The following is a 72089-nucleotide window of genomic DNA, read 5'->3' as shown; positions in this document are numbered from 1 at the left end:
TTTCTGCTTTTTTTCTAATGTGTGTTAATATTTTATAGACTCCGTAGATCTGTTCTTAAATTTATTTGAGAGCAGTGAAACGCCGTTAGTTGAAATAAAGTTTTAGCACAAGAACATCTGTGGTATTTTTTTATATATTACTTTTTGAGTTGTGGCCCTTTAAATTTTTCTAAAGAATTTCAATTGTCCAAATTTGAATAGTTGTGCAACCTATTACAGGGTTGCCACTTGTTTTTTTCAAAATTTTTCCAGATTTATAAAAGTACACACTTTTGGGTCTATTTTTAGTTTAAATTTAAGGTAAGAAACTGTGATAAATAGTATATAAAGATTGAAAAGATACTGGAAAGCTACTAAGATGTGTTTTTTAATAAAAATTTTTTTGGGGATGACTAAATTTTTTTTATCTATATAATAATTTTTTGAGTGAAACCAAAATTTTACTACTGAACATGTTAAAATTCTTAAAAGTTACAGGTTTTTCTAGGATTTTTTCAAATTTTCTTGAATTCCAGGTTTTTCCAGGTAAAGTAGCAACCCTGCTATTAGTAAAAATTTAAACATTTAATTGCAACTATAATAGACTATAAAAGTCTTTAGCTAGATAATAATAAAGTCCTCAAACAAAACGTGAGTGATTATAAAATGACAATATGCAGGGTTGCTACTCATTTTTTTCAAAAATTTTCTAGGTTTTTAACATTTCTTCAGATTTTTAAAAGTACACATTTTTGGGTCTATTTTTAGTTTAGAGTTAAGTTTGAGGTAAGAAACTTGGTTAAAAGTATAAACATATTAAAAAGATACTGTAAAGCTACTTTAAATATGTTTTTTAATAAAAAAATTTTTAGATAATGACAATTTTTTTAATTTGTATTATAGATTTTTTGAGAAATTCCAGGTTTTTTACAAAATTTCTCAATTTCCAGTTTTTTTTGCATTAAATTGTCAAACTCCAGATTTTTCCAGGTAAAGTGGCAACCCTGAATACAGATTATTGGTACAAAAAGTAGGTATGCTTTATGATTTTGCTTTCATCCTTGCACGCAAAATCCTGTTCCTACTTTTTGTACCAAAAAATGTCTGTTCTTAACATATAGTCATTTTAACATTTAACTGTAAATACTTTTACTAGTATTTTGCAAATAAATTACTTTAAATTTATAAATATTTGAACAGCTTTACTTCACAAAAAAATGTTTTAACATTATTTTCTTTTATTTAATTATTTTATCACTACTTGTAAAGGTTAGAGTGTTTAATAAAAACAAACATGATGTAACTTCAACTTTTTAAAATATTTTTAATGCTAAAGCTAATTTTTATATAAACTGTATTCTAAAATTTAAACATTTACTTCAATATATTTTGAGTACTTTATTACTACCTTTAAATATCAGTGTTAAAAAAAACATAAATTGTCAGTAGTAAATACTGTTCTGTAAAACTGTATTTTCAAATCAAAATTTTACTGTTTAAAAGATAAAACAAAAGTCATAACTAAATACAAGCAAAGACAATTCAACTAATCTATATAAGTTACATACACTAAACTTCTTTTTTCACATTAAGAGGGATAGGGGGGTAAAAACACTTTTTTCACAATTTGATCTTATATTATCCAATTTTTTTAAGCTACAAGATGTTTTATAGAGATTTTTAAGATTAAAAACAATTTTTATGATACAGCCGGTAAAAGTTGGAGGCAACAATACGTTCCTAATGGGAGGCGCACCCTTAAAGGACATAATTAGATTGTTTCACAAAAAATCTATCTTCCCCTACATTTTTTAAGATAACTATCTCAAAATTTCAGGAAATGTTCCTTGATATACTTAAAAATTCTGTCAAAAAGATTTTTTAAATAATTCAAAAATAAAAATTATTTTAAATAAATTTTTTTTTTTTGTTTTATTGTTATAAAATTTTTAATTTTTGACAAAATTTTCTAAATATTGCAAGGACATGGTTGCCACAGACAAGCTGAGAAAAAATTCCTGACTTTTCCTGACTTTTTACCATAATTTTCCTGACTTTTCTAAATCAAACTCTTAATTTAAGTTTATTCCAAAATACATAATCTAACACTTGAAAAGCGTTATCTAAAGCTTCAATCTAATTTTAATACAGGTTAAAACAACAGTTTTTTTTTTTCTGAATTCAATCACCATACTTCAATTACATCACTTGAACCATCTGTGTATAATTGATGTATTTTCAATAAAAAGCTCTATCAGCAAAATACTTATATTATTACCTTGTAAACACAGCTTGTCCATTATTATTCCAGCAAGATGTTTTCAAAATGTGGTCCAAGGCCAAAATTTATCATATATGATAATTTTGTTCGGGCCATCTGACATGACTATGCTATTGCACTGTCAGGAAACATTTTTTTGTTCAGCTCCACCAGTTTGTTACACAAACTGGGTGAGTAATTGTGCTTGACAGTGTGTAATGCCCACAAAATTTCAGCGGTTGTGGTTTGTGACTTACTTACCAAACCTATTGATGTGCTTGCACCACTGCTCTTACAACTTGTTACTCTGCCGCTGCCTTCACCACTAACCCCTCTGGAGCTTGATCCAGTATTATAGAAAAATTATAAGATTTGGTAGACTCCTGGCATATTATTTATATGTTCAGCTCCATTTATATGTACAGTGAGTGCTTTTCTTCCCATATTTGACAGTGACAGAGTACATGAACACCTTTTTGCATTAAAACTTTTGTGTATAAATTACAGTTTCACTATGGAAGTGTCCTTGCTACAGATCATCAATACTAAAAAGCTTACAAAATCTGCTTGTTCAAGTAGGGTACTTGTTAAACATGTTAAATGTTGCAAGTTTTATAAAGGATATTTTACTAATTTATACCAGATGAAGGCATTGGAAATTAAATAATTTTGTAAATTTCTAGGAAAATTTTGGAATTTTTAATTAATTTTTACCATTTGAAGGCTTTGGAAAATAAGAAAATTTTTAAATTTAAACTGACAAATATGACTTTTTTTTCTAATTTTATCAATTTTCCTGACTTTTTTTCATAACCCCCTGTTTTTTCCTGACTTTTGTCATTTTTTTTAATTTTTCCTGAGATTTCCTGACCATGTGGCAACCCTGCAAGGAACACTTCCTAAAAATTTGAGGTAGTTACAGGGTTGCCACTCTTTGAGCCAAAAAATCTTCCCTGAGTGACCAAAAATTTCCCTGAGTAGCCTTAAATTTCCCTGAGTTTCCCTGAGTATTTTTCAAATCTTGAAAAAAAAATTTCTCTTATAACACAAATTATTAATACCTCATTCTCATTTTTCTTCTTCAATAATAAAAGGAAGGTTGTATGTGTATGCTTCTGCATTAAATTTATGAAAAAAACTGTTTTCAAAAACTCAATCTTAAAAGGTTTAAACCAATTAAAAATTAAAAACTAAATTTTTGCACAACTTTGTGTAAACTTGTAAGTTAACTTTCTACATAAAAGAATAAAGTTTAATTTGTTTGACATTTTAATTGACAAAATTTAATTATACTATAATAATAATTTCACATGAAGAACTCACTTAAATGCATACATAATAACTTCATTGTGACTTGTATGTCTTTCCTAGCAACTGTTCTGAATGCAGTAAATAAAACTTAAAAGCTTAACATTATTGTAAAAAAACCTGCAAAAAGAAAGTTTAAAGAAATAGCTAAAGAAATATCTCATATCAAAGTACAACTTATACCTAACAACTGATACAAAATAATCTAAAATTAAATTTTTTTATATGTCTTTTAGATGTTCATACACAATCTATTTTAAATAACTGAAAACATAATTTTGATTTTAAAACAATTTCACATTACCTAATAAAAAAATCTTAATACTGTTTTTTTAAGTATGCAATTTCTAAATCAATAGTTTTAATTTTATTTTCAAGTTTATTTGCGTTGTCCTTAGCAGCTATTCCTCTTGCTAATAATTCTTTCATTGCTTCTAAATCAGACTGTTAAATTTCAATGAATAGTTAACAACAACTTTCATTTCTCTAAACTGTTTGATTTTACTTAAGTAAATATAAATTTAAAACTTAAAAAAACTACAATGTTAATACTAAGAATATTGAAGAACTAGCCGCAAGGCTAAAAAAATTCTAAATAACCACTTAAATAATAAAAATTACTACTTTTGAACAAAATATTGAAACTGGATTAACTAAACCTCATTCTAGATCTAGAAAAAAATTTCCCTGAGATTTTCAAAAACTTCCCTGAAATTAAGAGAAAAAATCAAAACTTCCCTGAGTTTCCCTGAGTTAAAAGAAAAATGCCAAAATTCCCTGAGTTTCCCTGAGATTCCCTGAGATTTTCTACAGTTTGAAAATTCCCTGAGATTCCCTGAGTTCCCTGAGTTCCCTGAGTGTGTGGCAACCCTGTAGTTATCTCAAAAAACGTAAGAGGAGATAGATTTTTAGTGATTTCTAGTTATTTGCCACTTTAATTTGCGCCTCCCATAAGAAATCTATTGTTGCCTTTGACTTTGACCAACTATATCTCAAAAATTATTTAAAGGTCGCCACTTGTTTTTTCAAAATTGTTTCCAGGTTTTCCAAATTTCTTCCTGGTTTTTAAAAGTACACATTTTTGGGTCGATTTATAGTTTAGAGTTAAGTTAAAGGTAAGAAACTGTATTAAGGGCATAGGGGGGGGGGGGTAAACACCGTTTTTTGGTTTTTTATCTTATTTTATATAGTTTTTACTAAGGTACAAGATGCTTTTTACAGATTTTAAAAGTTCAAACTATTTTTTGAGATATAACTGGTCAAAGTTGGAGGCAACAATAGGAACCTTATGGGAGGCGCAAATTAAAACAGCAAATAACTAGAAATCACTAAAAATCTATCTCCTCCTACGTTTTTTGAGATATCTACCTCAAATTTTCAGAAAATGTTCCTTGCAATATTTAAAAAATTCTGTCGGAACAGAATTTAAAAAAATTAAAAAATAAAAATTTTATAAAAAAAAACTAAAAAAAAATTGTTTTTTTTGTTTATTTTTTATATAAAATTTTTATTTTTTAATTTTATTAAAATTCCTTCCGACAGAATTTTCTAAATATATCAAGGAACATGTCCCAAAAATTTGAGGTAGTTATCTCAAAAAACGTAGGAGGAGATAGATTTTTAGTGAAATAGTCTATTTTTGCCGTTTTAGTTTGCGCCTCCCATAAGGTTCCTTTTGTTGCCTCTGACTTTGACCGGCTATATCTCATAAATTATTTTGAATTTTTAAAATCTGTAAAAAGCATCTTGTAGCTTAGTAAAAACTATATAAAATAAGATAAAAAACCAAAAAAGGGTGTTTACCCCCCCCCCCCCCCCTATGCCCTTAAATAGTATAAAAACATTGAAAAAATACTGTAAAGCTACTTAAAATATGTTTTTTGATAAAAAAATGTTTGATGACAAAACTTTTTAGTTTACATGAAAAACTTTTTAGAGTCAAATCAAAATAAAATTTTACTAATGAACATGTGAAAATTGTTAAAATTTCTGTTTTTTTTTAGTGATTTTATTTGAAATTCCAGTTTTTTTCACAATTTCTCAAATTCCAGGTTTTTTTGCCTAAATTGTCAAGTTCAAGGTTTTTTCAGGTAATGTGGCAACCCTCTTATTTTGAACTTTTAAAAACTGTAAAAAACATCTAAAAGCTTAGTAAAAATTGTATAAAATAAGATCAAATTGTGAAAAAGTGCTTTACCCCCCTCCTATGCCCTTAACTTAAAACATTAATAGAGTCATAATTACTAAAACAACTAAAGTATTTTTTTAAATATTATTTAAATATTTACTTATATAGTTTTTTATAATATTATGCAAGTAAATCAATTAAAATTTGTTACAACACAACATTTCTACAAGACAAATTATAATTATGTACTACTGTTAAGGTCTAAAGTAATTAAACAAATTTACACAAACTTCAAATTTTATTTTATTAGTATAAAACTTAGTAAATTTTTTTGGTTATGGTTAATTTTAGGTGAGGACCAATATCAAGCTGAAATTAAAATAAATTTGATGTCTTATTAAATCATAATTTTAGGCTAAAAATTTATCTTTTATAAATACTTGCATTAATAAAATTAAACTTATATAACATAAACTAATAAACTTAAATAATTAATTGCTTTTATTTTACAATATAAAGTGGTTATACCACTACAATAATTTATATTAATTTTGATATTGTAAAATAAAACTTATTATATACTTTAGTTTATAATATATTAATTTAGTCCTTACTATGTATTTATATAGCTTGTTTAAAACAAAGTATCGGTTAAACGCACGAATCGGGGCACACGATAATCAACAAATCTTTGAAAGAACTTTTTTCTTTTTTTTTATTGATATTCAATATATATTACTACCAGGTCCGAATTTAGTCAATCTGCTTTAAAAAAGTAAAGATATCAGTAAGGTACGCACTTTGAGAGGTACGCAACCAAGTAAAGTACGCACTAATTTTTATTTTAGGACTAATTATTCACAAACTTTTTATAGGTGTTATTAGAGACGATAACAAGCTTTTTAAACCAAAAAAAGAAAACTGTAACTACTAATGACATTTCAACTACGTTTGACATTTTTACTACATCAAAACTTTCTTGTCTGACAAATCAATTTTTTTTTTTTTTTTTAAATATATGTGACTTAAACTAAATAAAAACAATAACTAGATTTAAATAAAGTTTTGTTAAACTAAAATTTAATAAAACTTGTACAAGAACGGTTTAAAAAAAAACATATATTTATCAGTATATAAAAGTAGAATGCAACTATTTTAAAGAAATGAAACTCAAACATTTATATAACTTAAATAAAACATAATAACTTTTTAAATTTAAACTATAGACCTTTTTTATAAATTAAACAAACAACTTAAATTTAATTTCAAAATTATTTAATATAATAAATATACTGTATTTTTCTTTCAAATATACTACTTTGAGTTTCCGCTTTACTGTGTTTATTTTTTCGTCTGCTTTGTTTGCTAAAAATTAATTTTAAATGAATAAACAAACATATTTTGTTAGATTGTTCTTATACAATTAAGGTTTCAAAAGTGTAAAAATAGTTTAAAGTCAAGTTAGTTCTATTATATTTGAACACTTTGTCAAAAACTAAAATTTTGAAATGATTTCTTTAAATATGATTATTTACCTAAAGCTTAGTTATAAAAGGCCGGTTTATAGCAATTCAGAAGCAACTGCTGCGCTTTATTTAGTTTTTTTTATGTAAGAAACAAAAGTAAAATAATGATTTAAAAAGAATTTAAAACAATATTAGAAAATTTATTTATATAACAATCAATTTTGTTTAACTTGTTTCATTATCTCTACAAGTTTATGCACGCATAAATTTTTTTTTTTTTTATAAAATTATCAAGATATTTTATATAAATAAAGTTTTGTTAAGTTGCTATATTATATTCGAATACTATTGTACGCACTATGTATATGCTTTATAAAACAATAAATCTTCAATACATTTTTCTTTATTTTATTGCAAAATAATTATTTTTTCCTTTATTCAACAATAAAAAATTGGTGAAATTGTTTTATTTAAACTGTCTATTACTACACGCATAATTATAACGATGCAAGCATTAGTTAAAGTCATAAAAATTTAATGAAATCGTCGAAGATAACACTAATGTACTAATCAGGCACACATTTTAAAAGAAAACCAAGTTTAAAACTATTAAACATAAAAAACTGACTAACACTTCGTCAGCTTTGGTGCAAAGCGGTTTAAACTAGCAAAATTAGAAAAACAAAACAATAAACAAAAATTGTCACTATAAAAATAAATGTTTCTTTATTTGATGGAAATTTATTTTTGTTGCTTTTACTAATTTTTAACTTTTATATTATATAATTTAGTCTTTTATGTAATTAGTATGACCAAAATAATGTTTTTATTGAAATGAACAATACATTATTGAATTGAACAACACAACAATTTTATTAAAAATCATAAAACTACTACTAAATTATAAATTTAGTACAACTAGTACTTTATAAAATGTGCCTCAACAAGTGTTTTTAAAACAATTTTGAATAATTTGTTTGAAATACGTTAAAATTGTGACAATGGTAACATAAATACTAGTAATAAACAAACATTGCAAATAACATTGTCAAAAAATTACCAATATGTCAGTTATTTATGGTAATGATATTGAATTTAAAATATGTGGAGTGTGTACTTTAAAAAAGGACTTGATTAAAATGTTTCTAATTCTAGAGGTACACTCACACTATCTTAGTATCATATAATTGAGTTTATTAGTTTATCAGTTATAATTTTTAAAAGTTAATTTAAGGTCTCTCAGCTCTCAAAAATCCAGATTTTGGCATTGTGAGATAATTTTCTTTGATTTTTTTTGATTTTTAATTTAAATTGTGACATTTAAAAGAATAGATCAAACATAATTTTAAACAATTTATTCTATATGTTGTCTTCATTATTAATTTCACTTGTTTAACGATTTAGTGGTTAAAATTGTAAAACCTTAATTGTGTAAAAACGAAAAATAATAATTAAACTTATTTTGTGTTAGTTTAAAATATACTTTTGTTATTTAAGCTTGTGTTAAATTAGTAGATTAGTTTTTGTATTATAGTTGTTTAGTTAAATCTTGTACTGCTATGACTGGTTTTTTCGTGACAAAAATTGATCAATCAAATTTGAAAGTTAAATACAAGTTGTTTATTTATTTAAAAAAATATTTGTAGTTTAAACTTAAAAAGTTATTATTTTTAAATTTAAGTTAGAGTTTCATTTCTTTGAAACAGTTGCATTCTTACTTTTTTATACTGATAAAAATAGTTAATTTTTTGTTTAAAACAGTTCTTGTACAAGTTTTATTAAACTTTGGTTTAACAAAACTTAATTTATATCTAATTATTATTTTAATTAAGTTTTATTAAAATACGTTATTCATAAAAGTTATAGTTTTATTTGTCAGACGATAAAGTTTTGATATAGTAAAAATGTCAAACGTAGTTGAAATGTCATTAGTAGTTACAGTTTTCTTTCTTTGCTTTAAAAAGCTTGTCTTCGTCTTTGATAATAACACTTGTAAAAAGTTTATTAATATTTTCTTCTAAATAAAAATAAAAAAAATAGTGCGTACTTTACTTGGGTGCGTACCTCTCAAAAAGCGTACCTTACCGGTGTCTTTACTTTTAAAAAAGCAGTTTTAACTAATTTGGACTTGGTAGTAAATATATGTTGAATATCAATAATAAAAAAAAAAGTTCCTTCGAATATTCTTCAATATCGTGTGCCCCGATTCGTGCGTATAACCAAAGTATCAGTTATTTTAGCCTAAAATTATGATAAAATAAGACATCAAAATATTTTCAGTTTGATATTGGTGCTCACCTAAAGTTAACCACGAAGCTGAAGTTTCATAGACATTTAAATATAAGATTTTTAACACATTCCAATTTTTTACTTATAGTCATTACCGCACATTAAAATCGCTCGTACTTAATATAAATCAATAAAACTCTAGAATCTTGTTCCATGTGCGTAGAACTACGTGATCAATTACGTAATTTAACTTTTTACTATAAAAAATGAAAAAGTTACGGTAACCCGAAAAATATCAAATTTATTATTAAAAAAATAGACGTAGCTTAGTAAACACACTTTAAAACCGCTCGTACTTACATTAGAACAATGAAACTCTAGAACCTTGTTACATGTGCGTAGAACTACGTGATGAAAAAAAAAAAAAATCTACTATAAAAAATAAAATAGTTATGGTACGCCGAAAAATATCAAATTTATTATTAAAAAAATAGACGTAGCTTAGTAAACACACTTTAAAACCGCTCGTACTTACATTAGAACAATGAAACTCTAGAACCTTGTTCCATGTGCGTAGAACTACGTGATCAAAAAAAATTAACTTTCTACTATAAAAAATAAAATAGTTATGGTACGCCGAAAAATATCAAATTTGTTATTAAAAAAATAGACGAAGCTTAGTAAACACACTTTAAAACCGCTCGTACTTACGTTAGAACAATGAAACTCTAGAACCTTGTTCCATGTGCGTAGAACTACGTGATCAAAAAAAATTAACTTTCTTCTATAAAAGATAAAATAGTAATGGTACCACGAAAAATATCAAATTTATTATTAAAAAAATAGACGAAGCTTAGTAAACACACTTTAAAACCGCTCGTACTTACATTAGAATTAGAACAATGAAACTCTAGAACTTTGTTTCATGTGCGTAGAACTACGTGATCAAAAAAAAATAACTTTCTACTATAAAAAATAAAATAGTTATGGTACGCCGAAAAATATCAAATTTGTTATTAAAAAAATAGACGAAGCTTAGTAAACACACTTTAAAACCGCTCGTACTTACGTTAGAACAATGAAACTCTAGAACCTTGTTCCATGTGCGTAGAACTACGTGATCAAAAAAAATTAACTTTCTTCTATAAAAGATAAAATAGTAATGGTACCACGAAAAATATCAAATTTATTATTAAAAAAATATACGAAGCTTAGTAAACACACTTTAAAACCGCTCGTACTTACATTAGAATTAGAACAATGAAACTCTAGAACTTTGTTTCATGTGCGTAGAACTACGTGATCAAAAAAAATTAACTTTCTACTATAAAAAATAAAATAGTTATGGTACGCCGAAAAATATCAAATTTGTTATTAAAAAAATAGACGAAGCTTAGTAAACACACTTTAAAACCGCTCGTACTTACGTTAGAACAATGAAACTCTAGAACCTTGTTCCATGTGCGTGGAACTACGTAATCAAAAAAAAAAAAAAATTCTACTATAAAAAATAAAATAGTTACGGTACCCCAAAAAATATCAAATTTATTATTAAAAAAATAGACGAAGCCTAGTAAACACACTTTAAAACCGCTCGTACTTACATTAGAAGTTCTAATGTACGAGTTCTAATTTAGAACAATGAAACTCTAGAACCTTGTTCCATGTGCGTAGAACTATGTGATCAACTAACTAATTTCACTGTTTACTATAATAAATGAAATAATTACGGTACCCCGAAAAATACCAAAGTAATAATGAAAAAATAGAAAAAGCCTAGTAAACGCACTTTAAAACCGCAGCGTTTATACAGCAGCGTCTTAAATTTTGCAACATTACATCAATAATTTCTTTTCTTCATTTTTTTTCTCCTTATGTTAACATGCATCAGTATAAAACTTGACCTTGCGAGCTTTCTCGTTAACGCTTGGATGAACATGGATTATAACTCGAATATTTCTTTAAATCTAACCAGTAATCGAGTGCAACTTGATACCCTGTTACAGAAAATATAGATTTTCAAACATGGAATTTAATAAGGATCTTAAGATATTTATTAATTACTTTTAAATTTAAGTTTTTTTAATTGATTAATTTTGAAGTACTGTTGCACACTCAGAGTACTCGGAAACTCAAGTTTTTTTATAAGTTAGAAAATCTTATGGAAAGTAAGGAAGTCTCTGGAAACTTAGTGTATATTGTATTTTTTAACAAACTAAGGGCAATTATTATATTTTAATACAGCTCCAGGCTATTTTTTGGAATTTTAAAAGATCTAAGTTTAGTTTTTTATAGAATTTGTATTAGATTTTGGCATAGTTTAATTTTATTTTTAGAATCAGTTTAATTTAAAAACTTAACAATTGCCGGTGATGAAAAGTTTTTTTATTTCTTCTAATAAAATGAAAAGTCTCAGGGCATTTTAAGGTCATTCAGGGCAGCTTTAGGTCAATAGGGCATTTATTTGACTCAAAGAGTGGAAATTCTGTAATTTCAAGAGTACCAGTATAATGTTTATGAATAAAAAATTTTACTTTTATTAAATTAATTTAGTATATATTTATTTGAGGACAGAAATTTTTATCTTATCAGGGTTGCCACTTTACCTGGAAACCTGGAAATCTGGAAAAACCTGGAATAACCCGGAATTCGACAATTTAGGCTAAAATAACCTGGAAAAACCTGGAATTTGCAAAATTTTGAAAAAAACATGAAAAAACCTGGAATTTAAATAAATTTTAACATCTTCAGTGGTAAAATTTTAATTCGTTACAAAAGATCTATCACGAGCATAAAGTTATTGTTATAGGAAAATTTATTAATTTTTCAAAAAACATAAAACTTTAATGTCAATTATTTTCCTTATCTTAAAAGCTATCTAAAATTTTTTTTTTTTATTTTAGAGAACGCACCTTTGCCTTTAATTTAAAAAAAAAATTATTTAATTTGGGGTTGGAATTATTTCATGGGGTCCCTCCAAAAATAAAGGTTTTTTTTCGTTTTTTTTCATCAAATGGTATTAGAACCAAAAATAAATATTTTTTTTTAATTTTTTTTTTTGATTTCCCTTAGTTTGCATGTTATAAAAACTCTTAAATAGTTATTTTATAAATAATGTTAATATCTTTTACGATTTGGCCCAAAATCAAAATGTAGTATATTACACTATCATTTGCCTTGGCCATTTCCTAGATAAAAAATTGATAAAAGGAAAAAAAAAGTTAATAAGAATGTGAATATACAACAAATTTAATTAAATTATTTTATTTTAATTTAGTTTGATGTAATTCACATTCTTATTAACTTTTTTTTTCCTTTTATCAATTTTTTATCTAGGAAATGGCCAAGGCAAATGATAGTGTAATATACTACATTTTGATTTTCGGCCAAATCGTAAAAGATATTAATATTATTTATAAAATAACTATTTAAGAGTTTTTATAACATGCAAACTAAGGGAAATCAAAAAAAAAATTAAAAAAAAATATTTATTTTTGGTTCTAATACCATTTGATGAAAAAAAACGAAAAAAAACCTTTATTTTTGGAGGGACCCCATGAAATAATTCCAACCCCAAATTAAATAATTTTTTTTTTAAATTAAAGGCAAAGGTGCGTTCTCTAAAAAAAAAAAAAAAAAATTTAGATAGCTTTTAAGATAAGGAAAATAATTGACATTAAAGTTTTATGTTTTTTGAAAAATTAATAAAATTTCCTATAACAATAACTTTATGCTCGTAGATCTATCATATAAATAAGATTTTTTTTGTCATCATCAGACATTCAGAGTTCAAGACAATTAATTGATTATCCTGGTACAGTGCGATGGGTAAGAAAAGATAACATTTTTTTTAAAGGAAATAAACTGAATTTATACTTCTATATCAATCTCAGTGACAACAGTTGTACTTATAATATTTATTTTTTAAGATTCGATGTGACATTTGCAGCATTTGGTTTCATGAATGTTGCCTACAAAATACAAGAGCAGAATTTGATATTTTAAAAATAAAACCTACTACTGCGATTTGTGCGAATAAGTTCAAAGTCTTCATGACGATTCTTCATGTTGTTAACAGATAAATTAACTATTTTTTATAAGTTTAATTTTTTGCACCGTTGCACATGGTTATTTAAAATCTTGTTGTAAAACCTATTATTTTTGTTTTGGTTTATTTTGCATTGAAACATAATGCAGATAAATATTTTCTTATTTCATTTTAAAGTTAATTTTATACAGAAAGTTGTTAAAAACATTATTTAAAACATATATTTTTATACTAATGCTGCTTCAGCGTAATCATACAGTTCTTTGTTCGTGTGCATTAATATTAGTGATTTTTAAGTTCATTATGCGTTAATATTTATTGCATACATATATGTTTTTTTTTTTTTTAAAGTTAATTTAATATTAAAAGTTGTTAAAAACGTTATTGACCAAATCTTCAAATTTGTTTTTGTACCAATGCTTCTTTAGCGTAATCATACAGTTCTTTATGCGTGTACATTAATAAAATAATATTTAATTAATTTGTTGTATGTGTATTAATATAAATAGATTGTGACTTTAATTCGAATATTTAAGTGCTTTTAAAGGTACCGTAACTATTTTATATATTATAGTAGTAAGTTAAATCTTTTTCATTACGTAGTTCTACGCACATGGAACAAGGTTCTAGAGTTTCATTGTTCTAATGTAAGTACGAGCGGTTTTAAAGTGTGTTTACCAGGCTTCGTCTATTTTTTTAATAAGCATTTTGATATTTTTCGGGGTACCGTAACTGTTTCATTTTTTATAGTAAAAAGTTAAATTACGTAGTTGATCACGTAGTTCTACGCACATGGAACAAGGTTATAGAGTTTTATTGATTAAAATTAAGTAAGAGCGGTTTTAAAGTGCGGTAATGACTATAAGTAAAAAATCGGAATGTGTTAAAAATCTTATATTTAAATGTCTATGAAACTTCAGCCTCGTAAGTTAACCATAACCAAGATTTGTAACAAATAAATATACTCTTATTTATTTTAAAAACTTAAGTTATTCTACAAAAAAACAAGTAATAAGTAAACTTATTCTTGGCATATACCTCTCTTATAACTTATTTTATAAATTTAAAGAACTTTGAAAATAATATAAACAGGTAAAGTATACACAACAGTTTGTTACATAAAATACTAAACTAACAGCTTAACTATAAAGAACTCAATTTTTTACTTAACAAAAAAACATAGATTCTAAAATTATGCTAGATAAAATTTTGAGTATATATCACAGTTTAACTATGGAAGTGTTCTTGCTACAGATCATCAATACTAAAAAGCTTACAAAATCTGCTTGTTCAAGTAGGGTACTTGTTTAATATGTTAATAGAAATTTTGCAGTTTTATAAGGATATTTTACTAACTTATACCAGATAAAGGCATTGGAAATTAAATAATTTTGTAAATTTCTAGGAAAATTTTGTAAATTTTTTTTTTGAATTTAGAGGATTTATAATTAATTTTTACCATTTAAAGGCTTTGGAAGATAAGGAATTTTGTAAATTTAAAGACAAAATCTGACTTTTTTTAAAACTTTATCAAATTTCATGACTTTTTTTCAAAACCGCAATTTTTTCCTGACTTTTGTCATTTTTTTTATTTTTCCTGACTTTTCCTGATTTCCTGACCATGTGGCAACCCTGCTTAAGACCTTCTTTTTTTAGTCTTCATTTTAAACCCTTGAATTTAGTTTAAGTTGATTTCACTAATAATTCGATAACTGTTCAAAATTTCCCCTTTTGAAAATTATCTTTATGATCCTTTACTGACTTTATATAAATTATTAGTTTTACCTGCAAAGATAACAAGTTTATTAGACCTTTTTGTAGAATTAATTTTGTTGCGTAAATTATATTGAAAGTTATTATTTTTACCACATTTAAGTTCAATTTTATTAATTGAATCAATTAATTTAGATTCAAATGGTATCAATTTTACACAGATCGGTGCCGAATTTTTAGTCGGGAAAGGTAAAGATTTACTTATTGTACGTAATTTACTTGTGTCCAAATGAGCATCAGTCCAAAAAATTATAATAAGCTACTTTTAGACAATATCACAAAAAACTATAAAAAATGTACCAATAATCCGGCTGATACGATTGATTTCCGTTTACAAAAACTTTTAAATAAAAACAATATTATTGGTAAATGTATACCTAAGTTAGAAAGATCGCAAGCGTATATAACAGTTAAGGATCATAAAGATAATTTTCCTGCAACAGTCAAATGCAGACTAATAAGTAAAAGTAAAACGCATATTGTTAAAATATCTAAACAAATTTTAACTAGTATAATTCAAGACGTAAGAAAAGCCACTAGTCTAGTCCAATAGAAAAATACTTGTGAACTATTACAATGGTTTAACAATATTAAAAATAAAAGTAGTAAGCGTTTTATTAGTTTTGATATTGTCGAATTTTATCCGTCTATTACAAAAGCACACTTAATTAACGCATTAGATTATGCATCCGAATTTTCTAATTTAAATAAATCAGATACAGACATTATATTTCATTCGTGTGACTCTTTACTTTTTTCAGGTTATGATGTATGGAAGAAAAATGACACTGATAGTTATTTTGATATTCCAATGGGTAGTTTTTATGGAGCGGAGGTATGCGACCTTGTAGGGTTATACATTCTAGATAAACTAAAAAGTATCTTTGATAATTGTGGATTGTATAGAGATGATGGAATCGGTGTCATTGATCTTTCAAAACCTCTTGTTTACGAAAAGATTAAAAAATAAACGTTTAAATTAATGTCTAATATCGGTTTTAAAATAACTTTAGAAATAGAAGCGCAAATAACGAATTTTTTAGATGTTACTTCAAATTTATCTAATAATACTTACCGTCCGTACCGTAAACCAAGTTCTTTGTAAAACTATATTAATTCTAATTCTGACCACCCTTATCATGTTAAAAATGCCTCCCAGTAATGACACAAAAAAGTTTAAGTACGCTCTCTTCGAATGAAAGGATATTTAACGAAATAAAAGCACCTTACGAAACTGAATTAAAAAATCGAGGTTTTAAATGTAAATAAAAATATGAAAAGTTAGATGTAGATTTCAAACGCAAAAAACCGCGCAACCGACTTATAATGTGGTATAATCCTCCATATTGCTCTTCAGTTAATATAAACTTAGGTAAAGAATTTTTAAAGCTAGTTGATAAACACTTCCCCGATAGCCACTTTTATAATAAAATTTGTAATAGAAAGACAATTAAAATTTCTTATAGTTACATTAGTAATGTTAAAGCTTTAATACAATCTCACAACAAAACAGTAATTTCAAACTTTAATAATCGACATATCAAAGCTAATACAAAAATAATTCTAGCAATAAAGATAGTAATAACTAATAACGTGGATATATATAATATTTCTAATTATACTAATCATATTAATAATAACAGTAACAATAAAAACAATAATTTTAATAGTAGTGATAACAACAGTAGTAATGATGATAATCCTAATAGTAGTAACTTTAATTATGGTAACAGTAATGAAAAACCTATTAAAACTTTAAACATAAAATATTTAAGCTGTAATGATAATTTTAATCGTAATGATAATGAAAATATTGATATCAATAATACTAATAATAGTGTAGATTATAATTATCAACGTATAACTAGAATTATTGCTAAGATGATAAAAGAAAACTTAGAACAAGTAAGTGATAATTGTGCCAAAAGTGTTAGTAAAATGCATAACAATAATACTATAAATAAATATTCAAAACCAACTAAGCCTAATACTGATAAGTTAAGTAATATGCCTAAAACTTGTAATTGCTGTAAAATAAATAAAGATAACTGCCCATTAAAAGATAATTGTTTAATTAAAAATGTAGTTTATAAAGTTAAAGTTGAAAGTAAGGGCTATAATAAAATTTATATCGGAAGTACAGCGGGTAGTTTCAAAAATAGATATGCTAACCATAATTATACTTTTAAAAATATAAATATTTGAACAGATTTTTTCCGGTAACTTATTTGAAAAATATAAATAAAAAACAAAGCACGCGTTTATCGGATTATGTCTGGAGCTTTTTTCACAAGTACGGTAAAAGGCCAAACATGGAGTGGAGTATTGTTTCAAATATCAAACATACATACCCACGGAGTAAGTAGAACTCGCCCAACTTACAATACAGAAAGAGCAGTAATTGTAGCAGAAGGTAAATACCTACTTCTTAACAAGCGACAAGATTTATCGAATAGTTGTCCTTACAACCGACGATTCTACTTTAAATAACTCTTTCTACTTATGCACTTATTTGTTTCACAACATTTTCATATACAATCACAAACATTAAGTTTGATACTACATGTTTCCTCTATTTTATTGTATACCGTGTATATTGTACTGTATAAATACTTTGTAAACATTTTGCTGCATAGTTTGTTTTTAAGCTGAAAAACTTATTGTTTAATTTGTTAAATTTATTATGACGTAACTTTTCTGCACAACTTAATTTATGTTTCTTTTTAAAAAACTTGCCTATTCTTAAAGCTTTTTTGAGGTTAGTACATGCTTTTTTTAAATTTGTAGTTTTTGTAGACAATTTTATATTTCTATTTTTTTATTCCAAACTTTGTTTTTAAACCATAAAGTTCGTTTACAGTTACTACTCACATAAATATTATACATAATTATACATGCTTTTTTTCTAATGTGTGTTAATATTTTATAGACTCCGTAGATCTGTTCTTAAATTTATTTGAGTGGAGTGAAACGCCGTTAGTCGGAATAAAGTTTTAACACACAAACATCTGTGGTAAATAAAATTTATAAAAAACATATAAAAATGTCTAATGATAATCTATTATCAAGTTTGTAAAAGTTTAGGAAACACTACCTAGTACAGTATATTTTAAGCAAGTTAATAGATGGTCTATAACGAATTCGGCCCGCCAACAGAAATCTCTAGCCCGCGACGTATTTTTTACCTTAAAAACATCTTAATCAGATAAAAGAAAACTTCAACTATTGCACAAAAAACAATTTAAATTGAAAAATTAATATTTTTTAGTACTCAGTAATGTTTTTAAAATGATAACTTCATAGCAATATTATTATACATTTTTTTGTAAAGTTATATAGTACAATATATCATGGCCACCTAAAATCTTTAAAACAGATTCGGCACGCAATAGAACTTTTCTGATAAATCTAATTAACCAATTAGAAAATTTTCTCTCCCTAGCCTATTGTACAAAATAATTATGAGAATAGTGATAGTACACTCTGGTTGCTATGTAAAACACAACTATACTACTTCTTACTTTGTTATCTTGTTTAAAAAAAGTAACTTAAGCTATATCTAGTTCTATTTAAAAACTTCAATTTAAAGGCTAATAAAATAACTATGTCTTGTTTGCATTTACTTCTTAAAAAGCATATATTCACCATTTCGAATAATTATATAAATTTTTTGGTTTTGAATTACCTACTTTTAAATATGTTTTAAATATGCTTATCATATTTTAGTTTATTCAAAGTCAATTAAACTTGATAGATTAACACTCTTAAGTTTATTAGATAACCTTATATCTTAAATTTGAAATAAGATAGCTCGTGACACAATTATATCAAAGTCAATTAAGGCAACTTAAACTAAACTAAAACAGTTTTACGAACCTAATATTTTAAAAAGCTTTGGTTAGTTTGTTTTAACAATTACATTATTACAAAATGCATAAATTAGCCATACTCCATAAAAATTAAAAGTAAGTATAAATTAATAAATAAAGTTATTATGTACGAAGTTTTGACATGGAGTAAATATACTTTTGAACTAAATAATATATTTAGAAATTCTATTAAAGTTTATGAAAAAAAAAGAAGAAGTAGAGTTGTCATAAAAATCTAACATTTAAACTAAGTAAAGTTTTTTTTTCATCAATAAATCCATTAGTATATTTATGCTTTACAAATTACATTTGTAGATTCTTGTTTTAAATCATTGTACACATGTTTTATTTCAAAAAAAACTTCAGAATATTTTTCTGTAAACTTTATTTATAAAAAATCTTAAAAACTAGATACAAATTTAGTTGTATAAATACCATGTTTATAGCTGTTTCCATTTAAATAAGCGAATATTTTTGTTGTAAGTTAAGTCGTAAAAACATTTTGATATTTTTGTTTTCTAACTGTTTACATAAACAGCTATGATTTAAACTATTAAAACTATTGTAACAGCTTAAGAATCAGTCTTTTTTTGCTTAGTACTTAATAAAACAACAAATCAGTTCTAAATTTTTAATATATTTCTTCAAGTTTTACCACGAAGAGTAGAATTGAAACGGCATACAACAGAATAGAACAGAGTATGTATACTACACAAAATATTTTACCAACTAATCAATTAAAAACACAGTAAGTTTAATCAATAAATATAATTATAAAAAGTTAATGACTTTTAACTAGATAAGGTAATGGCATAATTAAGTTATTTCGTTTTACATAGCTTAGGTTTGTTTAATTAGATAAAGTTCGCTTTTAGTTTAATTAAATCAAGATTATTTATTGTTATAAATACAAAAGCCTCTTTATTTTAGTGGTAGTAGACTGAGTTGTCTTAGACAAAACGTGAAAAGGTATCCAAGTGCTGTAAGACTCGATAACCGAAATTTTAGTCCTTCACCACGTCCTAGAACCAAAAATTTTGAACGTTTTTTTTTTTCACGTTCATTAAACTAATAAACTAGTAGTGTCTCAAAACAGTAAACTTTTAAAGCTCAAAGTTATCATCATATTTATAATTGTTCACTAAGAGGTCTCCTATAGAAAACCATCCAAATGCATTTCTGACAGATAAGCTCTTTTTCTTATCTATTTTACCTATGTAGGATTGGATGAATTTTGATTCAGTCTCCTTTATACGTTTTTTTAAATGTCTTGAAGTCTGCCAAATGTAACTACTTTCACAGTAGCATTTAAATTTGTAAACTACAAAGCTATTTTTCTCGTAAGGTCATTAATTCTTTTCGCTTGGGTTTAGTATTTGATAAGAAATTAATTCTAAGGTTTACTGCAAAATATGTTTTGCTGTTCATACCTATTTTATTTTTTTAATGATTTTTGAATTAGCTTCAGTGTTTAGGTAATACTCGGTATTTTTCGACCAAGCTGTTCAACTATGTTTAAGTATTTAGATTTAAGTGCGACTTGATTAATTTCTTTGTTAAAGTTCAAAATATCCATTTTTTAAATAAAATATTTATATGTTATTTAATTTTTTTACTAGAAACTCTAGGCAGAAGGTTTTTTGTGCCTAGAGTATTTTTTATTGCTTACTGCAAAACTACTCTATAAGTAGTTGCTGACAACTCTTGGCTTTATGTACACTTTGGTTGAGAATTTATCACTTTTCTTTCCGATAAAAGCATTTAGTAAAGCTAAATGATTTTTTTTACATTTTGTTGTGAATTTTCTTTACTCATGCGCTTTATTTAAGTGCTCAAAGAAAAGTAGTTTTTCCTCTTCATAAGTTGTTTATTAAGATATCACGTCTCAGAAATACCGTGTTAGGGTATATCTAATTTCAAAGTTAGGTATTATTTTGTGTTTAACATGCTTCATTAAAAAGATGGCTATTGTAAGTCGAAAGAGTGAGCCCATCGTAAATCCGTCAATTGACAAAACGTTATGTCAATAAGATTGATCTCTACCTATTTTAGTTTTTAGTTAACTAGTGGATTTAATTTATTGTGTAGTATACATAACTTGTCCAATTTTATTGTGTGCCGATTCAATTGTACTTTTTGTAATAAAAATTAAAAAAATAATTTGGAAATTTTAACGTGAGTTGTTATTTTATTGTGTACAAAACAAAAAATAAAATACATAGTAAGTATTACTTGAATGTAAATAGTCATAAATGTTCTGAACTAGACGTTAAAAGGTATTCGTGGTGTGCGACTCGATTACCGAAAGGTTCTTCGTGCACCAGGTCCTAAGACCAAATATTTTGAGCGTCTTTTTTTGTCGTTCAATATACTATATATATAAACAGAACCCTGTAGTTTAAGTTTTACTTTTTATAACGTTTTTTGTTAGAATCTAAGTATTATTACATGTAAGTAATCATTAATACTTTCTTTAAAAAAGTCACCTACAAACTAGTAACAAATAACTAGACCAGATATAAAATACAAATAAGTGTTAAACTACGGTGTTTGTGTAGGTAAATAGTACTAAAAACATTTATACTTTAGAAAAAACTATTAAACCGTTTAACTAACTTACACACTAAGCATGTTATTTGTTAGTAGACACTAAATAAAAATTTCATATTAGTTTTGACGAAATAATTAAATAAAATTATCTTAGTTGGAGTCTTAAAAAAGAAGTTTGTTGGTTTGAAAAAGATATAACAACACACATTTCATTATTAATTATTTTGAAGTGACCTACTTTAGGCTAGGACTTATCAAAAACTATAAAGTAAAATGAATTGAAATATAATTTTACTGTAGTCAAAACATTAATAAGTTTATAAAATATATAAAGACGTAATAATCGAGTGTAAAGTTAACAATGTAAAGTTTATACTTTTTTAGTTTGATTTACTGAAAAATAGTTTTTGATAATTCATAGTCGAAAGTACTTAACAATAAATAACAATGAAATGTGTGTTATTATATTTTCTGAATAAGTTATGCACCAGAAAATTTTTTGTTAAAATCTTAAAAAAGCAATAAAATAGCTTGTTAAGTTTTAAACTTTTTAAAAGTTACTTTGGCTACGTATTCTAGTAGCCGGATATCATCTTAATGCCTTGAATACGCTTTAAAAGCAAAAATTATATCATAGGTTGTTATAACTTATCAATGTCTAGAAATTTGAATTGCTTCTAGTTTAAACTTGTTAAAAACACTTAGAGTCATTTTAATTTAACCAAGTATTATTAAAGTATAGATTAACTTAAACATAATCTGAACATCTTTGTGCAAATTTACTATAGAATAAATAAAAGATTTATTGTGCTAAAAACAAACTCAATAAAAGCGCGCCGTTTTTGGAGCGCTGGATCAAAAGTGAAAAAAGAAAAAAGTAATTTTTTTACTATAAAATCCGAGTCAAAAACAGAACTAAAATTTTTATTTGTTGTAGCAAAAGTTTTAAATATTAAAAATATTTTGTGTTTTACAATTTTTATACTTTACCTAAAGTTAATATACTTGGTTAGCCACTATATTTAACTTTGATGTTAAAAGTATGCCAATTCTAAACCAGAAAAAAAAGTTATTGTAATAATTATAAAATATAGTTGTATAATTGCTTATTCAAATGTTTTTATTTATTTATAAATTACCTATAAAACTGTATGTTGTTCAATATCTTCAAGAAAAAGTATTTAGTAATGATTTATTAATAGTTATACATTTTTTATATAAAAAAAAAACAATAAGGCATTTTAAGATATAACTTGATGAGATCATTTTATTTATAGTTCTAACTATAAATTTTTTACAAACAAAAATAAACTTTGAGATGTTCTAGCCAATTCTTATTTTATATACTAAAAACAGACTTCGGTTTTTAACTAATAAATTAAACCTTATAGGTTTATCAAATAAAGTTTATAAACTGCAAAATGTCTCAAAAAGGTTATTTTATCGCTTCTTTATATTTTATATCTATGAAATTATGTAATATAGTACCGTATTTATGAAGATAGTTTTAGTTTGTTCTAATTACACAAATTTATACAATTTGATTTAATACAAAAGACGTAAATGCTTTTAAAGTTCAAAAACGATTACGCTAAAAGATTTTATAAACTAAACTTAAAAGAAATTAAGTTTGGCTAAAATTCAAACAAAAATACTTCCAGTATTTTTCTGAACAAAAATAAAAAAAAAATTAAAAATTTACATTAAGTCAAAGTATTAAATAAGCTATTAAGAAAGCCAAATGTTAGTTTTAATAGTAAGGTTAATAGTAGTTAGTTTATTGATCAAAAAACAACGAAATGGCTCTAAAATATTTAAGTATTTAGGTGTACGAAGAGACCTTTAAGTCATCGATTCGTACACTATTTTTGTAGTTTATACGAGAAAAATAAATAATTAGGTAATAAAACATAAACTTTGACATCGAATTTGTTAAACTAAAAATAAAACAAATGTTGCAGGTCAATCGGGAATAAACCAGTTAGGTGGTGTTTTTGTTAACGGGCGTCCACTACCGGAAAATATTCGGCGCAGAATTGTTGAGTTTGCACAAAATGGCGCAAGACCATGTGATATTTCGAGAATGTTACAAGTTTCTAATGGTTGCGTAAGTAAAATACTTGCAAGGTTATTTTGTTTACTAGTTTTAAGTATAATTCAAAAATTATTTGTTTCTTGATACTAGTATAAATTGAAATGTATTTAAACTGTTTTAAAAAGATTTAAATCCAAAAAAACATGTATTACTAAAAGTCTTGTTAGAGATTTCAAAATATAACCATACTAAGTATATACATACTTTAAAAAACTTTTAGTAAAATTGTTTATTTATATATTTGTCTTTTATTACTCGTCTTTATTCTTAACCTAATTAATCAAAACACTGATAAAAGTCATCGAAATACTTTTACTATCTTTGTATAAGAAAACAAAATTACTTCGTGTGAGTGAGCTTAAACTTTAAATAGTTTTAAAGCTTCTAAAAAGTTAGGTAGTATTGTTAAAGTTTACCTTATAGTATGTATGTAATTTATGAATTGTTCTACAATAAAACAAGATATATTTAAGCGTAGACTTTTTTAGATTTGAAACATCGTTATTTCACTTCTATTTCAAAATACAAAGATAAGTATAAACAGTTAAATTTTTTCATAAAACTATATACAAGCAGAAAGGTTTAATACGCTGATTAAAAGTTTCTAAAACACACTAAAAAGAATAATAATACCAATTATAAATTATTTATAATAGCAATACATTGTTTATTAAAACAAAACACATTTTAACTGTGATTTAAAAGTTTGTAAGCACTTCAGGTACTATGAAACGGGAACAATTCAGCCGAGGGCAATTGGTGGGAGTAAACCTCGAGTTGCAACACCATTTGTAGTGCAACAAATTACCTCTTACAAGAAAAACAATCCATCAATATTTGCATGGGAAATCAGAGATAAATTGCTTCAAGATCAAGTTTGCACTAATCAAAACCTACCTAGTGTTAGCCTTGTTTTTTTTTAATAAGATTAATTTAGAATCAAACGTTTTCGGTGATAAAAGTTTATTTTTATTTTTATTAATAAACTAATTTCATTGAAAGTTTATAGTTTGTCAAAGTTGTTAATGTTTAAAGATTTTTTTATACTTATTTTTGAATATAATTAATATGAATGTGAAGTAGTGTTTACTTAAATAAGCCACCAACTTATTTTCATCACTTATAAAGTTTAATAACTAATATCTACGATAAGTTATAAACTTAAATCTACTAATTGTAGAAAAAACTGTTAATGGCTTGTTTGAAAAAAGGTAACAAAATAAGATATAAAGACATATGATTAGAAATAAAAGACGAAACAATTTTGTAGTATTTAAAAAAAAACTGCAAAGTTACGACACTTTCTCATCCGAAGCTAATTAGATGTTTTATGAAGCACTTCATACCAAACTCTATTACTTCGGTATATACTATTTTCAACCTAAACTGTATAAACGGTTTAGAAATTAACATTAAAAAACAAAATAGTTTTTAGAAAGAGTATATGTAATACCTTACCATTAGTTCAGCATAAGAACAATTTTATCAATTTACAAATTTACTCGATAATTTTAAAAGACACACTAAACTAACATATAGAGCTTAAAAAAAGAATCTAATTTACTTTGTGTAGTACTTACATGGAAAAAGTAAGTCTAGTAAAACTGCGCTTTAAAAATTATATCATTCTAGAATTTATACTACCGCATATCAAAAAAAAAAATATTCGAATAAGTAAAAATACGACGTGCATTTTTTCTTTTATTATACAAGTTTAAACATTTAAAGACTGTACAAACTTTGGAAGAAACAATACTGTAATCAAACCTTTTATATATCACTGTTTTGTGTAGTTATAATTAATCTAGTATTAATTTAAAATGCAAAAAAATCATTGCAGTTTGCTATTATATAAAATTAGAAACTGTAATCGATACTTTTATTTATACTAATAGGTATCTTCCATTAACCGGGTCTTAAGAAGCTTAAGTTGTGAAAAACAACTAAATGAGTATAAAAATTTAAGTAACAAGCAATGGGATTATTATCAAATGACTCCTAATAGTGTTGAGAAGCATATGTACAATTACATTGATGGTTAGTAAGTCAACGTTTTTAATTCTAAGCATTTGTTTTTGTTTCATAAAATGAATGTGAATAAATATTACAAAGTTTTTGTTGTAAACTTTAAATACGAATAATGTTAAATTCTTTCTTGTGGTAATAAAAATTAGTTTTTAATTTTTTTTAGAAGATAAAGTTTTAGAAAATAAGATTGCATTAAAAAACTAGTGTCAATTAAATGCCTTCTCATTACCATGAAACTTTTTAAAAGAATTTTAATCAACATTTATGTTGTTTACAATTTTTTATACTGTAAAAGTTATATTTAGATGGTTCTTAGTAGAACGTTTAGGTTAAGTGTTATTGTAAATGATGAAAATTTTTATATAAAATATCATGAAATCAAAAGTCTTTATAATAGCAAACATTGTCAAACTTACTTGTTTGTATTTTTATTATACTTTTTTCTTTTAGTGCAACAGTTAAAGTTATCAACTTGAGTTTATAGAAATAAATACAAATATCATATTTGTACATTTTTATGATCAAGTGCAAATGAACTTAGAAGACTTAAGTTAATTAAGATATATTCTTTGATTAGAGTTTAAAGCTTTGGAAAGGTACCTTGATACGTTACTTAAAACTAATTTAGGTAAAAGTGAAAAAAAAACGTTTTTCAATGTTTCAGTTACAGATTTTGTTCTATTAGTTATTAAAGAAGTTGTAATTTTATCATAATTTTTTAAAGACACAAGTTAAAGTGTTCCGGATTGAATTCACGACAAAAAAATTAATTAGTTTTTGGAACATTGTTTTTGCTCTTATGCGGTTCTAAGTTGTTTAACCTTTGTCGAGACAGTTTCAATAGTTTGTCGACTTTTCTTAACTAAGCTTTAAAAAGGTTATTTTGAAGTTTTTACAGTGGTACAAAATTTGATATAGTACACTAGCTTAGTTTGTTTATCAAAATAAAATAAAACACTTAAATATTTATTAGTATATTATAAGCAAAATGCTTAAATTCCCAAACGTTTTCCTAAATAGTGGATGATTGTTTTGTGGTAAGGCGAAAAATGCTGGCCATTATTACGTCACTGTCACATCAATAGCGTTGTGACGTCATATTTTTGCCGATGCTATGTCAAGCTGTCAGCTGTTAGTATGGTAACAAATTAAAATCAATAATATCTAAACATAGTTGCTATGACGTTGACCTCCAGAACATGTGTTGTTACGTCATGTAGTATTTTTGTCAAACTTTAAAACTTTTTTATAGAAATCATTACATTTTTGTATTTAACTTAGTAACTAACTTTATGCTTAACAAAAGTACGAAATTAAAATATAACTAAATATAATCTAGATACGCATAAATTTTAAATTAAATATTGAACACAGAAAGTTCAAGACATTGTTCTTAAATTTTTGCATTTAGCAAAGATATACCTTTCTTAGTTTTCAATATCATATCTATTTGTTTTTTAACTTTTTACCAAATATAAGTAAGTACGTATTAGTTAGTCATTGTATTGTTAAACAGGCTAATAGAAGCAAAGTAAAGTCAAAAAACAAACAAGCTTTTAGCTAGTTAAGCCCACTAAATTTAGAAAAAAAAATTATCACTATAAAAAACTGTCTGTGTAATATTAACAGAATGTTTGATCATAAAAATTCAATTATTTAACCACAAGTTCTTGGGTTTCAATCTACCGAAGGCTTTTGGTCTGATGATCGAAATGGTAGTATGTACAAACCTTCTGTTAACTTGTCTCACGGCATACAAAAGTTCAGGCTTAGGCTCTGTAGACTTTCGCCGATTTTTTTATTGAGTAATATTAATTTATAATTTAAACATAAATTTATTCTGACAAAATAATCAACAATTTAATATTTTATTCAGACTTAGGTAAATTAAGTAACTTTACTTTAAAAATACTTTAGTCATAGCTAATATCAATTAGTTGTAGTAGAAACTAAAAAAGCAAAACTACAAATACTACTTAAAAAAGATAATATTTAATCAAATATGTTAATAATTAAATCAAAGCTGGAACTGCTACTGCTAACAACAACCAATTTCAAAGAAAGTTTCAAAGAAATCGAACTTCTTTTACACCAGAACAAATTAGCACTCTTGAAAAAGGTATAACAAGTAGTTGAAAAATTGGTATGCTGCTAACTAAAATTTTGTTTGTATTTCTCTAAACAATAAAAATGTGTTGTAACTTTGTAAAAAGTATGAACCTAAGTGTTTCAATTAAATTAAAATAGTTGTACTAAATAAAGATTAGTATAATAAACTATATAATATATTTTCTAACTGCTTTATACCGTAATAAAAAAAATATTAACTAAAAAATTAAAGAAAAATAATTAACTTTTAAGTCCTTATAAAGTTTTTCAAAAAGTAATACTTTTTTAATTTTTTGAATGATTGTAGTCGATATTAATTTCTTTTATAGCAAAAGTCTAACTTTTGGCAACAACTTAAGACTCATAAAAGCTAAGGGTACATAATATCTTTTAATGTTAACAAACGGAGAGACATATTTTTTTTTGTATATCCAAAATGTTAAAAATAAAAAATAAAAAATTTAATGATTTAAGAACTGTATTTTAATTAATCTGTGTACTATTAGAAGCTTAAATTTGAATATATGTGGTAATATTTGTGGGTAGGTTTCTAATATGCACGAAGAAATACTTTTGCACGAAGGATCATTTTTGCACGAAGACGCTTCGGTTCCAAGACACTTTTGCACAAAGGGTCACTTATGCACGGGTTAATTTTTTTTTTAAATTTTAACTTTGTTTTTAGTTTTGATACTTTATTTATTCTACTTTTACTATCACTGTTACCCTTTAACCTTAGCCTCGGTCGGTAAGTTTTTTTTTTCTTCTTTTTTGTTTTTCTTATGAATTAATTTTTTACTTTCTTGTTTTTTTTATTAATAATTTTTTATAGTTAATTTTTCTTTTATATTTTTACTATCACTGTTACCCCTAACCCTTACACTCGGCCGGTAACTTGTTTTTTATTTTATTTCTCTTTTATTTGTTTTTAATCTCGTGCAGAAATGTCCCTTTGCGCAAAAGTGTCCCTTTGTGCATATTTGACCTTTCGTGCAAAAGTGTCTTCGTGCATATTCCAATATTTATTTATAACTAGTTATAAACATTTATATTGCAATAAAAAACATTGATAAAAAAAAAATCATTTTTTTTCAAAATTTACAAATTTCAAATAGTTTTTTTTGTTGAAAACTATACGACTATGTAAAGTTGTATTAAAAATGTCTACTTACTAACAAAAAAAACAGAGTTTGAACGGACTCATTACCCAGATGTATTTGCAAGAGAAAGACTTGCAAATAAAATTAATCTTCCAGAAGCCAGAATACAGGTTTTTGATTGTCTAGCTTTTTAATTGTTTATTTAATAACAGTAATAGAAATAAATCATCTATCATTTTATTAATTCTATTTTTTACTCTCTTAAGATAGCTGTTAACACTTTTTTGAAGTTTTTCTTATATAATTTTAGCAAGCACTTTTGGAAAAAAGATATTGTTTTTTTTAAGTATCGTATGCACAAAATTTTTCGAACAAACATTATAAATTTGGTACTAAATCGAAACTGCACGATAAAGTTTACACAAAAGTTAACAAACTCAAATTTAGTCAAGTAAGACAAAATCGATAGTAAAGCTTTAATTAGCTGAAACGAATAAAGAACGCAGATTACTCTATTTATACAGATAAGTTATTTCCTAATTAATATTAATAGTATTTTCATATTATTTATCGTTTATAAGTTCTAATCCGAAATATTTTTTAGACATTTTTTTTTGTAATTTAAAACTTATTAAAAAAACTTTAAAAACTTTTAAGGTTTGTTTCTATTGTTAATAATAGGTAATCTATTTAAATTATATTGAAAACAAACCCTTAGGTATACTTTAGCTCAAAGTCAGCTTAGAACATTTTTATGTAGTTATTCAAAAAACTAAGTAGAGTATAAAACATACAATTCATGTGTAAAATTAATACTGTTTATACTTTTAATAAACTAGTCATAAAAAAGTTATTATCTTTTTAATTAAAACTACTTATTTATGTACGTTTTAAGAAAACTTAAAGTTGTAGCTGTTATATCGATATTTTAAATATTAGAACGTTCAGAAACTTTGTCACTTGTTATACGAGTGTTTTAAAAGTTGATTGCACTTTGAATTTAATTTTAAAAACTTTAAAAAGTTATACATGGCATATTTTTTTTACAATTTATCTAACAGTTTTAAATCACAAAGTTAATTGGCATGCTATCTGTGTTTGTCAGTTTGATGCACTAATTTGGCTATCATCGAATTTGGGTTAAGCTGTTACCTGAGTTGTTTTTTTGGCTGCTAAACTGCAAAGGTAGCTGAAAAAAATCAGTTAGATTTAAATTTAAAGCTAGTGCATCAGTTTTATAAGCTTATAATATAGAGCTTAAGTATGCATTCAGGTAAACTAAGATATAAGATGTAAAACACTTTAACAAGCTTTAATTAGACAATAAAGCTTATACTGCTTAATTAACAACAATAGTTTTGTAAAAAATTATAACTTAGTTTAAAATATGTGAACATTAAGTAGTAGACAAAACTACCACAAAGTGAGTAAGATACATGTATATTTATCTTTTATTAAAACAAATAGTTTTTTATAAATATATTACAACTTAATTTTCTATATATTCTGTTTAAATATAATTTTAGCTAAGTTAAAGTAATAGGCTTAGTACAGTGGTCGGCAGGCAGTTGGTGCTCGCGGGCCAAATTTCAAGTTTTCAAAATCTTTGCGGGTCACAGTTTTAGTTTTAGTGACATTTGAATTATCTTTTGGCTTTAGTTTTAATCACACCTGACATAGTTTCATTGACATTCACTTTATTACTTTAAATGAATTTTAGCAAAACATAGAATGCCTATTTAACATATATATAACTATCTATTTCAGTAGAATTTACTTTGTTTAATATACCAAAGTCGTAAAAAAGTATGTACTTTCTTAAACACTTAATAAACTAAACTTGAAAAAGTATTTTTACTTTTTACTTACAACCTAGCTTTTATAAAAAAAACCTTGAAAAACATTTATGTGTCATTTTTATACATTTTTTATATTATGAATCACCTTTTTATAATAAAAAAAAATTTTTAATTTTGAAAACAGTTTTTACGTCTTAAATAGTTTGCATTCTTTAGAAAATTCAGTAATTAGTTAATTAAATAAAATTAGATAAAACTCTAGATAAGCTAAATAAATCTTTTTAACATATTTAATGTTGGAATACTTTAATAAAATACGTTATAAGTAATTAATTAGTCTTTTACACGGTTGCCACTTTAAAAGCAAAAATGTCTGAATTATATCAAAATAAAAGATAAAATAGCTAAAAACTTCTGTTAATCAAGCTTAATTAATAACCTAATATATCACTTTATAAAAAAGTACAATATGTAAATAGACAAAAAAAAAATACAATTAGTAAACTACACTACAGTCATAAAAACTATTCTTAGATTTCGAAATTTTATTCAAAGTGTTTGAAATAAAAGTTTCAGATACCCCTAAGTTTTATAAAAATTTCTTAAACAACTTTAACCTAGTCTGAATTTTATAATTATTTTAAACTAGCTTGTTTGTTTGGCAACCCTGTTTAAAATTAATTTCACAAAATAAAGAAACACCGAAGTTTATTAACAGTGAACTAATTATATAACTAAAACAAATATTTTAATTCAGCTTGAATGGATAATTAAGTTTTTAAACATTTCAACAAAATTATATAAAAGATTATTAAGCTTTTAAAGAATTTGAAAAACCTATTTTTTATTGAGCATTATATCAATTCTTTATCTGCATTAAAATTTTGTATTTAAAAAGAGCAGATGTAAGTTATAAGATGAGCTACAAGAACTATTATACGTTAGTTTCGAGTTATTGCGAGAAACGAAAAAAAAAAATCGCTTATGTCAGTTTCAACAACGCACATGATTATTTTCAGTAACTACAGACTGATCAGAAAAAAACTGTTAAGGCAAGTTATAATGTAGCAAAATAAATTACTAAAAAAAGTCACCATTTAGAGTTGAAAACTTATTTTAATAAATTGTGTTGGGGTTAGTAAAATAATTTTGTTTATTTCGTTAATATCAACAAGAAGTCGTGTTTAGGAAATGTCTGAAGATTATAAAGACGCATAAACTAAATAAGGACTTAAATCACTCTGTTAAGATGTTAGAACTGATATAACAGCTATTGTTCAATTTAGAATTTTTATTACAGGTGTTTTACTAATTTTGACATTTTAGAAGAATTTCTAAGTTTGTTCCAATACAAAGCACAACAATAGGTAAAGACATTTTAAAAGCAAAAGTGCAATGCACCAATATAAAAATTTTAAAAGTACAACATTTTGCTTCTATTTTTAGTATATGATTAAGTTAAAGTTAAAAAAACGTCTTAAATAAAATAGAAAATTAAAAAAAAATACTGTTAAGCTGCTTTAACTTTTTTTTAATAAAAAATAATTATGTGGTAGATTTTTTGTGTCAAATCGAAATTTTACTACTTTACATACAAAAATTGTTTAAATTTTCAGGTTTTTTGAATTAATCTCAAATTTTAAGACTTTTTCAGACTTTTTAAGTATAAATTATTAGATTACAAGCTTTTCAAGGATTTTTTGGCAACACTAATTGTTCACAGTTATATGTATACAACTAAAATAAATAATAATTCAAATTATATCAGCTGCAAGAATTAAAGTTTAAAATATATTTTAATTCTAACAAACATTGTGGCACAATTTAAGTTTATGCTGTATATTTTGTTCAAAGCACAATGATTGTGCTTTGAACAAAATATACAGCATAAACTTAATTTACTACTCTCTAAAGCAAAAAAGTCAGTCCGAGGGATCAAAACTAGCTTGATATTTTAGCATAAAAAAAGCAATTCAAGCCAAGAACTGAAAAATTACTAAACTGGTCTGAGATTTGAAGTCTTCAAATACTCATAGTCTGAGTGTGTGACAGTTTTTATTTTTTTATTTGATCGAATTTGAACTATTTTGAATAAAAATGTACAAACTTAATAAATTACCATTTCTTAATCTATTTTGTATTAAATAGGTAGTTACAAAAAAACAGCAACTGTTTATATTAGTATGTAACGCATAAAAATTAACTTATTTTGTCAAAAAACATTGTTTAAAAAATCAAAAAGTATACCTAACAAAAATTTTTCCAATTTATGTCATATATATTTTTTAAATGTGTCTGTACACACTTAGATATTACATGTAGAAACATTAGTTTCAGTAAATTATGCTTAAACTTAATTTTATCTCGTTAAATATTAAATAAAAAGTGATTGAAAATATAAGCATCTTTGTTCATTGGTGTGCATAGCAATTAATTTAAAATGCAAAAAAAACTTCTAAAAAATCAAAGGTGTCAAAACCAAAATGAAGTTAACCTTATTTCTTGTTATTGTTTTTATGTTATTTTTATTTTTTTTTGCACACTAGAATATAACATTTAAGAACAAAACATCTGTAACAGAAACTTAGGTAAAAAAACGTTTTAAAAACTAGACTGTAAAGAAATAACATTTTAGTTAATTACTGTACTTACTTTTGTACAAAACTTAACTTAACATCTATTTATGCTCAGCGGGCCACATTTACGTGGTCGCGGGCCGCAAAATTTTCTTTCGCGGGCCGCATTCCATTCAAAAAAATAACGTGCTCGCGGGCCACAGATTTATCCTTCGCGGGCCGCATTTGGCCCGCGGGCCGCAGTTTGCCGACCCCTGGCTTAGTATAAGAACTATAAAATATAAACAAAATAAACTAATAAGTTGCACATTTGCAAAGAAAAGTGATAAGTTTAACTTTAGTTATTCGAAAAGTATTCAAAAATAGTTTTATGTTTTAAGGAAGTACTGCGTACTCTCTAAATAAAGTTGGCTAGTTACCAAGTGAAAACTTTATTGGTAAAAGTTCTAAGTGTTCTAAAGTATAGTTGTTTTTTTAAACGCAAGTTTAAACACGTTCTTATGCTTTAAATTTGAAAATATTGTAATATATGCTTCAAAATATACAGTTAAAGTATTACTTTGTTTATTGAGTAATTTACTAAATATATGATCTAAGCTAAGGTAAAAGAAGTAAAATAAGAATATACAGCAATTGAATAAAATGATTTACAATTAAAAGATTAAAATTTTATAAACAGTTTGATTAAAAATAATCTCGAGTATTTTTAGTGCAATATTATTTTCTTGTATTTTAATTGTATGAAAGTTTAAAGATACTTTAACAAAAAAAAAACCATTAAAATTAGACTTAGTATTATAAAAAACATATTTTGTTTGGCCAAAAATAAATCTTTTGCAGGTTTGGTTCTCAAACCGTAGAGCAAAATGGAGACGACATGAAAAACTAAGAAATGAAAAATCCTTGTCGCCAAATCTTCAATCATCGTTTGAAGAAACTAAGTGGTCTACAAATTATCTATCATCAAAAGGTAATTTAGTTATCTGTTTTATATATTTATCAACAGAATTTTTATTGCTTGAAATGTTTTAAATAACTTTTCAAACTACTTTATTATATTATATTATGGAATGAGTAAGGTTAGTCTTGAGTTACATATATAATTGTTTAGAAACATTTCTGTGAAAAAAGAGAGTTTTCATAAGCACTGTTCCATATTTGTGGAAATATATGGTCAGATATAATTTTAATTTAAATATAAAAATATACTACTAAAAGACTTGTTAATTTAGGTGCCTTAAGTTTATTTTAAATTTTCGGTAAAGTTAACTAGTAAGTTAAGGTTTTAATGAGTTTTTTGAACTATAAATTTGCTTTTTTAAGTCAAGGATATTTTCACTAGTCTTGAAGCAAAATACAACATAACAAAAAATGTTAATAACAACAACAAAAATTTCATTAAGGGATGTTACGTATTGATAATAGCTTTTAAAGTGTAGCTTTAAAAATGTTCCAACATATAAAAATATATTTTTAGTAATATTAAAACATTTTTGAACATTTGAATAAAAAACTGATAAGAAACAACATATTTAATTTAGAATAAAAACAGTTTTGACTTTAGATATTTAAGAAATATAACCTCTAAGTATATTAATCCGTTGTAAAATTTTAGTCTTTATATACAGTAAATGTTTTAGTAAAAACAGAACTTACTTTACAACAAGCAACGAGTCCGACAGTAAAACTTGACAAAAAAATAAAACATACAGAGCTTTTATCTGAGTCAACAATAACAGGTTTTATTATGTATAATTTTAAATATTTTATAATTTTCTGAACTTTTTTTATACTTGTTTTCGTTAAACATAGTTATATTTGTTAATGCTTAAGTACGTCATAACATCAATTTCGTTACAGATGTTGTTAATGACCTATGATTATTTGTACTCGTAAAATAACAAAATAAAACAACTTTCTTTTTACTTAATGTTGTCACTTATTTTATTATAGACATGTTTTTACTTACTTTAGATATTGTGCTATAATATTTTTCAGAAACTTTTCTTTTAACCCATTAAGTCAGACAGTATTTACAGATAATTTTTAAATAAAAAAGTCTATTTTCTTCTTTTATTAGTATAAACAATTCTAGCACAGAAATATCTGTTATAAAATTAATTAATAAGATAAAACTAATTATGTTTTTTGGTTTTGAAAAAAATATATTTTTTGTTTTTTTGTTATGTGTCTTTTAATTTTATCGGCCCAGGTTTTAATGATTGGGTCCAGCCTAGAACAGTAAACTTGCAATAATAGTAATAATAATGAAAACAAAAATAAGTTTTCGACCTTTCTTTTTTAAGATAAGCAGTATCTATAGAAATTAATAAATTAAACAAAACAAAGTTTCAAGTTTCAATAGTTTTATTTGATTAAAAAGGATAATATTTTTAGACAATCATTTTTCACTTCAAGATAAACATTTTGACCAGCACATTTTTGAAGTTTATGAACAATTTAACAATTTCTTACCACAAAACTCTCATACAGAAAACCTACATGGTTAGTTTATAGTTCAATAACTCGTAAGTTCTTTGTTTTAATAAACTAATTTAAGGTTAACATTGCTACATTATTTTTTAGAATCTATAAAGTCTCTTAAGTATATATTTCTAATACGTGACAACTTCAAATACGTTTAGTTTATAAAGTGAAGAATAAAAATTTTCAGCTTTCTGTTGAAGCCTAAATTTATTCAATATAACTATTTTAATTTTTGCACCACTACAAAATAAATACTTTGGTTTAAACAAATACCCGTAGTAAAAGAAGAATACTTATGTTGACTAAGTTTTATTTCTAACTTTAAAATTTTTCAAATTAAAAATTTTCCATAAGTGACACATCTTTACGCAGGAATTTATTTAAACTATTTACTTTAATATTATTTATTTAGAAACTTTTGATTGCTGATATTTAGGAAACAATCAATGCAAATTCTATTCTATTAAGCGTTTGATTCTAAAAATGTTAAATTACAAACTTTGGATTTTAAAGATTAAAACTGTGACATAAAATTTTTTTATAATAAGACTTAAGTAGTTATATTGAATGTACAAATTCCAAAAACTAGCTTGTTTTTTAAGCATAGAAGTTGTTTCAAAATAAAAACTGTAAAATTCTTTTGATTTTTTACAGTTATTAAAACAGTAAAATAAGTCGAAAATAGATTTTCATTTTAATTATTATTCTAAATGATACTTAATTTTGTATTAAATATTGAGGCACGACTATTAAAATTTGGACAATTAAAATTCCGAAAACTCGAACTCTTAAAAAATAATTTAAGAGGCCATTACTCAAAAAGAAATATATACTTTTGAAAAAACAAAACGATTTAACCTTGTTAATTCCTATAAAAGTTTTAACAATTTTGCATAATTTTAAATACTTTATGAGATATGGATAAAATAAGATTTAAGTAAAAACAATTTATTTAGTAAATAATTATAACAAATTATACAGTATCCTTCATTTATTACACTGACATATGTTTCTGTGTTATAAACGAGTCAAATACTGTAAGGAAATAATAGAAGCTAGAGTAGGTATATACATGTGTCCATTAAAAATAAAAATAATGGCTATATATTTTCACAAGTTAATAACAGATAAAATAATTAATGTTGAAACCGACTGTTATAAAACTATATAATATTTGTAATTATTAAGTCTAAATTAAATAAATTATAGTAAAAATACAAAATTAGATAACAGATCAAATGAAAACTACTTACAAGAAAATGAAGGAAGTACTAATTCAAAATGTTTGCTGGTTACTAATCATTGAAAAAATGTTTCTAATAATTACGTCACAATACATATGAACATTAGGACTAGCTAGTTATTTTATACTACAAAGTTAGATTATTTATTCCTTATATTTGAAAAAAGTAGTAGAGCGCTTAATTTAAAAAGTAAAATGTAATCTATTGTGAATAAAAAGTAAAACAACTAACATTAATTATTCAATTAACAAATTAAACAATAGTAAAGGCAATAAAAGCCACTGAAACTTGGTATGATGTATACTTTATTTAATGAATGTTTATAATGGTTAAATCTAAATTATAATAAAATTTAAGTTAGATACAATTAGAAAGCAGATTAAATTTAAATTTAAAATTATTATTTTTTAAACAAAGCACAAAATCAAACTTGCTATTAAGCTTTCAAAGATCTGACCAATAATTAAGTTACAGCGCCATACATAAAACCACCATGACTTAAACTAGATATGTATATTACACAATACATTTATTTACATTTGATTTGTTATCTAATTTTGTATTTTTACTTAAATTTACTAATTTAGACTTAATAATTACAAATATTATATAGTTTTATAACAGTCGGTTTTAAAATAAGGTATTTTATCTATTATTAACCTATAAAAACTTCTAGCAATAGTTTTTATTTTTCCGGAAACACGTATATACCTACTTTAGCTTCTATTCTTTCCTTACAGTGTTTATTTTTTACAGAGCTTAGTTGAAGTGTGTTGACTCGTTTAACACACAGAAACATATGTCAGTGTAATAAAAGAAGGATACTGTATAATTTGTTATTATTATATATTCCATTGAATATGTTTCGCTAGGATCTTTTGTTAACAAACGCTTAAATTTATATTTTGAATAGTTATTTAGTAAACATAGTTTTCATTTAAAATTTTTATTTTACAACCTTAATGTAACTAATCAGATCTGCAACCACTTTTTTTAAGTTTTTTCAAATGTATTATTACTTTTTGAGATATGGCCACAAAAACAGTTAAAAAAAAAACTAAATTTACATGTAACTGTTGAACATAATAAAATAAAAAGATTTTTTTTTCTTTTTAAGAAGTTATATTAAGTTCACAATGTATATATTATTACACATTGGGCTGGCAAGTGGACATTGACCATTTGAATAACTAGAGAATCAAACCAAGATTTTTATTTAAGTGTGTAGAACTAGGTTTATTCTTTTAAAATCCGGGTTTGGTTCTATTCTACTTCAAGTATATCAAAAGTTACGTTAGGTTAAAAGTAGCAAATTTTTGCTGTTTTGAAAATTAAAAATAACTAGAATAGTACTAAAATGTGTATAAAAATTAAGGTTTACAGTAACAGCTAAAAACACTTTAAAAACTTTCATGCAAAAACTTATACTATTATTTTTTTATTGGTTTAGTCAAAAAAGTCAAAATTCTTTGAACATGTAAAAACAAGACGAAGCATCTCAACTTTGTTGATGATGGCTGTAATAAACACTGATTAAAACTAATCAAACAAGCGTAGACTAAAATCTCACGATATGCTGACAATGTCTGGGACGTTGGGCTTTGAATGATTTGGCTGCGTCAATTTTTCGGACTTTAACCACAAACGGCCGCTTCGGTGCATATGCACTTAAGCCCGCTTGGTTTAGATCTCAACAGCGGATTCTCGCGACTATACTTGCCTGATTAGTTTTAATAAGGACAAAACCAGTTTTTGGTTGTTTCGGATAGTGTTGTTGATGGTCGTGGTAGTGGTAATAGTAAAGTTCATCATTTAGTATATAAAATAAAAATATATTATTTCTTTTTCAAAAAACTGCTATTCTTTTTGAGAATTTATTGGTGTATTTAAACAATATAGGGAATTTTTAAAAGTTAAATACCTCAAAACACTCATCAATGAAACATCTTTTTTTTTATCTTTTAGTATACATGACAAGAAATTTATATAAGCAAAATCTATTGAAAGGCATAAAACTATTGTTTTAGGGTTATACAAGCGATATTTGGTGCCTACTTACTTTTTTAAATTTTCAATTAAAAAAAAAGTCTAAAACTTTAAGTTTTTGATTAATTATCTATTTTTTGAAAAATACTAAACTACTTTAAAAAAAATTGTATAAATTTTGTTTTAATTAAGTGTTTTAGGTATTTTCTGTAACTTTCTTCAAGCAAAATTTTGACGAAAAATATGAAGAACTTTGAGTTGTTTTTACACTGAAAAGGCAAAAAACTGGTTGGATTTAAACTTACATAACTTTTAAAATAATTTAGATTTTGAAAAAATAAAGTTATAACTAACTATGTTTAACACTTAGTTTGATTTTATATTCAGGAAAGTTATTTTTTATAGTCAATGGCTGATTTGAACCCTGTTTCCAGCTCACTGTTAATCGTCAGTAAAAAATATAAAAACATAAACGAACTTGTTTAGTTGTAACTAATTAAAATCGTGGTTTTCTTGTTGCTTTGTTTATTTTTAAGAAATTTTATCTAGCATATCTTTTAAATCATGGTTTAAAATTTTGAAGGGTCAGCACATAGGTAAGTGTTACCTTAAGTTTGCATAAAGTAATTTTACTGCACAAAATTTGTTTTTAAGCTATGAAACAAACTATGATGTAGATATTTATTGCACATAATATTTTTAGTTTTAAAAAGTAGTTCTAAGTATCCTTTAATATAATAATATTTTTTAAAGAATTAAAAAGCAACTGATCAATTTCTATACTTCTACAAATTTTTCAAAATACAATACTTTTATAACTTTTTTAAATTTCTGTAGATAAAGCTAAATAGTAAAAGCAGATCTTTTTGTTGAAACAAGTAAATGTTAAAACCAGTTTGCGCTTTGATTTTTTGTAATGATCTACTCTTCACTTTTTAAACAAGCATAACGATCAATGTCATAAAAAATTCATTCAAAAATTTAGTATTAATGTAATAGTTTGTTAGAGGAAACTATGTTTAAATTTTATTAATAAAGACATATGCAATAAAAAAAACTACTGATAGTTTAATACGTTTTTTTTCCTACTGTAATACGTGCTTAAACTTGTTTAAAACTATCAAAAAATGTACTAAAACAAATGTAAAACAGAGTAAACCTAACATAAAATTTTGTTTTTTATACAACAAATATTCTACAAGTCAGGTAAATTTTATGCAGATGACTCCTAAACTGATAAAATCTCGATAAAATTTCAGTAACTTTTTTTTATCCTGTAAAAACCAAATGTTAATAAAGCTTAACATCAACTTGGTTGTAAATTAATCCTTTTAGTTAAACATAAAATAATAATACTAAATATACCTTGTAGACAACTAGACATTTTTAATTAAAAAAAAAAAGACTTCTAATTAAGTTTAAAGATTTTTATTATTAAAATAGCTACTCTTAAACTTATCTGGTAGTAGGCCTCTTTTAATCATAAAAGATTATGGATCATAACTATTTCTCACAGTCAGTCATAAGTTACTGACGAGTTTTTTGGTTGATTTACAGTTTTCACTTTTATTTTTGGAGTCTACGTTTGTTATCAAAAGTAGTAAGTTTTTTTTTTTGCCACAATTTAAGTCGATTTAAAATAACTTATCTATTTGAAACGATGTATGAAAGTTTTAAGGTCGGTGTTTAATCTAAAAGCAATCTGCTCACACACATCCCGATATAGTAGTTGCGGGCGAACGGGATTGCTCTTACCAGTAATAAATCGTTTGTAAGAGATATACTTGGTATTTTTAGAATTGTCGAAAATGTCTAAGCCAGCGTATTCTTCGTTGATGAATCTAATAATTAACGTTCTAAAAATTGTTGATACACCACATTTAGAAAGCACTAGTGTGTTTTGTCTCCTGCTCATCAAATAAATTTTAAGTGCATATAAAAAAGTTTTTTAATTTATTTTTAGCAGCGCAGTTTGTTGAATATTTGATCTTGTATAAAAATAAAGTGAAAACACAAGTGTTATGCACTGTATACCTTGGTCTTATTAGTGAGTCGAGAACTTTTGTTTTCAAATGTTCCAAAACAGGCATAAAAAAAAACACTAACTTTAAAACACCTTCATTTTTTCTAAATTGTTAAAATCTCTAAAATAAAAACGATATCATCCTCTTTGGAAAATTCTAGTTTATATGCTAACTTGCAACAACTCTAAATAAGAATATATATAAGAAAGTTTTAAAGATAAGAAACTACTTAAAACATTTGTTACATGAAAGTTACTTAACTCAAGTAAAACAAAAAACCTAACTTTTTATTATAAGAAATAAGTAAAACGATAACAGGCTTACCATAAAGGTTATGCATTAACGTAGAAATAATTATTAATTTATTCTTTTTTAGATTTAACGATACTTTCATTAATCACAAAAACAAACTTGATAAAAGAAAAATAATATACATTAATAAAAATAAGATCGTATTGGAATTGCCAACCTAAAGTATCTTAACAATTCATAAAAAGTAAACGAATTCCATACAAAAGTGACTTTTCGTATAAAAGTGTAACTTCTTGCAAATCTGACACCTACCCACTCGCAGTAGAAAAAACTATTAAACGTGCTCACTACTTTTATTTAAAAAAATAACTTCAAATACTGATGATAGTGTAGTTCTTATTTACTATAACTACTGTTAATTGAAATATAGAATCAGTTTTGTATAAAATCAGTATGCATTTGTAGAAATTTATTCGTATATAAATGAATAAATGTTGATATTGTTTTTTAGCTGATCGTGGTATAAACCGTAAACTAGAACAACCAAATTTGTATGACATGTTTCCAGTTTCAATGACAACTAATAATGAAGACAACAGTTTTCACTATACTAATAGTTATCAAGTTTTTTATCAAAACCCCTACAGCTGGTATGATACTTGATTTTTTTGAAATCTGTAGCAACCCCCTCGAACTTTGCTCATATGAAGTTACTAAAAATAAAAAAATTATAGATACTTCTTTATCATCACTTACTTTTTATTTTTGTAGTGAGTTTTTTTGTAAATAAATCATCAAAAAGAAATATTTATTTTCATGCTTATAATGGTCTGTACATTTTTTCTATATAACTGTATGCTATTTATTTTTTACTTTTATATTCGCATTTACTTTACTATAATCAATAGTTTATATTAAAAAACTGTTTTCAAATACACTGTTTTGAAAAAAAAAAAAAATACAACTTTTAACGTGACTACTTATTGCTTGTTTGTTGTAATATATAACTAGTAGCTGGTAGTACGATTAACGATGTATTGATAGTTTTGTGTAAGTATATAAAACTACACGAAAAACTTAGAATTAGGCAATTAATTGGACTTGTTATTTTAAATATTTTTCTTATTAAAACACGTTAGAATTTAAATGTATTATATTACATTTATGTTATTTAAGTTTACAATTATTAAAGTTAATTTTTTTAATCCAAAAAAACTATAGCTAGATAATTTTTGCTTCGCTAATATTAACTCCGATTATCTTTAGTTAGCTGATTAGTTTAATGAAAGAAGAAAAGATGCCTTATGTTTTTAATTAGAACTGTAATTAATTTTAATTTGTTGTAGGTAATATCGTATATTGAATGACACAAAAAGCGCTTAAATTCACTGGTCCAAGAACCTGTACAAAAAACTTTTTGGTTTTCGAGTCGTACACTGCTTGTCTACAGTTTAAGGTCTTGTCCAAGAGTCATAGTTCTTTTTTTTTGTTAATTAAAAAGTAAATTATTTTTAAAAGTTTCAAATTATATACTTAAAAATCAAAGCAAGCACAATTATATCAAGCAAACATCTTAAGGATATGCTAAAATTATTTACTATCTAGTAGTTTACTAGAGATACTAAAGGCTTAATAAAGTAAATGCCTCAGACTACTTTTTACTTTAAGCAAGGTTTAAATAAGATATAAGTTGTATGAATTAGATTACTAAATAAATATTCAATATTCTAACGAAATATAACTCTAAGTTATTTTGAAAGTTTTCTGATAAAAATTTTTTTTTGCCTATATACTTATATGAATCTAAGTTCAAGCAGCAAAAAATTAAAACTTATATCTAAAGTAAATATTTTAATTTACAAGTTTTTATAAATTTAATTTTTGGATTATATGTTTAATGTTAAAGAATTAGTCTAAAGAGTAAGCAATGTTTGTTTTTATCTATTTTTTTATAAATTACATTAATTAAAAATTAATTGCTAGATAAAGTAACAAAGTTATTGATAAATAGGCTTGTAATTTTGTACAACAGTAATTTTTAACATTCTTTTTGTTTTAAAATATTTGTTTAGATAAAAATAAAAAAAGATAATACTTTACAGCTTTTAATTTGTAAATTTCATTTAAGTACACAAAAAAAGAATACAAGGAAAAAATGTAAAATTTTTAAACATTAACATAACTAAATATTCTGAACCAAATTCTAAAAAGATGCACGTATTTTCTTTTTCAAAAAAAAACATCGGCGAAAGTCTGCAGAACAGAAGTCCGGACTTTCGTTTGCCGTGAGACAAGCTCAAATTTAACAAAAGGGATGATCATGCCATCATCAGTTACATTCGGTTGTGACTGACTGATGAGTCCTAATAAGGACGAAACCAGTCTCAGTCTACCGAAACTTGTGGTGTGATGATCGAATTGGCATGACCAGCCCTTTTGTATTTTCTTTTTGCAATACTTTTCTTGTACAATAGAAAACACTAACTACACATATCTTTCTTTATTATCTAACTTTTTTTTCTTTAATTAAATTGTTTTGAAATCGACCAAAGTTTTATTGAGGTATTTGAAATTTTTTAACATTGTTAACAATGATAATTTTAATTTTATCTAAATTATTCAAAACTGAAGTTTAAACGGCTTTATCAATTATCAAAATTAAGTAGTATCAGAAAAAAACATTTAAAATATTTCATAAAACATTTATTACTTAATAAAGTATTCTGTCTAGTAGAGTTTATGATTAATATTTTCTGTTAAAACATGACTAGTTGACACAAGCGTATAAAACAACTTATCCACTTATTATAATGAAATTTATTGTATAGACAAAAGTTAAAACTTAAATAAACATTATACCTTAGCTGATATATTTAAAAAGAATGTTTGAAAGAATAATAAATAATATAATATATTTTTAATGTATTTTATACTTTAACTATTTTACTGCTAACAATTTCTTTTTTTATACAAAAAAAAAGAATTTAATATCTAGAAAAAAGACAAATTTAAATAATTTTTCGAAGCAATTACTTGAAAAAACAATATATTTTTATCATTTATTGAAATTAGACTTATAACAGGTTTTTATTTGCTTTAAAACAATATCAAAATGAATAAAGGTATACAAATAAAGTATCGACAACAGTATTTAAACAAAAGAAAAACTCAATTTTTTTTCTGAACTTAATAAAATCTTACATCTTAAAATACAGTCAGATTAAATAATGTTTTTCAAAAGGCAGTAAAAAGCAGTGACTTTGGTTCTTAATTCTTCGCTGTATCTCCTTTCTTGTACTCCTTTTCCTTTCCTAACTCACTGGTATCTTTTAGGTTTTTTAGACTTCTTTTTTCGTCGACTTAGAGAATTTTTATGTTTATCTGCAATCATAAATTTGTTTAAATTTTCTAATGTTTTTTTTTGATTTACCTAGCTGTATAAAAATATATTTTTATAGGTTTATTTTAAGACTATTAAGTGCAAAAATGATTAAATTATTTTAAAAAAAGGTTTAAAGTGTGTAATTTTCTTATAATTTTTGTATGCTTTTTCAAATTTTAGTCGTAAACCATGTTTAAAAAATATTATAACACTGAATTAGGTTATACTAGTAGTTAGAGATCATTGTATCCTAACTTAACTTTTGTACACAGTTGAAGTATATTCTATTAATATGTATTAATGAAATTTTTTAAAAAATAGTAAAAAATGACTCTATTTTTTAAGTGAGTATACCTAACTTTGTTTCAATATTTTAATACTTTATTGTTTGTTGCATATTTATTATGATTTTATCATAAAATTACACGTAAGCAATCTAGGAAAGCTTATAATTTCAAAAACGCAAATTATATATTTTTTAATTAGAATCGTTAACAAGAAAAAAACAATCTTACTCCAAAGTATCAACAAAGTATTAAAACATTGAAAAAAAGTTAGGTCTACTGACTTAAAAATCAAAATCTGTCTTAAAAAAAATTCTTTCTAAAATTTGATCCATATTTCTGATTTTTGCTTTAGCAACAAATTAGTTTTATTTTATACTTAATTTATAACTATCAGCTATTGTTTTCAAAATATTTTGTAAGTTAAAAAGGTGTCTTAAGTTTTGGCGACATTAATTTTAGAGATTAATTTACTTACAATAAAGACAATACATAAAACACTCTAACCTAAAACTTTGTTAGAGTTGTATGTAATAAACATATATAAATTTAGAAATAATATTTTATTTTAAAACCTGTGCCAGAACGACCTTCAAAATTTATTTTAACTCTTCCTAGGACAGGATTGCTGTCATTTTGTTTCGTATTTTTGCTAGATCTATACACTAAACATTTAATACAACAAAGATCAGCAGTTGATTTAGGACGACATAATGTTTCTAAAGGCTCATCGGTATTACAGATGGCTCCATCTCCACTAATGCATGTTTCTATTGGTTCAACATCATCTAAATTAAATTGAGTCCTTAGATATAAACTAAAATGATTTTTTTTGAAACAGGAATCTAAAACTTTTTTTTTTTCTTCTTTCATTGTACTATTTCTGATAATCAAGTATCAAACTATGTTTACTCTAAATAAGGACGATACTGGTCGTAGGTTGTCTCAGCTGCTGTTATTGATTGTCTTTTAGTGAAGTTCTTTATATTATTTACTTTAATATAAAAGACACACGTAAGTAAAATTGACTAAAAAATGTCTAAATATAACAAATACTTTAAGAAACTATACCATAATAGTTTAACTTTACTTAAGTTTTATTAAACTAACAGAATGTTGTTTTAATTTTAGTTTAGTGTAGAGGTGGGCAACCTACAGCCCACAGGGCGGATCCGGCCCTCTAAGAAAAAGGATCTAGTACGCGACATATTTTTTTGAAGCTTAAAAACATCTTGTGCAAAAGAATCAAAGTTTGATTTTTATATAAAATTCTTTGATAAGTGATCTTAGTTTTGTTTTGTACAGAGTAGTGCTAATTGAATGATCATTTCATTATAATTCTACCTTAAAAATTTCAAGATTTTATAGCATTACTTTACTAAATTAAATGACCTGAACAAGAATTTCTTGTTAAACCAGACCGCCGACAATGAAAGTTACGACCTTAATCTATTATACAGTTATGTAAAAAACAGCAATTATATGTTATAAATTGTGTTGTTTTATTGTAGTTTTTATTAATGTTAAAAAAGCAAACCACAAGAAACGTTATTGCATATTCTTTCTTTTATAGGAGCAGGAGAAGTACAAAACTCTGAACTTATATTTTCTCTCGGATGCCCGCAAGATGTTTGTCTTCTCTGAATTCCTGAATTTCCACAAGATTTAGAGCACTTAAAAATATATGAGTCAAATCATTTTTGTGTCATAAGTAGACAAAATAAATTAAATGATAAAAAATAAGTTAAAATCTACTTGTTTTTTCACAAAAATTCGCGAAATTTATGATACAATATATGTATGTAAATTTTCAAGACTAAAATACTAGGATTTTGTAAAACTAATAAGTACTATAAAAAATCATATTGAGTTTTAAAATTTGATAGTGATTTATATAGTTGGTTGTGTAGAGATCGTAAAACTACAACAGTGAGATTTGAAAATATAAATATAAACTCTACTTGCAAACGTTATCTACTTATTAAATTTTCAAAACTTAATAAAGTTTGAAATTTTAAATAAACATTATGACTAGTTTAACTAGTAAACTATGCTTCTTATACACTAACATATCAAAATACAGATACTTTAAAAAAATATGGTTTTTATACTTTTAAAACAAATTAAACAATAAAATTATAGTTATAACAGCACCTACTTTATTAACATTTAGTTCATTTAGTATTATTCAAAGTAGTTTAACTAAAAATTTGCACAAACAAAAATGGCAATTGCTATACTATACAACTCTATGTTTTGACTAATTTTGCTTTTGATTGTAACGATAAAAACTTTCAAAAAATAAACAAGATTTGAAAATAAGCAAGATTCATTTATTCGGTTTTAGTCTAATGAATGTAAATTTTATGTTTAATAGATTGTTACTACTCTTTTATTTGTACTAGTTGTTTTATTTAGTACTAAATATTTTTTTTTTTTTCTTTTTGATTGTTTTTGAGCTAAAATATTTGGTTTATAATTTTAAATATAATCAAGTAACATAACTATTTTTTAATGATTTTTTTAACCCATTAGTTTTAAAGAAAATTTATACTTTGAAATTTATTTATGATATTGATAAAATCAAAAAGAGTTCTTTTATTTTAAAAGCATGTATTTTTTTCACAATTAAACCACCATAATGTATAAAAATATTTTTTGTCACGTAATTTCAAAAATCCCAACACACGTTTCTAATTAAAATTTTAAGTAGCAATTATATTCGTTGTAAATTATAATCGTCTCATAATTTTAAAATAATTCACTACTTAATGTATATTCTATAAATTTATCTTATTTTTTTTGAAAAAAATAAGAGAAAATAACTGAGTGTTTATTTGTATAGCTTATGTAATCAGTTAGTTAAACGAACTTTAGACCAAGCTCCAGTTCTCCAACTATAAGAGCACTTTTTTTTACTACAATCTAAAACTTCTTCTTTAGCATCGTTCTCAATATTGCACCCTGCATTTTCTTCATCACCATCGAGGACAATTTGACCTTTTTTGACCTCATCAACATTCATACAACTCAGCTTTCTTCTTTTTTTTTCATCACACTTACCTGAACACGACGACCATGTAGTTGCTACCCATCTGTTTTTACTTTGTTTTTATACGTTTTTAATAAAAATGATGGTATTAAAAGTCTTTACTAAGTTTTGAAATTTATTTTTTTTAGTTAAAAACTTTTATAAAAATGTAATATTAGCCAAACAACTTAAAGTATTTAGAAGTTTTTAGTTTTTATTTTGATATGTATTATTTATTAGTTTAACGTATTTGACTCTAATAACCAAAATCACTCGAAATTTGTTGTTTTTTTTTACTAGAGATGTAATACTTAAAAGATATTATGCATACTTAACCATACAAATACTTTTTAAAGAGTCGGCTCTTATATAAAATACAGTTATAACTTTATTAAATTTTGAAAAGTTTCCAGATGAAGATTTCAATAGATAATTTATTTTATAATAAAGTTTGATTCCTTTTCAACTATTATAAAATATAGCAAGCTGGCACTTTGCCCTGTTTCACAGAAGAATCGGACAGCTTGTAATATTATGATAATAAACAGGGTTGATAATTTTTTTTGAGAAATTTCTTCGAGTTTTTTAAAGTTTACTTTTAGTTTAAAGCTAAGTTTAAAGTTAAAAACTGTGCAAAATAGTATATCAACATTAAAAAGATATTATAAAGCTACTTTAAATGTGTTTTATAATGAAAATTTTTTTGATGATGACAAATTATTTTTATCTATATGGTAGATTTTTCGTGTAAAATTTAAATCTTACTACAAAACATGTAAAATTTATCAAAAAATCTAGGCTTTTCCAGGTTTTTTAGTGATTTTTGTTCAAAATTCCAGGTTTTTTTAATTTCTTAAATTCCAGGTTTTACCAGGATTCCAGGTTTTTTGACAACCCTGAATAAAGTTTTAATACAATAGTAATAAACAAAAACAACTACCTCTATTCTTAAAACTAAACATTTAGGTAGAAATCTTTCCTTTTTAATAAATCTATTATTCAGTTTTAAATTTATTAAGAATTAAAGTTTTGTATAAAACTAACTACCTGTTTCTAAATGTAATGTTTCAAGAATTAACTAGTGTTTATTTCGGTCATCATCAACAAAGTTGAGATATTTCGTGCCATCGATTATAAACAATTAACTTAACCATACAACCAACAACAACAGCATCCGAGACAACCTACCACCGGATTCGTCCTTAGCAGGCATAGTCACGAGAAACCGTTGTTGAGATCGAACCAACCGGGCTTAAGTTAATATGCACTGAGTTGACCAGGTAAAACTGATCAAACAAGCGTAGACTAAAACAACAATATGCTGACATGTCATAGAAATTGGTCTGTGAATGATTTAGCCGCGTCAAACTTTTAGATTTTACTTACAAACGGTCGCTTTAGTGCATAAACCCGCTTGTATAGATATCAACAGCGGTTCCCCGCAACTATGCCTGCTTGATGAGTCCTTATAAGGACGAATCCGGTGGTAGGTTGTCTCAGATGCTGTCGTTGTTGGTCGTGTGGTGAAGTAGATTTTTAATTTTTTGAGACAATATTTTTAAATTTAAAACTTTATTACTTTTAACTACTAGTAAAAAAAGCTATTGGCAGATTGTTTAAGCTTTACTATACTTGTTTACAGAAACACAAGAAAACAATTATTTTAAAATGAAAATAAATTCATTCTAAAACGTTATTGTTATATATCATTGTTGTTTATTTATATCGTTTTATTGTTTATTTACAATTAGTTGCTTTAAAAAATTTAGTCTTTGTATGAACGTTTAATATTTTTCAAACACGTAGTTTACGAACACAAAGTGTTTGATACCTGCACTTTATGTAACAGCTTTCACTTAAATGCTTTGGGCTTCCTGGACAGTTCCGCTTTCTGTTGACTTTTTTACCAGTTTTTCTGTTTTTACATGCTGTTCTGGCTATTCTGAATTAGATAGTTAAACAATGAGTTTTCAAACTAGTTGGCGAAATCGTTTAACGTAATAGTTAATTATTTATTACGTTGAAGACTAAATATTTACAATTTATTATTCTGTTTTTATTTTGAAGATTTCAATCTGAAAAATCTTAATGTATTTCACTTTAACCAGCGTAATAGAGTATAAAAAAACATAAATTATAAATGACATGAAGTAGTTTCAAATACTTCATCAATGCAGTTTGAATAAGTTTTAATTTAGTATTTATTTGTTTGAATATTTTTGATTTTCAATTTTATTTTTAAATTTTACAGGCAATATTTTCTCAAATCATATAAATTGTTTTAAAATATATACTTTTACTTAAATTAGTAATTAGTTGTACCTTAAATTAGATCTGCAAATTTTGTTTACTTACTTAAAATAAAAATCTTTTAGTTTACAAACTAAGACTTATTATATTAATTCAAACAACTTTATGCCAAAATTATTGGAAATAAACTCAAAAAAGTATGGTAAACTTATGCATAAAAAAAATTAAATGATAAACTAAATCAAAGTAGTTACAATTCGAATAACCACTTATTTGCTTAAATTTAAAAGAGTGATTTTAACGCGTAATATAGTTTACTACAAAAGGTAATTAAACTAAAAGTATAGACATATATATCTAAACAGAAAACTGTAAAGCTTTATCTTTATTTGAAGTAAACTACAAAATTTTTATAAAAATCTAACTTTTTTCCATATCCACACTGTACTGAGCATTTTGACCATTTTTTTGGAACAATAATATACCTAGAATTTTCGGTTGTAACGACATGTGTTGCTGGAATTGACCTTGTTGTAGTAGCTTGGGGAGTTTTTCTTACTTTTGTTGTTGAGTAACTAGTTGTAGAACGTTTAGTTGATGTTTTAAATGTTGTAGCTCGTCTAGTCGTTTTTGGTCTAATTGTTATTGTTGGTATGGTTGTTGTTGGTATGGTTGTTGTTTTTGGTACAGTTTTTGTTTGTGATTTTGTTGTTTTTTTTACAGTGATTAAGTTTGATTTGCGACGGTAATCGTACTTGATTTTAAGTGACATCTCAGCTTTATATACTCTCACATATATCTATATTTATTAAAACTTTAAATTTTTTTTTTTAATAAAGTATACAAGTTAATACATTTTTTATTGTCAAACTAACAGTTACAAGTATTTGTGATTGTGTAGGACCTGTAGAAACTATAGTTTCCACTTCTTGTTGTTTTTTGTATCTCCACTGTGTTCCATTAAACACCACGCTTGACTCTAAACTTGGTCTTTTTTCAAGACAACACCGGGCATTGACAAAATATTGACGAGAAACTTTGTTCTTTAAAGCTGTTAAAGTTTGAAAACACATTGTAACCAGCCATTTTTTTTAAATTATGTTTTTATGATATAATAAAAAAAATTTCTTATTGAAATTTTTTAGCTACATTTTTATATCATTTAAACTTTTAAATTTTATTGGAAAAATAAAAAGATTCTTACATAACTATTGCTTTACTTTAAACAATTTAGTTTAAAAAACACTAATTTTTCGAAAAGTAAAAAAGTATTGTATTTAACTTTAATTTCTTATGATTTCCAGAAAGTATCTAAAACTATTTAACTGTTATTTTTTCTGCTGAAATAAATTTATCATATCAAGTCTAATCAGCAATACTAATTTAGTTTAAGTTTAATAATCTAACATAATAATGTGGCTATTGATACTAAAAACTAATTATTTTTTAAATACAAGACATTGTGTCAGACATTTAAACATAGTTTTATAATGAAACATATATGTATACAAAGAAACTAAAACCGACTAAGTATTTAAGCAGCTTGGCTTAATTAAAAGTTGTTAATAACTTTAAAATATTTAGTTACAAGTTTTTAGCAATAGATAACATCTGAAAGTGCTGTAATTTCATGATTTTAAAACTAACTGTACTTTTTGTGACAAAATTTAAAAGCAAAATAAACTTCAAAAAAAAAAAGTCTCTAACTAAAGGAAAAAAAAACCGATTTGTAATTTTTAAAATGTAATTTAAATTAAATCATACTTCAATTATAAAAGTGAAACTTTTTAACTATGTTTTTAAAACTAACTTTAAAAAAATCAAGATATTTTAAGTTTTTAAACTTTTTTAAAAGGGAATTTATGTAAAAATAAGGAAAAAAATTATTCTGAAATTAAACTTATTTAGATAATAAGTCTTTTATTTAAAACTATGTTACGTTTGCTCTATACATAAAATAGTAAAATAAAGGATTGTAAAGAAAGCAAAGAGTAAATCCATTTAATATTGTTTTTGATTCTTTTAAACAACACGATTTTTTTTTGCAATAAAACCAATTTAAAAACTGCTACGCTTTTAGGTATCAAAATAGCAAAATGTTTTTAATTATTATTATTTTATTATTTTGAAAAAGGACTGTTGAATGAATTAAATTTATTAAAGAAACTCTAGACTTTAAAAAGTGTTTTTATTGTTTTTTCAAATATTAAAATTTATACTTAAAATTATTACCGATCAAATTTTTGACTCCTTTAGAATTTTGTTCGCTAATTACTATGTTTCTTGCACCTTTTGGTATTCTTGTAACTTTTGTGAAATCTGTAATATAAATTTCCTAATCAAACTAAACTTTTAAGTTTTTTACATTTAATAAATTATCAACCCGTTTTAAACCAAAAAAATGTGTAAATAGTCTTTAGTAAAAGTATATTTGAAAAATAACATTTAGTACTTGTTAGTATCTAAACCAAAAATATACTTTAAGTTTACATAAAGCACTACTTGAAAAATTCATTAAAATACTGAACACTTTTATAAATGTTTTTTTTAATTAAATATATTTTCATAAACTTAAACATTAACATTAAAAAAGTATAAACTGAAATCAACTATTTACGTACTTCATTACTAGGTAATTCGTTATTGATTTAAAAAACTGATCGAAATTTTGCTTTATATTTTTAAAACAATAGAGTTTAAAAAAAACAAAGATTTACAATTTGTTTACAAAATTTCTAACATTAAAAGCATTAAAACACAAAGATGAAGAAAGCTGATAAGTACTATAACATATCTTATAAAAAGATGTAAGATAAAGTTTATGCAACATGTGTGAAGTTATGTTTGAAAGTATCTTAATGTTGAAACTTGGTAAAAAATACGAAAGTTAGTTGTTTTTTTGTATTATAAATATCAGTATATATATATACATATTTAAGTTTATTGCAAGACGTAAAAAACTTGCAGAACTCGAGTTTCGTGCCTATGCACCTCACAACTGCCAAACAAGTTCAAGATAAAACACTAAAGTAATATAAAAGCTGAAGATTACAGACCAGCTTTTTTTAGTTAGTTAGTTGGTAGGTTGCTAATCGTTTTTAATGAGCTTTTTAGTGTTAACTTTTACTGTACTTCTAGTATTTAGAGATTTATTTGTTTTAACTTTAACCAAATTCAAGTTTTTAAATACCTCACTGATTCTTAAACAACATTTTTTAATCTAAAACAATTTTATACTACATAATGCTAAACAAAGCAATTCTAACCATAACAACCCAAATTATTAACAACATATAATAAAGTCAGATTTTTTTTTCATGTAAATTTTACAGATTTTAATTAACTTTTAATCATATTTTTTAATTTAATTTCTGTATAATGACCTAATTACCCATTATATAGTATTCAAAGTTTTCCAACATTTTATTTTTAAAAATTTGAATATACTTTCACCACTAATAATTTTTCTTTGCATAGTTTGTCATTTCTATTGCAGAATCACAGTTCGAAAATCCGTTTTGCGGCGAAACTGAGTAACAGTAATTTTTGTAATAAGTTATAATATTAAAACATGAACTTTCAATTTGTTTTTGAAGTGATTTCTGTGTTAAATCTATTTCAACCAAATACTTGAGCTTTAGTACCGTTTAATTTTTACAGTTCAATATTTCCTAAAGCTTATATGTTATAAAAACTAATTTAATTGTTTAAATTGCTCAAATAATCAATAAAGTTTTAAGTTTCATAAGTACATCCTTTTTTTCATTAAAACAAATGACCGAAAGACCATAGTTAAAGTTTATATTTGGTTTTGCTATGTTTTTCTAGGCAAAGTACATACCAAAACATATTTTAATGGTAATTATTACATCTAGCAATTTCACAACTTATATATTTTTTTTGTTCATATTGCCAATGATAGATACATGACTCTCAAAGTGTAAGAAATCATAAAATAATTTACAACCGCTAGACCCACAAATACCCGAACTATGACTACTAATACTATGCGTAACATTACAACAACAACTTTTAAAGTCCTTAATTTGTTAAAACTTACGACATTTACCTATTTTGACTTGAAAACACATTGTTACGAGACATTATGACGGTCACTACGTACTGTAACTTTTATTAGTTTAGTCATTACATTTGTTTGTTACTAGTACGTAATGGCAATCTTAAAAAATGCGTAGAACTGATTTAAAGAAAACGTCAGAAGTTTTAGTGAGTAAAAGACTTGAAATTATTGTAAAAAATATTTTTCTTTATTAAAACTCATTTGTTATAAATAACAAAATTGAATGCTTTTGCCAATAAACTTACAATTAACATTCTTATTAATAACTTTTTTAAAAGTTTTTTCGAAAGTAGCGCACGTTGAATTGTTACCACCACAGACACCGCATTTGTCGTATCTAGTTTGCGAGTTAGAGATACCATCACATCCAACCTAAACAATTGCTTTAGCTGAGAAAATAAATATTTTATTAAAAATTTAAGAATTTTTTTTTCTACTACTTTGTTATCAGTTTATCAAAGTTGTTTTAACTTAATTTAAAGTCAGTGTTTTTTTTAATAAAATTAGTTATATATTTAATGTTTTTTCTACTAAGGTTTTTTAACTAGATATACTTTATTTGTAAAACTTAAGGTTACAAAGAAACTAAAAAACAAGTAGTTTTATTAAAATTTTAAGTCCTTTACAAAATTTGTTTATGTTTAATTGTTCATTACAAAAGTACTAAATTAGATATTATATAACTAAATGTTGTCTACTTAGTGATTATAAAGATTAATATTTTTTTTTTGTCAATAGTGTTTTTTAAACTGTTGTATTTTAAAAAGTTTGCTGTTAAAAATGAATTAATTTGTTTTACTCTAACAAAAAAGAATATCTTTAACATAAAGCAAAGTCTGCATCATAATTTACTTTAACATATTCAGTTATTCTGATTTACCGAAATATTAACAATTTTCACATTCTTACATTTGTACCTGATGCAAAAAAACCACCAAGAGACAGGTACATGATTAGTTAAGAATTCTGTTAGTAAAACAAAGCTATGATAGCTAAACTTAAGTTTTTATTAAAACTTTAAAACCTAGAATATTATTGTCATTAGTTAGGATGGGCTTATTAGAAATCATCTAATAGCTATTAAAACAAGCTGGATGTTTCTTATAGATATCTTTGGTAACTCACTCTTTATTTTACTGAACATATTTTAGTGTCAAGCACAACTTAAAGACATGTGAAAGACTTCTTTTTTTTCTTTTTTTAGGTACTTTTGTTAAATTATGTTTTAACTGATCATGATACACATTTTGCTTTTCAAAAGCGATATCAGTAGTTTAAGGGTTTAAAAGTTAGTTCTACTTTATTAAAATCTATCTTTAACATGTAAGAAAACTTAAAGATAAAAAGCTTCGATGAAAATATTTATACAATTTTTTTTACTAAAAAATTTAAAAATTACAAGAAAACTTAATTACAACCTATATATTAACTAATTGAAAATTAAATGTCTTAGCTAGAAATAAATTTTAAAATAATTAATTTTCACACAGTTATTTAGTGAAAAAACTTTTAAAGTAAAATCCTCAAAAACACATTGAGTTACTTACAGTGTGGCATAAACAGATTTAAGCAACTTCAATTTATAGAATATGTTTTAAAACTGTTTAGTAGAAAATAGTTTTATATTAATCTATACGATATATAAGACTGATATTTATATGTTGATCATCAATAAAAAACTTAATTATAGGTATAGCTATTTTTTCTATTTTATTTAATTACATACTGTAAAAAGTCTTCTTGGAAGGTACATTTAAAATAAACACAAAAATTTTTTAAATCGAGTTCTATGTATTTTCGAGTTACTTACTTAAATATATTTTAAATGATATTCTGTTTTTTTAACTTAATTAAAGCTATAACGGGTGAATCACAAAAAAGAAATAATAAACTTTAAAAAGCAAACTTTTTGACATTTTCCACCCCTACATACTCCGTATGGATCTTCGTATGAACATTTTGTACCATCATCGACAAAATAAGAAAGCGTTTTTTTCTTTTTGCTGTATCGGTGCTCGCATGTAATCAAACATTTTGACTCAGCTAAATAAGTATTATTTTTGTTAAATAGAATAAAATATTTTATGAATCAAAATTGTAAAAAGATATAAAATTTGAAGATTCAGAAAAACTTTTAATGTGTTAAAGGATGTATAAAATATTTGTGAAAAAGACGAGGTGAGTATTGTGAGAAAGTTTAGTCTTAGCTTAAAAACGAAAGAAGGTGATTTTTTTAAGTTTTAAAACTAGAAAGTTGTTGCGGTTGATTTGCGATAAAATCGAATAATTAGATGCTTTTTTATTTTGGTTACTATGTATCATAAAATTAGAGTATAAAACATTTGTTTATTTTTAATACTTCTTGAAATACCAGTATAAACAGTTAACAATACTATTTTTCAACAAATAGCTAAACCATAAAAATAAAATAAATGCTTGTAAAAAAATCTTAAGACTTGGACTAAAAAATTATAAAGTATAACCATTTTTTAACTTTTTTAGATAAAAAATTATAAAAAAATAACTTACAACTTAATGTATCTAATAGCTTAAATACGTAGGATTATTGTTTAGTACAACTTTTTATTGCTATTAAAACTAAAAATGGTTAAAATCAATCAAAAAAAACATTAGCGAAAGTCTATCAGAGCCAAAACCTAGACTACTTGGATCATCAGTTTCAATAAAAGCGAAACTAGGGTATCAGTATACTAAAAACTTGTTGTCTGATGATTCAAGTGATTTGATCAAAACTTAGTGATTTTTATTATATTTATCTTATAAAAAAATAACTAAAAATATTTACATAAATTAAACTTATTTGTTTTACTACAAAGTTAAAACTTCTTTCCTTTTTAGAAATCGAAATTGCAACAGTAAATTTTTAATTACATTATAATAAAATATAAACATACGTTCAGAATACTCATAAGGTATCCAGTCAGGTTGTTTTGGAAGCTTTTGTGATGTAGAATTTATAGAATTAGCACACTCAATTGCCCTTAAATCACTTACATTAAGTAAATTAACAACAGAAGGACAATTTCGTTGGTTACATTTTAATTTCTGATCACTTATTCCTTTACACATATTTCCTCCGTTGGATGGTCTATTTTAGTTTCAAAATTTAATTGTAAAACAGATTAGGATTTTTTTTTAAATTTTCTTCATTATCGTAGTCGTGTAAGAAAAATATTTGAAATTAAAAACAGTTTTCAATACTTTTTGTATAAATGTTTGTCAAAAAAAATTTTTTTAATGGTTTAAAAATGTTAAGTTATTCTTTTGTTTCAAATATTATGATTTTATAGTATAAGCCTAAAAGTTCTTTTAAAATAAGCATTAACCTACCTAGGCGAGTTACATTTTCTCGTTCTTGACTTAGTTCCTCCGCCGCATGACTGACTACAGCTTGTCCACGAGCTCCAAACTCCCCAGTTACCATGGATTGGTGGAGGAGTAGTTGGTGCAACTGTTGTCCTTGGCAAGTCCACTTTAACGACGCAGTGACCCTCAAAGCACCACTAAAAGTTTAAAATTTATCTCTTTTTGAACTAAGTTTGAAACTAATATGTTTTTTAAACATATATTTGTTGAAAGATTAAAAATAAAAAATAAACATAGTTGTTTCTTTTTTTGGAAAAACTGCATAAAAGTTAATCTGTATGGTTTCTGCAATCTATAATATTAAGCATGATAAAGTATTTTTATTTGCTTTGAAAAGTGTTAATGTATTTTTATTGAAATTCTCAAGTTAGTATATTAAAGATTATCAAGGCTCAAACGAATCGCGTAAGGTATAGTCTTTTGAAAAACAATAGTTTTAACTAACAACTGGTATGTATATGTATGATAAACAAACTTGTCCAGAACCACAACTAGTTCCATCAAGGGGTGAACCGTTTTTTGTTTTGCATATGGTTAAATTATATCTTGAAACACACCACAAATTCCCACAATCGTTCGCGTGCTTCTACAGTAACAAATTTTAGAAAAATTTGAATTTTTATTTTAAAAGCTTTTAAATTATATAACAATTAGCTCGTTCTTTATGTATAACACATTTTAATATGAATTATTACCAAACTTTATTTATAAGTGTCATGTAAACTAGTCTTAATTCTATTTGACTTTCATAGCTTCAACAGTTTAAATTTTTAAAAGTTTTTACAGTCATATAATAAAACTTTTCAAAGAGAGCTTACGTCCATTGGGCAATGGGAATAGTCCGAACCAAACTCGTACCTACATTGTTCATGAAAAGAGTATTTTACACCAGGAAAAGCTTCAGTTTGACTTTGTTCGTGAGGAAATATAGGAGAATCTAACAAGCATGTGAAATCACTGTTACAATAATGATAATTTTTAGAAAAAATAATAAGATCATGCATAAATTAAGTTAAGCAACAAAAGTACATTTAAAAAAAAGTTCTATATCAAAACTTTATTTGACTAAAAATTAATTTGCATTATCTCTATTTATAATGCAGATCTTTGAAACAAAATACTATTTACTAGAAAAGCTTTCTGCAAATTTGCTAAAAATATTATAAAATGTTTTATCAAAAAGTAATAACTTTATCTGATAAGGCTGTAGGTACACAATAATCTAAAGAGATGGATACTAATAAAAAAATTTAGATTTTTAATATACCAATAAAAAATCTAAAACTAATATGTTTATAAAAACAGCAAAATGTTTATAGAGTATTTGTAATAGTTGTAGTATCTGACCACAAACTTTATAACACGCTTAAGAATATTAGCACTGCAAGGTGACCATGTGTACTTGTTGTATGACGATTCAACAACAGCAGCCATTATGGACTTCCTTTCACTGGTACAAGTGTTTCCCTCACCGTCGTGCTCCATACCCAACCTAAACAGCTTTCAGTTTGCATATTGTTTAATTTTTTTTTATCCGATTTTAAAATTTGAAAAGAAATACTTTGAATAAAGTGAAACAGTTAATTTAAAGTAATTTCAAATATAGTCAACTACTTACTTAACAGAAATTACTTTTATCCAATACATCTCTTTGTTCATAAATTACTAGCTAATAGTTTAAATTTTGTAACTTTCAATAACTCAGTGGAGTTGTGATAGTTGTTTAACATAGAGAAACGTACGTCAGTTAAATAAAAAAAACTGTGCAAATTGTTGTTTTTATTCTATTTGGTCGTATTTACTTTATTTTAGAACTTAATGTTTAATAAATTTAAGGGTTACTAACACGTGTCCTATTTCATGAGCTATCACAAATGAAGATGAAAAACCATCTTCTGAAGAAATTGAACAACTTCTTTTTGTCTCACACATACCCTGTACATGAGCATATCCTAAAACGTTTACGATTTTTATCTTTTAATACTTTATTTAGATTAAAATTAACCTAACTCAATCTAAGCTCCTATATTTTTAAGTAACTCTTGTTGTGAAAACTTTTAATATAATACTTTTTATTATTATGTTTCATTTTAATAACTTATCTCAACATGATAAGCCCCAAATACTTCTAAGTGGTTTCAATTGAAAGAAAAAACACAACACATTATATAGAATATTCTAATACTATATAAAAAATCCTTTAAAAATGTTTTTAGGACTAGATGTTTTATGCAACTATAGTTCATAAAGCATCAAGTCCAAAACACGTGTAAAGTAGTGTCTATTTTACTTAACATATTCTTTGCTCTACTTTGTTTATAAAGTAAGAAAAAATAATATTATATAAAACCCTGTATAAATCATTGAGCTTTGTTTAAAAAACAAAGCTGTTTATATACCTATCTTGATTTTTACAGCAATAAAGTAGTCTTTAAACAAATTAAATATAAACCTTTAACTGTTTTTAAATATAACTAAAAATATTTTTTTCAATTAGTCGGCAGAAGATAAAGATATTTTGTTTTTGAAAATATTTTTAGAAATTAAGATTGTAAATCTTGGTTTTTAAAAAGTTTTTCGTCAACACACAGCATACTTCTTAGTTTTAAATTAATATATTTTGGAATAACTAAACACATCAAAGTTTTTTAAAACATACTACATTGTATATGTATAAGTATAACGATAAAAAACTTGTACTTTTAAATATATTTAACAGAATAGGTTTTAAGCTTTTACTGTACAATTAATATTTTTCTAAATGTTAAGTATCTTACCAGCAGCAGAAAATTTTTGCTTTGTTAAATATATTCGGGTATCAAATACATTTCTTTCATCCGCTTGCAAACGCGCTGTCATTGTACAAACATTGTCCAGTGTTTGTGCTAAGTTAGTGGAAACAATTCGCTGTGACTGGTTGGATAAGTAATAATTATTATATGTTGATAAGTTGATCAAATATTAGAATAAATAAATTGCATAAAAGATTAATTAGGTTTACTAAATCAACTGTTTAATTTTTTGAAAAGCTTTGTATTACTTTTTTTTTTAAACTACAAAACAAAAGTTAAAGACTTTAAACTGAACAACTTGTGTTTTAATACTTTATTTAATAAGTAAAAGTTTTTTCATATAATTAACAAAAAATTAAAACAAAAATATGATTAAAATTGACAACATCGTATTAGCAATATAACTTAAAAACATGGTTTTACAGGTTTTGCTAAAGTGATTTAAACCTTGAACTAACAATTTTTTTTGTTTTTATTAATACAAACAAAAAATTATTAAATAATACCATAAAAATGTAGTAAAATTTAAAAATAATTTATTTCATTTATGTAAATTTCAAATATATTACCAAACTCTATGTGTCTTAATCAATATATATTACCGATTAAGATATAATTTCAATCTGGAAATAGATAAGCATTTTTAATCAACAAAACAAATAGTAAAATATAACTTACATTTATTTAGAACTGGTCATTTTTGTATTTTAAAGATTGTTAACGATATATATTACTACTACTAAACTCTTAAGATACTTTTTGATTGTTAAAGTTGTAATACTGTTATTATCGTTTGTACATTTATATATATTAGCTGCAGCTAGTTGCCTAAGGTTAAAAAGATTTGTTTATTTTTTGTTTTACTTTTGATAGAAACTTACACTTAAAATAGTTAACTTCAAAACAACCTAGCTTGTTTTTAACAAATATTTTCATTACTGCAGTTAGACGTATTCATTTATCATACATATATAGCAAATATATTTATATTACGGTAGGACTTTTTATGGGTAGTTTTAAATATTGGGTACTTTTGATTGCAGCAATTTTGCAAAAAAGTTTCCCATTTGTTTACTGCAGTCTTGTGCGTCGGCATATCATCAGAACAACAGTAAAACTTATTTTCAAATTCCTAAAGAATAACAAAATACACATTATGACGTGTCAAATAAATGTGTACAAAATTAGCTAACTTATCTAAATAATTATATGTTCAAGTCAATTTATGTTATTTTGTTTTGTGTTGTTTGTTCTTATTTTTAGCCTTATTTTGTTGCTATATTTTTTGATTTTTAAAAATACATATTTTTGTTATGGAGGCAGAATTTCTTAACTTCTTATTTTTCTTTTCTTTTGTTTAGCGATGATTCTTTTTTAGTTTTTCAATATAGTATTTTTTCTAAGCTACATTCGCAGCTACAAATTTTTGCTTGTTTTGTTATTTTTGGTTTTATTTTAGTAGTTTTTTTAGTAGTAGTTCTTCAGAGTTTTCCCTATTTTAAATTATGGTCAGTTTTTGCGTCGTTTAGTTCCCATAGGTAATTTGATAATTCAGTGCTACGCAATTTTAATTTATTGTTGAAACTTGCCTTATGGTTACTGTATCTTTTTTTTTTTGAATGTTGTGCTAGTTAAACTCGCTTAAAGTTTTCTTATAGTATTTGTTTTTATTGTAGCTCGGTAAATTAGTAAATATATAATAAATACATAAACCTTATTTTAGTTCAATTATTTAGAAAGTTTTATGCTCTATATAATACTACAAAATGAAAAAACAACAAAAAGTTAATAAAAGATAAATTAATAAAAAACAAAAAAAAATTACCGACCGAGGGTAAGGTTTAAGGGTAACATAAATAGTAAAAAAGAAAAAAAAAACACAAAATATTAGAAAAAAACTAAAAGAAAAATTACTGACCGAGGATAAGGGTTAGGGGTTAAAGTGATAGAAAAAAAAGCCTTATAAAAATTGTTAATAAAAAAAAACTTGAAAACAAAATGAAAATAAATAATATTTTTTTTTTTTAAACCGACCGAGGGTAAGGGGTAATTGTAATAGTAAAATAAAGATTAATAATTAATTAGATTTAATAAATAAAAATAGTTTAAAATTTTACAACACCTGCAAAAGTGACCCTTCTTGCAAAAGTGTCTTTGTGCAAAAGTGTCCCTTCGTGCATTTTAGACTCTTAACCAAAAAATAGCATTTAGTAAAACAATTACAAGAATTTAACAATATTACAAAAAAGAATCAAACTAATAAGAAATAAGAATTAAGCTTAAAACTAGTTTAAACACTAATCTTAAAAAAAAAAAAACAAACCTCAGAATAGCTAACCAGCCATATTCTTCTTATTACAATTTTTATAGTTGCGTGTAAACTTTTATGATGGAAAACTTCATCTACCTAAATAAAAAAAAAGTAAACATTAGTAGTAAACTCTGGTGCATAAAGTATCAAGCCCGAAACACGTGTAAAGTAGCGTCAATTTTATATAACGCATATACATAAATATACACATTACTCTACTTTTCCAATAAAAAAGAGCACTTTAACGAAGCTTTATAAGAAAATAGTATAACATATAGATACAAAAAGCTGTATATTTTTTTATAATTTAAAAAGTTATATTAAAATTAGTTGTTAAATAAACTTTTATTGTAAAAATTGTTTGATAGTTAAAATCATCAAAAAGTTATGTGAAAAATTAGTTTAGAAAACAAGAAAGAACTACTTGATGTAAACTTCAAATTAGTTAAGTATTCTACCTTTTGAACACTTTTTAAACTTTTAAAAATACTAAAAAAAACTATAACTGACAATATTGAAAATAGTAACGAGATAGCCTCCAAGGTCGTCTCTGCTATGAAACTGCTGTACTGAATGATCAACTGCAATTGCTAACTCCAAGTAAAATTCTTTTTTTTCTCTGTCAATATTTCTCCTGGTCCGATCTTTGGTAGTTTTTTAAATTTTTATTACAAAAAAGTAAAATATTTCTATAAACTTTACAATAATAACCCAACATACTTTAATTATCTATTTTAAGTTGGATAGTTTTTACCGGAATTACCGTTCAGAAAATAATACTAAAACAAATTATTAAGAATAATAAATAAATTTTTAAAAATTAAGTTAGAAATCAAACAGATACTGAATATTTGCTAAAACTATGTATGAAATAATTATATGATTAATTTTGCACATTAAAATTTCACGGTAATATATTATAAGCTTACTATTCTATGTTGAGAAATATTTCAATGAATCTACCTGTGTAGTTTTTAAACTTAACATGATTAAAAAGTTTGAAGGAAACTTATAATTAAAAGTACTTTTTATTTCTAAGCAAAAAACTGTATTATAAGATACTGTCTAAAGAAAAAAATAAAAAGTTTGTTAATAAGTAACCATTGTTGGGAACTTTAAGCCATAATAAAGTTGTCTCCAGAACTAAATATTTCTATACATTTAAAACAGGTTGAACGTGCTAATTGTCACACATATGCTTTACGAATTATTAAGAGGTGTAAGAAAGGTCACTTTTTTATTTGAGATGTTTTAGTTATGGACCGTGTAACTTTAATATCAATGGGGTATAAGTTTATTTTAATCTTATATTTCTGCTAGAAAATTACCATTTGTTGTTAACATGCATATTGTAGCTTGGTTTTATATTAAAAAACATTAATCCTTTTATAAGAACAATATCTTTTAGAAACAAAGTAAACTGTTTAGTTTTTGTCGGTAATTACAAAAGCATTTTTGTTAGAAAAATGATTAAATAGGTCGGAATAAGTAATGGGATAAACAAAAAGGGTTAAGGAATAAATAAAATTTCCTTTGTTTATAATTTTTTGATCAATTAACTAAAAACAACAACAGTAAAAATCGCAAAATTGTATTACTTTCAGTTAAAATATATAAAAACAATTTTTTTAAAGTAAACTCATGAAAAAAACAGTCTCTAATAGCCAGTTATTTTTTTATTTCTTTTCTAACCTACTTATTATAAATATTTGAGCAACCCAGATTACATAACTACTTCTTTAAGCTAATAAAATATTCAAAATTATTAAAAAATCATTAATGCAGTTTTTCACAAACAACTGTATTAAAAAGTATAATTAATTTTTTTTTTTATGAATAGTTTGTAAAATTTTATAAGTGTGAACTTATTAACGCACAATTTCGGCAAACTTACAATTTTTAAAATTTTCAGATTTTATATTTTCAACTATTCTTTCTGTTGTCTGAGAAATTTTGTTAACTTTGCTGTTTTTCTTTTTCAATCCACAAACTGAAAAAAAAAGTTAGATAACCAAAGATAATTCAACACAACAAAAGGTGTACATGAACTATTTTAACACACAACAATAATAATTTGATACTAAGTTATAAATAGTCAATTTAAAAAAAAAATCAAATAATTATACATAACATTCAAAAGAAACTTTTGATGAATTTTTAACAGTAATTCAGAATAAATTTATTTTATATAAAACTGTACCTAATTTTGAAAATTATAAACCAAACTATTTTAAGCAATAAACTTAAATTAAAATACAGACTAAATTCAACTATTTAAAATAAATCACATAAAATTAAAACATACATAATTTTGCTTTAAATCAATAAAAACTAAGATTACTAAAAAATTTAAAAGCAACAAAAACAAAATAATAATTTCTAAACAAAATACCTTAATTTTTACTTAAAAATGACTTCTGTAGCAACCAGCAATGCATTTTATAACGATAGGTTATATAAAATTTAAAAATTGTATTTGCATAAAGATCGGTAAAAAACAACCTACTAGATTTCTTGATATGTACTGCAGTACAGCATTAAGTAAAATCATATTATGTAGTGATAACACCAGATATAGTCATAGACAAAAAAAACGTAAAACCTATCATCAATTTTGTTGTTAAATTACAGTTTTTAAACACTTTTCTTACTGCTCAATTGTAAACTTAACAGATATAATTGATAAAGTAGTAATAATAAAAAAAAATTCAAAATATCTTTCAAAAACAACAAGTGCCATATAGTAAAAATATAAGAATAAATAAAACAGTATATCTAAAAAAGCTTACAAACATTCAAATACTTTAAGTCGGTTTTAGTGTTATCGGTATAAAATAGAAAAAAATTAAAAAGTTTTAATTATGATGCTTAAAAATAACTTAACAATACATTTAAGAAATCAGTAAGGTACGTATTTTAAGAGGTACGCACCTACGTAAAGTACGCACTAGATCTCAAAATAAAAAAAAAGAGGTTTATGTTAATTTTTTTTAACGAATGAAACTAAAAACAATGAACTCAGTATGATTTATGCAAACATAACACATTATTTTTTGAAAATATCGAGTAACTTAAAGATAAGTTTTACCTTAATAAAAAAAAGCAGATAATAGCTGATCTTTTATTTGAGTACAGGAAATTGTATTGAAAACGTAAAAAGTATTCTTATATTTATATCGAAAACGTATTTTACACGCGTTTTTGCCAAGGTTTTAAAAAAGCAACTACAAAAGATAAAATAGGTTTTGTTATTAAAAAACATGAAAAGTTTAAAAATAATTTTATTGATTTTGTTTGTTAAATTTTCAAACTTGAGCAAAAATAAAAGCATTTGGAATTAGTTTTTGTTACACATAAAGGCTTTAAAGATTAAAAATAACTAAGGTATAAGTATTTTTGTATAACCTTTATTTTAATTTTCATAAAATATTTTTTGTACTATAACAGTAACAATAACTAAAAAGAGTTAAACTGCAATAAAAAAGCCATATTGCTTATTAAATACAAAAATAAAGAGTTTTTTATTGTTTTCAAAAAGCTAAAGAGTCTTTGGACCTTTTAATAAAGATATTTTCTTTATGCTATTGTAGAAAATGTTGAAACAATTTTACAGTGTTTACTTTGATAACTAATGTAGTTTAATAAAATAAAATGATTTCATTTAAAGTTTAGGTTAAATACTTTTTAAAACTACATAATTTTATTCTTTTTTTTAATTGTCAACAAAACTTGTTATAAATAAACTTTTATTATGCTTTTTACGCTTTCGGCAAAACGCGCGAAACAGTCACGCAAGACTGATTACAGTTAATTATCTTGCTACACCTTCGGCCTTTACCGGCAACAAAAATATAAATTACTATTTAAGTTTATAAGTACTAAATGTATTTGTATCTTTACACAACAAGAGTATTACTATAAGTTAAAATAAATATAAAGCCCATCAACTAAATAAATTGAGACATTCATAAAAAGATTTCTAAACTAAAAGCTGACTTTATTAGTTATTAAAAAAAACATATTTTTTGTAACTTAACAGCTTGTATGTAGTAGAATAATAATATTGAGACTATAAGAGTGTTTAAATTGTATTAAAAAGTAAAACTAAAAAAAAATTAAAAGTACTCATAAATATATGCATTCAGATAATATATGTAAGTGTAAAAAAATGTCATGTAATTATACTTGTGTACTTTTTATTTTAAAATCACAATAAAAGTTCTCCACTTAATGCTAAGGAGAATGATCAATTCATATTTTTAAATTTTGTAAACAAATTAATGTTTCACTTGTTTGAACTAAATCAAACGAGATCATATTTTGAATAAATTATGTTTGTTCAAACGAGTGAAACATTATTTTGTTGATAAAATTAAAAAAACTAAATAGATATAATTATACTTTACCAATATCATGAAAAAATTATTAATAATATTATCTTAAACAGTATTACTTATAAAAGTTCTTAAAAATTAATACATATTTAAACTTTATAATTTTGTAAACAATAACATTAACAATCAGGATAAAGCCATTGTGTTTTTGATATAATTATAAGGCATACCTTTATATCTAATTATATTCATAATGATAAATTAGCATTAGTTTTTTGTAATACTACAAAAGTAAAGTTAACTCAATAAATATTATTATCTGAATACTTTTATAAGCATTACAATATGAATAAAACATATCCTATACTAAACTATTAAAATACATATTTTCAATATATTAAAGACTGACTACTACTATTTACAAATGTATTCGGATAAAACTTAAGACTAAAGTTTACAACATTTACAACACTTTTAAATAGCGAAATTACTATATTTAAGAGTTTTAAAAAATCAAAAACCTGCCAGCCTATCTAAAAAAATCAAAACTAGTAACATAACTAAATGCACTTAGACATTTGTAAAATAAACCTAAATAACCTCAGAATTTATAGAATAGGCATTAATATTTTAACTGAATGAAGTTCTAATTCTGTTTAAACAGTTGTGTATGTTAAACTATTTAAGTTTGTTGTAGCTCGTTAACTAAACAGTTTTACTGCCATACGACTTAAATAAAATTTTTATTTTATAGTTTTGTATTTTTTAGTTTATGTCTTAGAAAGTTTGGATTTTTTATACATTTACTTGCAAAAAAAACTTTTTGTTTAGATATTAGTTTATTTTTCACAAATTGTTTTGGTTTGTAGAGGTCTTTAATTTAAAAACTGTTGTTTTATCTGAACTTGTTTACTAATATAAAAAACGATACTTTGTACTTTTGAAAAGTTATTAAGTAAACAGTATCAAAATAATTTTTTACTTCTGAAAAAGTACTTCTTAAAAACATAACATAACAAAAATAATTTAATGTCTAAAACTAAATAAGTTATAATTAACCATAGTTTAAGATTGTTAAGAAAGTTTTTTATACAAATTATTGTTTTATGTTTCGTAATAATATTCAAGTTTTTTAATACAAAAACTGTTTTTAAAATTTTTAAAGTATTTCTATAGCTGAAAAGGTCTTTAAATGATAAAGTGTGTACTTAAATCTTAGCTTTTTTCTAAAGTTTATAATTGTTACACTTTAATGTTTTCAATTCTAAAAACTTACAAAGAAGTAAAATTAAAAACCATTTTCAATAATTACATGGTATAATTAAATCACTTTCTCTTAAAACTAAAACTATCATTAAATTTTTTAAACATTATTTATTTTCAACGTACAAAACTTTAACTTAAAATTAAGTTTTTTTTTTTATATGATTTTTTTTTTTTTAAACGGGTAAATTAAAAATATATATCTAAAAGAGTAAGTTTAAAAACTAAAACTTGCTTAAACTTTTGCTTTAAATATTGAATGACGGTTAGTTTTTTAGTATTTAATTTATAACAAAGTTTTAAAGCAACATAATATAATGTGCAACCATCTTTAATAATCTACGTTATATGTTTTTTGTATATATGTAAAACTTTTATAAGCAAGTATTTAGTTCTGAAAATTTGAGCAACAATTAATTTTTCAAAAGTAACAATAGTATAGTTTCATGACGTTTTATCAATAATACACTTGAAATAGAGGCTATGCTTTTCAAGGAAAATACAAAGTGTAGGTGTTAACACTAGTGAAAAGTAAGATGTAGCAGACGTAAATTTATTTATTTAAAATTGCAAGTTTATTAATAATTTATCAGTATTTCTCTAAAAAATCCCATCCATACCACTTTATGATTAGTGTCAAAACATACAAATTTCTTTAATAAGTACTTAAATAAATAAACAATAAAATAAAATCTTTTAACCTTAGTAGTTTTCTTTTCTATAATAATTATTAAAAAAAAATTTAATTTAGAAGCACACAACATAACTTGGTTTTTACATATTTTAAGATGAAATAAAAATGATGTAATGCGTAGATGCTCAAAGTTTCCGTTTGAACACAACCGCAAATTAATGTTAAAAGTTGGAAGCGGTGAAGTCTGCCGATCCCATTTTATTGGCTAACACAAACGTTTAGATGCCTCAAAACTATCTTAACGTATGGCTAGATTAACTGAAAAACTTGGTTTGTTAATGTTTTTGAAATGGTTTTACTTTTAATCACCATAAGTTGTAGTTTTATCGGCATTCAAAAACTTAATTAGCTCTTTCTGCTAGTACTACTACTTCGGCTTTATAAATAATTCTGTTTCAAAAATCAAAAACTTTAATAAAAATTATTAATTATAATAAAAAATAAATCAGTTTAAAACTTTAAAAATTGATAAAATTAACAAAATGTTGTAACATATAGAAATAACTTTACGTAAAAATGTAAGTTTATTATTTCAATATTTAAAAGTTCATAACTTAAAAAATTGTGAAAAGTAATTTGAAATACCATTTTGAGTATAATTAAGAACGATAAAATAAAGTTGTGATTAATACTTGATTTTTGTTCTTTCATATGTATGCGTGTTATTTTTAATAGGCTGATACTCAAAAATTTGATAAAAAACATGTTTTTTTTTGTTTTAACAAGATAACACAAGGTTAAATTCTTAATACTTTGGATTGCTTATTTAAAAGATTTCTGTAGAGAAGTCTAACGAGAATTTTCACTAAAAAAGTATGAAGTTGTAGGATCATAAAACAATTGAAAAAAATAATTTTAAATATTTTATTCATTCTTGTTTAGTCTTTTTCTGTTTAGTTTTTAATTATAAAAATCAAATTTTTAAAAAGAAGCGTGCAATTTTTTTCACTGTCCAAAATGTTTATTGACTTTTAATCTAATTAAGCTGTTTAGTTTTTAACTCTTCTTATTTAATGTGCAAGTGAATTAGTTTTAAATGTTTCATAAATAGTAAATTAAGTATAAATAAGCGTTCAAGTTTAAACTAAAACATATCGGTAATGGAGATCCGAACGAAACAAGTTCGTTGGAAAATACAAAAACAACTACAAAATACTGAACTGGAAAAATAAAGTTGTCACGTTTCTCTGTGTTAAGCTATTACTAAATATATTTAAGCTAATATAGGACATAGTTTATATACACTTCATAGAGTTAGTTTGTATATATAAACAGTTTAGTTAAAAAAAATAATCAACTTGTTTTTAGTTTAATTAGGCAAACAAATTACACCTGAAAATTAAAGCTTTTATTCGTAAAAATTATAATAAATAAGACTAATGTACTACAAAAATAAAACAAGAGCTTTTTATGCAAATACATTATTATTTTTATGACGTATACGATTTATCGTTACTACTATCCTAAAGTTTAGTACTGTTCTAGTGTTTGAAGGTTTACTGTGTTTAAGTAACTAAGCTAAAAAAAGTAGTCGTAAATTTTTTGTTAAATGATATTATTGTTACAAATTGCAAAACTTGTCTTGCAATAGTTTTAATAAATTTTTACTCAACTGGAGTAAGTTTTATTGTAAAAATAAACACGTTGTTTTTTTTAAAGTTTTTTAGTATTCGTTTATGTTATATAGTAAATTTAGTGTAACATAGAACAAACCTTTTTCAACCGTAGAATTTTTGTCGTTGTCGTATAAAGCTCTTTTAAATAATCGGTGTCTTCTTGGCTTAGATCCTATTTGTTGTCCTTCAATTGGTTCAATATAATAGTCTTCTTCTTCATCTCTTATAAGCCCTGACTTTTTTTAATAATTATGTTTATTTTGTTCTGGAACAATATTTTTAAAACTTTAAAATTACCTTTTATTGGCAAAAAACCTGACACTTTTAATATATTTTAAGATTACAAATTTTTAGTGCGATAAAGATAAAGGAATTCCTAAAATCAATACTAAAAACTTTTAGTGTTAAATATTTTCTTATAAATTTACGTTTTTAAGTAATTACAAATAATTATAAACAATTGTAAATAAATCATGTATGTGACACTTATTTTTAAACAAAATTCGCCATATTACTCCAACTAGATTATTTTATTTCTGATTTACTGAACTTTTTAATACTATTATTAAAACGTAGTATTAACTTACAAGACCATTACAAGTACTTATAGCAACAGAAGTGTTAGGCTTGTTGCTTAGTATCCCGCTAAAAATGCATTTGTTTGGTATTTTTCCTTCTTCATCACCTAATGATCCGTCTTCGTTTACCCGTACTATTGTTGTAGTTAAAGCAACTAAGTGCTGCTTTGGTCGAAGATCAAGAATTAGACGAGAATTTATGCGAAGTTGGTAGTATTTTTTTGAATCTTGTTCAGGATAGCTATAAAAAATTATGCTTTTTCATATCATTAGATGTTGTATTTTATTATTAATATTACATTTAGGACTTTTGTAGGATTTTTTTTGTATGCTTTTTTTAAACAACTGTCTGATTAAAAATAAAAATTACAATTTGTACTGTTACTAAAAGTATTTTAAAAACCAAGTTAGTAATAAATTCTTAGTCAGGTGCTATAGTCTAATTTAAATATTTAAAAACGTGAGTTTTTAAACTTTAACTAGTGCGTATTCTGTATAACATAACAATTTAAGTGTGAAAGTTTAGTATTGCCATACTTTAAGAAGCTTTATTTGTAAGAACGCTGTTTTTAAACTGAAGTAACAGCGGGCATCTAATGGCTTACAATGATAATTTATGAAAGATTAAACATAATTGTAAAAACATTAATATTTTAAACAATCGGATAAAACAAATTGAACTAACTTTAGAACTTTAAGTTTTCTTTTGCTAGTTAATTTGAAAGTTCAAGAAAGCGTATTAGTTTTATAAGCTTATAATTAGTTACAACTAAATA

General features: G+C 24.5%; 1 protein-coding gene across 1 annotated transcript; it reads left to right on the top strand.

The window, feature by feature from the left end:
* The first annotated feature begins 18234 nt into the window (after positions 1-18234).
* Positions 18235-41973, top strand: LOC145836618 (paired box protein Pax-6-like). Its single transcript, XM_082944406.1, has 8 exons — positions 18235-18259; positions 23572-23737; positions 24427-24607; positions 25601-25742; positions 27757-27852; positions 29030-29112; positions 34158-34287; positions 41822-41973. Exons 1-8 carry the CDS (start codon positions 18235-18237, stop codon positions 41971-41973), a joined length of 975 nt encoding a protein of 324 aa, XP_082800532.1.
* The last annotated feature ends 30116 nt before the right edge of the window (positions 41974-72089 follow it).

This window comes from Thalia democratica, chromosome 5 (genome assembly GCF_965202585.1).
Source record: "Thalia democratica chromosome 5, ktThaDemo2.hap1.1, whole genome shotgun sequence".
Taxonomy (NCBI): domain Eukaryota; kingdom Metazoa; phylum Chordata; class Thaliacea; order Salpida; family Salpidae; genus Thalia; species Thalia democratica.
This window is presented reverse-complemented; position numbering and strand designations above follow the sequence as displayed.

Excerpts from the sequence above, each read along its gene's own strand:
- LOC145836618 (XM_082944406.1), top strand. The coding sequence starts at position 18,235 with ATGTCTAATGATAATCTATTATCAA. Across the intron at positions 23,738-24,426 it reads GTAAGTAAAATACTTGCAAG|GTACTATGAAACGGGAACAA; the intron begins GTTATTTTGTTT and ends TAAGCACTTCAG. Across the intron at positions 25,743-27,756 it reads TATGTACAATTACATTGATG|CTGGAACTGCTACTGCTAAC; the intron begins GTTAGTAAGTCA and ends ATTAAATCAAAG.